At 47.7% G+C, this 72,089-nt stretch overlaps 1 long non-coding RNA gene across 1 annotated transcript; it reads left to right on the forward strand.

Annotated features, from left to right (window-relative positions):
- The first annotated feature begins 410 nt into the window (after positions 1-410).
- LOC121835482 lies at positions 411-32,561 on the forward strand. Its single transcript, XR_006077610.1, has 3 exons — positions 411-501; positions 26,689-26,805; positions 32,450-32,561. It is a non-coding gene; the product is annotated as an uncharacterized LOC121835482 (long non-coding RNA).
- Positions 32,562-72,089: the final 39,528 nt, after the last annotated feature.

A 72,089-nucleotide genomic window follows, 5' to 3' on the forward strand; every position in this document is an offset into this window, starting at 1 on the left:
TGGAGCACTCGCTGCACGAGCGCTCGTGCAGCCGCCGAGGCTTCATCGAAAGCGAATAGCCCGCGCTTTTAGCATGCGCGGCTAACACAAGTCAATGATAAATATATAGAGTTTGAGACTCCTACCTTAAGTAGACACCAAAGAAACACCTAATCTGTGGAAAAAATTAATCCATGTAAAACACCGCCTAATTTAAAAAAATGATCCCCCGAAGTTACATATACCTACTTAAATATTATAGAAACAAATGTTGGATCTGACTTCTTAGTCTCAGGCTCTGCCCAAGATTACTGTAGTTACGATAGATAAAGAAAACATAATGGCGCTTGAGTACAGTCAATGAGTAAATCGAAAGAGAGGCAACCTCATGCTAACAAAACCTGTTATGTTTTTGCTTTCTCCTTTCCAGCAACAAAAGATTTGTCGGCAACATCTCCGTAATCCTCTTTCTCATCATCGTCGGTCCCACAGCAGTCGTGGTGGCCCTGTCTTTCTGGTCATGTAAGAAGCGTTTGCTCTCCTTCATTGCTGGCTTCTTGGAGCACTTTTCAATGTCTAACCCTAGGATTTTAGAAGCCGAGAACATTCTAAACGCTGATTTACACATTTGCGTTTCCATGAAACCGAGTAGGCTGTGCAGCGCTGTGCTTCCTTGTAGCGAGAAACCACACTGGGGTCATCTCTCGGGTAGCCCTGGAAACTTGCGACTGACGTCCCTAGAGAAAAAGGCGATTAAAAATCGAACCGGAATCTGAAATCTAGTTTAAAATCAGTTCGCACACAATCCGAAGGAGAAAGTCCGGTTCGCACAGACCAGACGTTGCCCCATCCGGTTAGAAGGCAAAACGGTAAAAGTCCGGTCAGACAGTCTCCTGTTTAGAGCAAGCGGACTTTGCCAGATCCGGTTAGGAGGCAATTCTGAAACACAATGAATAGACAAAATCTGGCTTACAGTAATCAGACTTTGCTAGATCCGGTTGGAAGGCGAATTGAAAACATTGTTGTCAGATAGTCTCTGGTTTGCAGAAGATAGACTTTGCTGAATCCTGTTAGAATAAAAATTATAGTGTCCATGTGTATTTACTTTTTTCTTCTTTTTTTTCTTTCTTTCTTCGCGTGCATCATTCCTTACGGATGAGCTTGAAAGGCTATGACAATGTTGTGAACAAAAACTTCTCATAGATCACACAGTCCTTTCCAAAATCATTCTGAACACGCCAACGGTGTCCTATCTGATGGCAGCGCAATCCTGGTGGCAGCCGAAGAGCCTCTGCATGACGTAACGCTTTATGGAACAGCCCAAGCAGGCGAGGCTGCTCGCTAGATCGTGGGCACCGCAGCCATTTTTGACGACCGTTCAATATATATTTATCGCCATCTTATCGAATCAAGATGAATACGTAACTGTCGAAACAGTCGGTGATCGGATAATTCAATCTGAAGCATTTGATATTACTATCGAATGGGGCGAAAAAATGTAAATCTCCTCGAAGGAAAGGTTGCTGTGTTGTTCTCGGTTCAGCAGCGATTTCGGCCTTCAGCGAGCGGCCTGCCCTGCTCGGACTGCTCCATTGAGCGCTACCTGCCATGAAGCAGTCCTTCAGCTGCCGCCTGGATAGTACTCCAATGAGATAAGACACCGTTCGCGTGTTCCGGATAAGTTTGAGGAGCACTGTGTACGCAATTGGTCGGAAAAAGATTGCAGGGCCATTGCTCTGTACTTTGTTTTACCTTAAGGAAAGACGCAGCCGACGCAAAAAGCTGATGGGACATAACGAACAGCATAAAATCGCACCATTATTGTGTTCGTAATGTTTGTGTACGTGTCCCATCATCACTGAACAAATCATAAACAGGAAAGTCCCAGTTACATGCGCTGCTGAAGCTGCTTTATTGGTCTCATGATCTCGTAGCGTCGGCTGAGTATGGCCTGTTTACACACTTGCCACTTCTTGGGAGCGAGTGCCTTGAAACTTCCTACAATGTCTTACGACGGGAGTAGAGTGCCTGTATAGGGTCCCTACGGGAGCCAGAGTTGCGTGTCCATCCCCGTAGCGCCGTCTTTCCTGCACAGTATGTTGATCCTGCTCCTCACGTGATCGGATCTCGGCGAATAGCGGAGCGGCGGCACGTGGAAAACAGACACACAACTCTTGGCTCCCGTAGTGAGCCTATACAGAAACTGTAGACGGGAGAACAAACTGGGCGCCACCTATTTGCTAGCAATGGAACACTTGGCGGTCCCGTACCTTTCCTACTTTTTTGCTTATTATTCTTTCTTTCTTTGCCTGAAAAGCTTTTATCAATGTTATACGCGGCCTTTTCTTAGAAATAATACGTACCGGTGACCTCTCCACTACCGCAAACCATTCGCTTTAGTGAAATGCAGTTCCGGAGTCACCGCATAGATGGCGCCATTGTGCCAGCCTCTCCTCGTAAGAGATCTCAAGGAGTTTTAAGGCACTCGAATCTAAGGAGTCACAAGTGTGTGAACAGGCCTTTAAAGTGAAACGATGTACAGTCATGCGCAGTTAGAAAGCTACATCATGGATGACGCCGGGAGCCAGTGGGTTTAAAGACCCTTGTTCTCTCGTCGCAATGGGGCACAAGGCTGCATAAAGGCCCGTTCACACACTGGCCACTCCTTAGGAACGAGGGCCCTAAGACCTCTTCAAATCTCTGACAACGAAAGAACACAACGGCACTCTGGCGCAACCTATACGGCACCCTGGAACGGCATTTTACTAGAGCGAAGGTTTGCAGTATTTGCGAGGTCAAATGTACTATCGGGTTCAAATGGAATGCGAACAGCAGAGCGTGTGGCCGGCGGTACATGCCTCGTTTTCTGGAGGCGTCTTGAAACTGACGAAAATGCGCGTTGTAGAGTAGGGCGCTGCGAGGGTGTGGGTCCTACTCTGATGTGTTTGGCCCTCTCCCAGTGCAACCCAAGCTTCGACGCTGCGCCGGTGGTGCGATGGAAGTTTCGTCACAGCCACTTTCGTTGGCTCGGCATCAGCCATGCGAGAAGCTCGCAGTTCACAGCAGGATCAGGCTGCTTGCGCGCGCGTCCGTGGGAGCATCACCGCAGCGTCATTCTAACTTGCGTAGCTTTTTTCTTTTTTCAATATGTTTTGTCATTTTCTAGGTTAACAGTATAGCCGAAACTTTGCGAAATTTGAGAAAGAATAACAAGAGGGGACCCAGGACGGCTGTTGACACCTAAGTAAAGTCAATTACTTGTCAAACTTTTATATATGAGCTCCCAACGCTTGCCTTGTGTCGCTTCTAGTTCTTGTGTCTTGTGTGTGGCACTGGTATTGCCAAAATGCAGTTCCGCCAGCTCCTGCATTCACCGAACTATTTTTTAAAAAAAAGCTTTAACTTTATGATTGACATTTTGCAAACAGCCAGAATCTGGCTCAACGCGCGCCTCAAATAATCACAACGAGTTCCAAAAATTCTGAAGTACGAGGCATGGCGCCAAGTTTGCATTTTCACTAGTTTTCTGAGGGTGAAATGTCTCAGTAACAACGCTGTTTCAAACCAAATGACCGTGACAAGATATACCACGGAGTACCTTTGGAATATGTGCTTTCCCCCAACATAAAAGCAACATCTAGAACGAAGAGTCAAGACGGGACCCAAAAGCTCGCCACTCCAGTTCATCGGGGACGTTCTTCTTTCGGCACCAGCCCAACGCGTGCTTGTACAAGGATTTAAGTTGACTCTCCCACCAAGAAAAGACGCCATTGATAAAGTCCTATTTTTCTGGAAATCGCATCTAAATTGCCTTAGGAAACATGCTCACAGATCATCAATGACGAACTCGAATGCCTAGCCGGCCTACGAAGCCCGGACACTCCAATCCAAAGATGACGTTTGCCTCAATGGCGCATAACCTACACCACCTAAGGCTATGCCTCTCAGACAAAAAGGGAGAGTTTGTAGTTCTGATTTCTCGGAGAATAGCCAAACATGCCATATCAAAGAATTTCAGACCGGTAGATAAAAAATTAACTTAATCATAAAAAAAATAAAAACATCTTAACATTAATCGAAAAGGAACAACGCAGAAGCCTCATCAGCAAGATCAGAGGATCGTAACAAGCTGAGTTGTGTGTCGTTTTCTCGGCGAAAAAACACAAAAAAAGTGGGGTATCTTTGAGCGCCTTCGTATTAAAGAGACACACTTGGCAAGGCCATGTGTCACACGTTTTGGCGAAATTTCTATCACAAGTTAAAGTAACCGAATATTTAAGAACACCAAACTCAGAAAGAGTGATTTGCTTCCTTAAAAAATGCAAAAACAAAAAAGATTGTGTCATTGTTCCGCGTTCTTTCTTAGATATCCAGGACATCTGCTATTTGATTCCCCATGTCGCCTTCCTGCTCATCCTCGGAAAAACCATCGAGGAGCAGGGCCTTCAACGCTTGTAAAATGCTGCTGGTAGGAGCCTCGGTAGCTTCTTGGAGCTTCTAGGTGTCTACCTAACTGCTACTGTGGTATCACGGCAGAAGTAACACTATGTTCAAAAACGTGGTGTCTATATAATATCTCGAGTAGCCCCATACTTAGGCGATTTGTACCTTGCAGCATGCGGGAAGAATATCCAAGAAAGCCTAAAAGGTCAACGCATCGAGGCTATATCTTTTCGTATGTAGATGACTTTCTTATACTGTGTAATAGCGATGCAGACGAGCCGATTAACAGATGTTTAAACGCTGTCCCGCGCACTTCTAAACGCAGCTGCCCAGGACTATCTTTCACCCATGAACTTCCAGTAAACCGAACCGCACGGTTTCTTAATCTCTCCTCAGAGTTCAAAACTAAACCCACGTGTGCTGGACGTATAAAGCCTGTTCCTCCAAAGGATTCCTTCCGAGTAACTCAGAACACTCAAAAACTGTAAAACGAGGGTTGGCCACCAAAGCTCTCGTCGCGGCCTTACGAGAATCTTGCCCTCATAAGGTCGGTCGCAGCATTCAAAAACAGGTGTGTAGACTTTAGGACTTTGGGTAGACCACTCTCCTTATACTGCTATGCAGACAACTCTGGAAGCAAGTGCGACAAAAACTTAAGGAAAATGCACAATCAACGAAAAAGAAACCTCCCTAACCTTTCGTGGTGTTGCCATACGTCCACGGGCTAACACACCGCCTAAAATCAATCGTCGCCCGACTAGGCATATATGCCGTCTGCTCAGCCCCCAACAAGGCATTTGCCATGTGCCGTGGGGTGAATTGCAGGACTGACAAAAAACAGAAGACCACCTGCGGCACCGCGCACAGAACACCTTACGCCCCATGCGAGAAAGGAGTTGTTTACAATATTCCATTGTCATGTGGCAAATGCTAGCTATAGGGCAAACTGGGCGTTGTATTGATGACCACACCAGGCAGCATGCAGCTTCCGCGGGCGCACTAACATCAGTTGGCCACCTTCCGGCGCATTGTCAAGTATGCCAATAAGCTCCTGATTTTTTAAACGTCATCATCGTAGCAAGAGACAAAAGCAGCTTGCAAGGGAGATCCTGGAATCCCTGGCCATTGAGGCGAGCGGAGCTGACCGTGTTAGTGCCGCCTCCATTGCGCTATTTCCCCCCAAAAAAAAGCTGTAAGCGCAGGAAGCGCCCTATATGAGCAACAGTGTTGGACAAAATACTCGATAAAAGTACTTAACTTAACTTACTAAATACCTGCTTCATAAGGTATTTAATATACTACTCAAGTTACTTTCACTGTAAAGTAACTTGAGTAGGATGCAAATGCTGCGAAGGGTGATTCAATTGCTTTTGAAGATACTTCCGAATTGCGTGATTTGTATCGACGTCAGTGCCAAACGCAATTATACAGTTGCGCAAATCTGGTTTGCCAGAATGGTTTATTAGCACGCAACAGGTGCTGATTCTCGAGCCTCTCGACGGACATCCGTCGTTTGCGCTGGAAGACATCATCTCATAATTTCGGTTTACTCTAACAAAAGGAAGGAAAATCGCTAAATTCAATACTAAGCAGATTAGGTTCTTTATCTTCATTGCAGTTAGAGCGAAATAAATACGCAGAGCGGTTGTCTAAAATGCAAATGCTTTAAGGTAACTTTAAACAATTGTACACGTAGAGCTGAAGCCTGAAAGCAAGAATGAAAGTTCAAACGTACCTTTAGGTACTTCGGTATATTGGAATTTTAAGCTATACCCATGGAGAGCACCTTTGTCTTGGAGAGGCATAGCTTGCATTTCACTTGCAGAACCCTGCCTTTCTCGGACACACATGAAAATTAAGGTTTGAGATAAGGCCATGGTAGAACAGAACCTTCGTCTTCCATCATGGTGAGTATGACAGCTTGAGTAAGTGAGAGTATTGCAGAAGGGAAAGCTAAGGAAGTATTTCGCAGTCTATGGAGTGTCGAGAAGGTGGCTTTTATAATATGAGAGTAGTTTTTTATGGTGTTACCATGCGGATGCTGCCGCCTTGAGTCTCACGGTGTTTTGTGTCAGCCAGCCGGCAGATCCGCCGCTAAATCAGAGTCCAATGCCTGATCGGATCGACTAACCATCGTTCGAGAAAGTCTCGACTGACACCTGTTGCCAGGCGAGAAGTCACCGTAGCTTATCGGAGCTAGCAACAGGATTTGGTTGCTGGAAAGAATGTTTCCGTTCCTTAGTGCCACGCCGATGGCACTTCATACCAAAAAAAACTCAGAAAATTGCGGAATCTCAAAAATCTATTTGAGATAATAAGTACAAGATACTCAAAAGTGTATTTAAAATAAAGTATTAAGTGCTCTCAATCAAAAGTATTTGCAAGTTACCAAGACAGTTCAAAAAGTAATTTAAATACAGTATCTTGAGTATATGAGATAAGCACAAGCCTGGTGAGCAACCAATTTGGAAATATGTGAACGCTGTTCATCAGGGATCACACCCAAGAAGTTACCCCTGGGAACACAACGTTTCAATTCATGAGTGTCAATGAAAAAGAGGATTTTCAGTAAATGGTTCATACCCAACAGTGTGTGTCTTTTTTTCCCCTCCTTCGTTTTTTCCCCCTCATTCAGCTGAAAACCATTAGAAGAAAACATCACCTCGTTTGCCAGAAGTGTGAAATATAAGTTGCAGCAGTTCGGTCGTGCACGGAACACCTGTGAGCCTTGATTGACGTCAGTTATCAGAACCACGCAGGCGTCCCCGTGAAGGACCTAAGGTGCATGGCTCATGCAAAATAGTGAAACAGCGCGGATGGGAAAAGTCTTGTTTATTGCCAGGGAGCTTTTGTGCCAACAGAAATAATGAACAAGGGAACACACGTTTTGCGACCGACAAAGGCTGGTGCATCAGGTAGCGCCGCAGCAGTAGCTGTCTTGGGCGGCCTGATTTCGTTGTTGTATTTCACAAAGCTGGTATTAGTGAGGAGCCAATTAATACTTTGCGAAGTCAACTTCACCGTCTGCAACGGCAGCCATCCGACGAGATAGACCTTTCATCAGGCAGGATACCAGGTCCGAAGCTCGAAGCCGCTCCCACTCAGCCTTGGCTACCGGCCACAAGTCGTCCACCGAACCTCTCTGCAGAGGCCGGTGGGAGAGGGCCTTCTTCATTGCCCGTCAGGCGTTTTCTATGACGTTTATGTCGGCTCCCTGGGTGGCCAGCTGAGTCTCGAGTGTCATAGTCTCTCTGTCTTGCAACAGTTTGGTCACGGACCATGCTTTGTGGATTAGGCTGCGGTCTTGCAGTAGACAGAAGACATTGTCGCTGAAGCGGCCGTCCAAACGTAACGCAGGAGCACCGACTCCAAAAGCTCTCCGTGAGCCGCGGAGTTGAAGCGGCCCTCAATACGAACCAGGGGACCCAGTCCGTCCTTTGAGAGCGTGCATTAAACGCTCACAGCGCAACGGCAGGTATTGGCTATGCGATGAGTAATACATGCCTTGAACCTAAAAAAAATTAAATTATTGCGTCAGCTCTTATTCGAGTTAAATTTCTCATCTCACGAGAGTATCGTGAAATGGCTTGGCTTGTGCATAAATTTATGGGGACATTAACACTGTTTTAATGGGAGTGTGCTATTTAAGGAGCTAAAATAATGTGCTAGCTTCTCAGCTAGTGAACAAATACAGGGTTATGTCGAATACTCTTTGGGCTAGCTGTCGCGAACAATTTGTAAACTCTCACATAAATATACAGAGCTCATTTCTGGTCCTGTCGGCTCGCCATATACGCTGACGTTGATCCCGGCGAGTAGTGAATATAGATTTATCAGTGAACAGCACTTTCTGCCAGTCTGTTGAAGTGAAAGCTGGATATTGTTGGAGCAAACAAAAAGCGTTTTTTTTCTTGTAGACTGCCGAAAGCATTGGCTTTCTTGTTTGGAGACGGCTACGCTGACCAGCCTTGTACAGTCGCATTCGCAGAGTCTTGACGCCCACGTTGAAGTAGAGTTCATGTTTTATGTCTTGGGCGGTCAGTGTCAAATCATCGCCTACTGCGGCTGCAATCAATCTGTCCTCGTCCTCCATCATCGCCCTCGGGCGTGGTCCATGAGAGAGGTTGTCAATCCGCTGGTTGTCCCGAAACGTCTGCCCTATTCTCTTACTCGTGCCTAACGAGCGTCCACTTAGTCTCCCTATTTCCCTTTGAATATTGTTCTGTTCCCGCAGGGTAAAATTCTGAGCCGCTCGGGAATGGCAACGCTCAGGCATTGTCTGTCAAGAAGTAAAACATAAGCAAGCGATTTATCGCTTTTATAAATATCTATAGACACCTATACGTAATAAAGTATGTGCTCTAGTTCATATTGAAAGCGTGGTATCAGCATTGACCGGTTGCAGCATTGAAGTTCTTTCCCTGAATCGTTTTGCACACGCGTCATAAACAAACGGCATTGCCCGTCCGCGCTGTTTCAAAACGTTGCAGAAGACTGCGCTCTTTGTCTTTAACCAGGGCATCTGCTGTGTGGTTCTTGACGTTAATCAAGCTCCCCGGATCTTGCGTGCACGAACAAAGTGCTTTTGCGCGCTCAACGAAATTACAGCTGTGCTCTGGGAAAGGTTGCTTGTTGGTCAAATATTAAGTTTATACATTTCGTTAACATTTTTTGTGAACGCCGGAGCTAGCAAATTTGCATTTCGGCAATTCTAGTGCCACGCGTTAGCCACAAAAACCAGAGAGGACATAGGGCAAACGCTGGGAGCTGATATAAAAAATTTTTGCCGAGCAATTGAGTTTACTCGGGCGTCAGCAGCCGTCCTGCGGTCCCTTCTCGTTATTCTGTCTCAAATTTCGCACAGTTTTTGCTATAGGCAGCCTGCAACGGCCAGGCGGCGCCAGCAGGGTGAGAGCGCACGGTTATACCCTGTCTCGTTGTAACTTGGCAAACGGCGAACGATAAGCCCCACATTGCGTGCCGAAGGCTTCAAAATGCGCGACGTATACGAGCGCAACGCACACATATTGGAGCATGACGCAGCGAAAAGACTGATACTTCGTCGGAGTTGAGGCGCGCTCCGGTGATACGCAGTCACGTTCGGATTGGCCCGCCAGGGCCGTAGCTTCCGCTCCACTGGCACGTTACGCAATCACGGCTTCCTGGGATACCCAGTATTTCTTGCTTCAGACGCTAGGCTCAGCGGCGCCACCAGAGTAAAAGCTCACGTTTGAACAGTGCAGCCGCCACTCCCAGGGGTACCAACTAGTTCTTGCTTCAGTCGCTAGGTGGCGCCAAACCAAACAGCATTGCAGGTTGCCTATACTGTTCACAAGGAAATGACAACGCGCATTGAGAAAAGAAAAACTACGCAAGTCAGACGGGAGCATGACGCTGCGGTAATGCTCCACATACGCACTGGCAAACAGCCTGCTCCTGCTGTGAGCTGCGAGCTTCCTCGCATGGCTCATGCCGAGCCAACGAACGTGGCTGTGACGGAAATTCCATCGCACCCCAGGCGCAGCGTCGAAGCTTGGGTTGTACTGGCCGAGGGCCAAACTCATCGGAATAGGACGCACACCCTCGCAGCGCCGTACTCTTCAACCAGCACTTTTACCAGTTTCAAAGTCCCACAGGAAGCGCAACATGTACCGACGGCCACGCGCTCTGCTGTTCGCATTTCATTTGAACCCGATAGTACATACTGGTTAGGATAAATGTTAGTTTATAATATAAAGACAAACATTTCCAGCCAAAAAAATAAATAAAGAAAAGGTGCGCGGAAAAATAGAAATTATAAAAGACCTACAAGCGTTTCATGACTGCCCGATAGGTGGCGCCAGTGCGTTCTCTCGTCGTAAAAGAATTTAATGCGGAGAGCAAGTCGTCTGCTTCTTTTGCAGGGGCTGCGGTGACGTCAGAACGACGCAGAGTTATGATTGGCTCCGACTGAAAGAAAGTGGGTAGACCTCGAAGCAAGCTGCCTTCAGGTCTACCCACTATCCTTCAAGCAGAGCCAATCAGGGCTCGGCGTTCTGACGTCACCACAGCCCCTGCAAACAAAGCAGACGCACTTGCGCTCTGCGCGTAGATTTCAAAGGTTTCAGGACACATGGTGCAAAGAAGTCGCAAGTGTGTGAACGGGCCTTAACGCATTTGGGTGCAACGAAACACAAATATCTGTTAGCCTCAACCGTAATTACTACCAGTTCATTGTAGTCCCTGAAATCATTTAAAGAGGATCTAAACCTATCGCACCAGTGGCACCGGCTAGGTAAATGGAAGGAAAACCCAATCCAACGTGGTTGACAAGGACTGCGCATTATGTGGTCGTTAGTGGATACGCGACACGCTCTGAACGGTACACAACTTGCCTGGAGCATCAAATAAAGCGCCACCGCCAATAGGGTGGCACCGGCTTCGACGTCACCCTTCAGAATACGGGAAGGTGAAATTCAAGGCACGGCGGACATATCCGTACAGTGCATAGAACGCATCTTCGACTGGTGTGTTTAGAGTCCCATCTCGCTCATACGTTGAAAGTGTTCCCGAAGTTGCAACAAGGGACGTCACATGTGGCCGGATGTCGCGATCCTGGGACTTGGTGCAAAAAGTTTCAGCAAAAAACATAAACGAACGTGAGCGTCGTTGTCGTCCCGGAGTCCCGACTCCTGGAGAGGAGCGGCTGCTGCAGGTCGCTCTCCAGCAACCTGCAGATGTGTCAGCAACCTGCAGCAGCAGGTCGTCTAGCTGTCACATCTGCTGCTGCGACATCGCTAGAATCACGACCGGTGACGACACGACATATCTGCGTTTTCATCCGGTGGAAATCGAGGGTCCACTTCCTAGGACTCGGTGTGTCCAGCGTCAGCTGGACACACCGAGTCCTAGGAAGTGTCCTAAGAGTGTCCAGCGTCAGCTGGACACTCTTAACTGGACACTCTTAGCACGACTATGGGTGATGTACAGCGTAAGTGTGCGGGCGTGCCTAACCACTTGGCTGTGCTCTCGGAAAACCTAGACGACAAAAAGAATCGGATGGGCAGAAATGACCTAAAAACAAAAATGCCGGCCGGAAGGAGACGAGAACTGGAATGACACAGCGAATTTAGTTTCAAACTTCTTAAAGGAAAACATACTGTGCTGCGAAGTTACACTGAAGAGATAAACACGTAAACTATAAGACGGTATAGCAGACATATCGTCTGTTATATCGGTCTGCCAAACTGTCTCATAGTTTACGTATTTACGTGTTCGGTGCAACTTCGCAGCGCAGTATACTTCAAAATTTCAAACTAGCCCAAATACAAACACTGTTAGGAAGACATTACCCAAAACCTTGGTCAAATTGAGAGAAGTCATCGTCTTGGTCAAAAGAGGACAGGATGAACCAGGCAAATTATTATAAAAATTTTCAGCAATAAAACCAAAGTCGAGGTCATAAAAAGTCGTTTCAAGCTTGAAAGTGTATATTTCACGATAGCTTTGGTCTCTGAATATTTTCCCCCAAGTGTCTTGTTTGGCAGGCTAAAGTTGTGGGAGTTTGCGTACGAATTTCGAACTCAGAAAATTAGACATGAGCTGTCATATGATCAACTACGTACGCCTCGGTAACCAAGCTATTGTGTACCAAAATAAAAACACTGCGGTCATCAAGTTGCAAACTCACCAACGTGAGGGCACACGCCCCGCCGAGTGACTCACTGATAACACCAAAGTGTCTCACCCACCTAGCCGCAGAAACGTGCCCATATTATCCTTTTTCGTGCGAACTTCCCCAGCTTAGTTTCCAAACCAGATGAATTCGAATTATCACTTCGTCATGCCAGCAGGATAATATTGTCGGTACGGAAACGTGGTTGACATCCAATATCAGGCACGCAGAATTAACATTAAGTAAAAACTACATAGGGGGGATCGGTGGCCGAGTGGTCTAGCGCACACCAGCTCGGAGCACGTGGAGCGAAAGCTCGCGCTGCAGAACCCAGGGATCCTGGGTTCGAGCCCCACCCCTGCCCGTTTCGATCTGGATGAGCATCGTACCGGCATGCAGTCGTGTACCACTACTGCGTGATGCACGTTAAAGACCCCAGGCTAGCGGCTGTACCGCACTGGCTAAATTTCTCATCTACAGCTGGGAGACTCGTCGCCCCTGTGAGGCAGACCAAGTTCTAGGCTGTATAAACACACACACAACCCAATTTTTTTTTTTTTTAAAACTACATAAAAACAAACTCTTTCGAAGGAATCAAGTTTCTTTGATGGTAGGAGGCGTGCTTATTGCCGTTAAAGAAGATATACCCTGTGTCCTCATGAAGTTCGATTGCTCTCTTGAATCGCTCTGGATTTTTGTGGAATCAGACCGCAGCCACGCTTTGATTAGTGTTTGTTACCACCCTCCAGGTTCGAACCCTGGTGTCTTTGAAGATGATTTGTACAGATGCCTTAGTACAATAAGAAGCACCCAGACGATATCCTCACACTTGCTGGAGATTTTAACTGCCCTGGAATAAACTGGGAAACAGTGCAACCCTATCCCAGTTTTTTTTTTTTTTTTGCATTCCAGCCACTTGAGTGAGTTTTAATTTTTTCTTCTTTTTTTCTGTTGGAAAAGTTTTAACTAACAGCGATTGTAAAAGTTCCGACACAGGGAAATGCAACGCTGAATATGTTTTGAGTTCCTAATCCCGAACATCTTAATTCAACTAGCATTACCGACCTTATTAGTGATCGCACCATTGTTCATGATGAAACATCTCTTGCCTTAAAGTGACTGAAAAACTACCACAAGCTCATTTATGGTTACGCTCGGACTCATGTTGACACCTTAATCGGGAAACTGCCTTGTTCTCCGATCTATACACCATGACTTGCATCCATTGTTCGGTGAACGATAGCTGGATTGAAATGAAAACTACATTGCAGCGTCTTATTTCCGCGTACCTCCCCATAGTCAGAATGAAAGCCAGTGCCCTTTCACGTCGGTTTACGATGATTAAAACGCTTACGGAATAAAAAGAAAGGTCTATTTCCAAAAGCCAAAATGAGTGGTGTCGAGAATGACTGGTCCTTTGATATCCTATTTTTGAGACAGACTTCCCGCAGGGGGCACCTGTGAAAGCAGGTGTTTGGAGAGTGGCGACTCCACGGACCCTGAGCCGTGCGGGTTCGCCCGCCCACGTCTGGCTGTGCGTGGCTTTCCCGTGTCCGGGGAAAAGGGCATCCTGGTGGTTGAGCCGAGCCCGGGGTAGGTTAGGACCCTTCGGAGCCCCCCGGGCGAGGCAATACACCACTTCGGCTTCCGCTGCCCGTAGACGGGAGTCCTGGCTTGGCCCGACCAAGATGATTCAGTCAGTCGCCACTTCTACTATCCCCTCCCTTCTTTCGCTCTTATCTTCTCATTCTTTTTAGTCTCCTCATTTCTCTTCTTTCCTTTTTCAACTCCTTTGGCGTCAAGGACTAACCTTGGGTGGCGACAGACTTCTTGTCCAAAACCACATTTGGTTATTCGCAACTCCAACGCCTTTATAGGTGGCGGGGCGGTAGTTTCAAGATGGCGGGGCGGTAATTACAAGATGGCGGAAGAGGCGGGGATAGATTTTCCAGGATACCCCGTGCGCCTGCTCGCTGACGCTGTTCAGCGCGCTAAAAATGATTTATTTGTCTACAAATGTGAAGCTGTTAGGGGGGAGGGGGGTATTATTACAGGTGACGGAGATGCTGATGCACGTTAGGAAAACGAGCATGGTGTTATTTAGAAGTTGCAGAAACCTCAAAGTGCGAAGGTTTGTGGTGAGCGAGCGCGTTTTAGGCACCGGCCACGTTACTGTTTGTGGCAGAATATTGTTGAGGGTGATGAAGATATGTTTGCGCTTTGCCTGGCCGTTAGTGCTCTAAAAAGAGAGCCTCAAACGGTGACCGTCAAGCTTCGGAAGAGCAGCAATACACAGTATTGGTGTCTTCGCGTCACGGCCTCTCAAATCGCTGCTTACCGTCTCGGTTTTAGTGTATTGCAACACGTAATCAAACTGTTCTATGGTTATTGATAAAAGGTTTATTACCACAGGCTACAGTGCGGTGTCGCATTACAACCGCAAGCTCGCGCTGCGCCTTTGAAGCACAATTTTCAGTGCGCGCAAGAAGCATTGCCGTGCGCGTCACTCTAATAACGACACTCCAAAACTTCAGTTCGCTGTGCAGCCCACTGACGTCAAACTGATGGCCCCAACTTTTACGAGAGGCTTGATGACGGCGCAATATAAGATATCAAACAGCTAAAGTACGCATCAAAGAGTATCGAAAACCAAAAACAAAAACACCGCGGTTTTGCAGTAGGGCCAAGAAAACCCCGATTACTTTCTCTTTTTAACAGTCATTTACAATTACTTAAACTATTTTAATAAGTTGCACAACTCAACTATCAAGCCGCTCGTGAAAGTTGGTAGCACCGGTTCAACGTCAGTGAGCTGTACGTCCAACTGAAGTTTAGGGTTGTCGTACACTATGAAAAAACTTACTATGAACATAATCGGCGTGTTTAGAGGTTTTATTTATTGCTTTATTGAGAATAAATGTTTTAATATACCGTACATTTGTTGTACCGTGTTATTTGTAAAATTGCGGTCCCTCTGGCCAAAACTGCGCGTTCTAAGCTCTCGTCACAAACGGCTGGCTAACACAGACACGCTTAAAATGCTTCGAGCATTTCTTTATTTGCTTTGTATTTACCCGAAAGCAAGTACGGGTATACTGTATTCTTAGAGTGCTTGGAATAAATGGTCATGTTCCTTATAACGGCCTTAAAACGCGAACCCATTCCCGATTTGTATTGCTCGACATACCATTGCGCGATGAGTTTTCTCCTACTTATGGCAAAGAATAGACTTTCCGTAGACCGTACATAGAGTTCTTCATTATTAGCGGGAGCGTTTTCCGTTACCTTCAGCACAAATTGAGCTGGCGCCCATGCACAAGACTAGAAATCCGCAGCGTATGCGATACACAAAAAGTCCCTAATGAAATTAGACCTCCCGGGCCTTTGTGCAAGGCTGTTGTGAGGCGGAGCACAAGAATTCCTTTTTTAACGCGCTCACTTTTTTCGTTAAAACGGCTTCATGCATCAAGACCGACAGTCCCCGCCACCTTTACCGCGTTCGCCGTCACCGCTGCCGTCCCCGCTCCTCTGGTTTTCCTTTTGTCCGCGGGAGGGCGAACGGCGCGCTGGAGTTGCGAATAGTACCTGGGCAGTGCTAATAGTGTAACGGCTCCAGCAAAGCCCTTTTTGTTATGGTCCGTTAACTATTCCCTTGTAGGGCTCCGTGGTGGGCGGCACACCACAGGTTCTGAACACTTTCCGCCTCTTATGGCTGCCCCTCCTCCTAAACCCAGCTCACGACAGCCCTGGAAAAGGCGCTACCTTGAGCACAAAACCATCGAAAAAGACCCTCCTGTGGAAAACTTTACCAAGTTCTTTGTTGTTCATTCTTTAAATGAACAAAAGTCCGTTGCAAAGATATCTCCTTTTGTTGTGTCGAAGGTCCTGGAACATCTTATCGGGTTCTCGTATCAGGCCAAGAAACTCCACTCTGGAGACCTCCTTGTTGAGGTGGATACAAAACTTCACAGCGAGGCATTACGTAAGCTCACAAACATTGTCGATGTGAGAGTGTCGGTGAGTCCTCACCGCACACTTAACACCATCCGTGGAGTTCTCTCCGAAAACGACATTTTGGAAACAAGTGCAAAAAACTCCTTGAAGGACTTAAAGGCGCCGGTGTTGTCGCTGTAAAACGCATAATGTTCCGAAAAGATGGCAGAAAAACCCTATCAAGGCGCGTTATCCTGACTTTCGAGAAACATGCCCTTCCCCAACAGTCAAAGCAGGCTACCTGAACTGCCGCATTTGTCCCTACATCCCCAACCCGCAACGATGTTTCCGCTGCCAACGATTTGGCCACAGTTCACGGAGTTGCAGAGGAAAAGTAACTTGTGCGAAGTGCGGAGGGCAGGACCACGTCGCTGACATCTGCGACGCAGTGGCCCGCTGCAGTAACTGCAGTGGACCCCACCCAGCCTACTCCCGCACCTGCCCTCTGTGGAAACAAGAAAAAGAAATTATTTCACTAAATCTAAGGAAAATATCACATACCCAGAGGCTAAGAAAAGGTTGTCGGTCCTCTCAAAGGGAGGCTATGCCGAGGTGGTGCGCAGGGGCCCTGCACCACGCTCGCAGTCGAGGGCCACCCAGGTCTCCCCAGAGATGCTGGCAATGGCCCTCAATGCCCCAACTCCAGAACGCAGGCAGCTGCTCCCTCAGACACCCTGAGGGAGCACGCAAGCTGCCCCCTCACAGAGTGGGACGGTGGCAGCAGTGCCCACTGTCCCTCCTGGACCCTCCCCGAGGGAGAAGGAGCGAAGCCCTCGCTCCAACTCGCTTGGGAAGGGCTTTTCTTTTAGGGAGCGGCGCGACTCTCGCACCGCCCTTGGCTCTAATGGAGTGGAACCGATGGAGCAGGACAATTTGCCCAGCTCCTCCTCCACTCCTCCCTGTGGATCGGGCCGAGAGCGGCAACCGCCCTCTCGAACACCCGATCAACCGAAGCCTGCAGGCAAGCCTGCCTGCAAAACTAGGGAGATGGAAGTAGCAGCTGGGGCTGCTGATCCATCCACAAACCTGTCTCACCTCGGAGACACGGATTGGCAGACCCCAAAACCCAAGAACAAAACAAAAACGCCTGTTCAGCCTCCTAAATGAATTCTCTACCCAAAGCGTCTAATTTCACCCCATGCATTTTTCCTCATGTATATACCCCATATATTTTATTTCTGGAGCTCTCCAATTTTACATTGTATACTTTTTTATGTGAATTGCATTGTGATAAATATTTTGAGACCAGAATAACCTGGCTTTTTATTATTAATTTCATTATTCATTTTAGCGATTTTAAAATTTTATACGCATTCTAACGACCCTTTTAGCTTAACACATTTTTATGGCAGGAGGCTTTTTACAGTGGAATTGCAGAAGACTTTTTCACAACCTGGATGATGTTCACTCCTTGCTTCAGGAGTACACACCCTCTGCAGTATGTCTCCAGGAGACATTTTGGGACCGTCGAATGGTAATTTTTTTACGACCATCGATCGATAATCCTACGATCTTTCGCAAAGATCGCATAACAATGTCTGGCAGTTGCGGAGGAGTTGCCATTGTTGTGGACGGCACGGTACCAGCTGTTGAAATTTCTTTGAACACTTCTCTGGAGTCTGTTGCAGTACGGTTGATGTTAGATCGCCTTATTAGCATATGCTCCCTCTACGTACCCCCTTCATCCTCCCTGACGCTGACCGATCTTGAACGCCTTACAGACCAGCTTCCAGAACCCTATGTTCTCCTAGGAGATTTTAACGCCCACAATCCGCTCTGGGGAAGTCAACGGGTCGACAGCCGAGGATCTGTTATAGAAAGGTTTCTCTCCCGAAGAGCTGCCAGTCTCCTAAATACTGGTGAGGCCACATATTTTAGCTCGACTCACCACTCCTTTTCCTGCCTTAACCTATCCATTGTTTTTTCATTCATGTTCACAAATTTTACCTGGACTGTCCTGGGGTGCTACGTTGCGCTTTTTGCACTCCCAGGAGACTTGGAAGAAGGAAGTGACGTCAACGACTAGAGCAAACGCAGATGGGATGTTGACAGAAGAAAACAAAATCAACATCCAAACTGCATTTGCTGCGTTGTTGACGTCACTTCCTTCTCCCTAGTCTCCTGGGAGTGCAAAAAGAGCAACATAGCCCCCCTGAACAACCCACGTGGCAGTGACCACTTCCCTATCCGTCTCATCCCCACAGAGCCCCCACCTATTCTCCCCTGCTGCTATCCCCGATGGAAACTTTCTATAGCAAACTGGGAACTTTTCCAGGAATGTGTAACGTCTTCTGTCCTGCCTGTAGCACACTCTATTGAAGAAGAAAATGAAATCATCACAGCTGCCATTGTTGATGCAACTCGTGCTGCTATTCCACAAACCTTGGGTAAGCTACCCAAGCGCCCAAAGCCTTGGTGGGATAGGGAGTGCCGAAAGTCCAGAAATCGCCAGAATTGAGCTTCGGCAAAGTTTCGGCGGTATCTCACCCCCACCAACCTTCTCGCATTCAAGCACCTGCGAGCAGAAGCCCGACACGTCAGGAGAGAAGCGAAACGCCGTTCCTTTCACTCGTATACTTCCTCCATTAATAGTTTTGCTTCAGCCAAACTTGTGTGGGACAGGGTAAGGCGAATGGATGGTGATTAGGCCCACTTTTCAATCCCCCTGCTGTCAGCCGACGATGAAGAGGTGTTTTCATCTGTGCAGGAAAGGCTGATGCACTGGGTAGACATTTTGCGCAGGTCTCCAGCTCTAAGAATTGTACGCAAAAGTTTTTACGCTTTAAAACCAAAACTGAGAAGGTCCCAATGCGCCGATCTGATAGCTGTGCCGAAGAATATGACCGGCCTTTTACTCTTACTGAGCTGCGTCGAGTCATCGCCACAGCAAAAGCTACATCCCCCGGGGTTGATGACATTCATTACACTATGGCTTCCCATCTGCCTGAAGCATTCCTCGTCATTGTCCTCCAGTTTTTCAATAGATTGTGGGCAGAGGGGAAGCTGCCGAGCGTGTGGAAGAGGGCTGTTGCCTATTCTATCTTCAAACCGGGAAAAGACAGAAGTAAAGCCTCCAGCTATAGGCCTATAGCCCTGACTAGCTGCCTGGGAAAGACATTCGAGCGGCTGGTTAACAATAGGCTTATCTTCATTCTGGAACGAAACTCGCTTTTAAGCAATTTACAGTGTGGCTTTCGTGCCGCAAGGTCCACTGCCGACCACCTCGTACGATTGGAAACGGCCATTCGAGAGGCCTTTATAAACAAGCAGTTTTACCTTTCAGCATTTTTTGACCTTGAAAAGGGTTACGATACCACTTGGCGGTACGGTATCCTTCAAAACCTTATCAAGATGAATATTGGCGGGAATATGTTTAATTGCATCCCAGACTTTTTGCGGGATCGCACCTTTCAGATGCGATTGGGAACAACTCTTTCGTCATGTTTCATCCAGGAGAATGGAGTCCCACAAGGACGTGTTCTGAGCGTTAGCCTCTTTCTTATTAAAATTGACTCTCTGTCCCGAGCAATACCACCTTCGGTCTCCTACTCGCTTTATGTCGATGACGTCCAGGTCTGCTTTTTGTCATGTAATTTATCTATCTGTGAGCGCCAAATCCAAGTAACCATTAATAAAATGAGTAAATGGGCTGATGAGAATGGTTTCAAGTTTTCTGCTGAGAAGACCGAGGCTGTTTGCTTCTCCCGGAGAAGGGGAATGTTTCCCGAACCATCGCTTCACGTAAATGGCACACCCCTTCCCGTCCGACCGGAACACAGGTTCCTCGGTGTGACGTTTGACAGCAAGCTTACTTTCGGCCCCCATATCAAGGCACTGAAACTGAAATGCCAGCAGAAACTAAACATTTTAAAAGTTCTTTCACATCGCACCTGGGGCGCGGACAGGGTATGTCTTTTACGGATTTACAGGGCTGCAGTGCGCTCTACCCTGGATTATGGAAGCCTTGTTTACGGATCTGCGAAACCATCCACCCTCAATATGCTTGATCCTATTCACCACCAGGGGATCCGTTTGGCAACGGGAGCATTCCGTACGTCGCCGGTACTTAGCCTGTACGCTGAATCGCATGAGTGCTCGCTCGAGAGACGTAGACTTTTTCTCGCTGTTTAGGACTTTCTAAGACTCCGTTCTTTTCCGCAAAATTCTGCTTACGAAATAATTAAAAAACATAAACTATGAGCGCTTATTTCTGCACAAACCATCTGTAACCTCTCCCTTTGCACTACGTGTAAAAATTGCTCCAGAACAATACAATTTTGATGCTCTCTCTCCTGTTCTTGAAATTCAACAAAGAACTGCACCCTGGAAAGTTGCCAATACTTGTTGTAATCTTTCTTTGACCAAGCACAGAAAAGATACAGTTGACCCTAGTGTTCTCAGGCAAAAATTCCTAGAGCTGTGTACCTCGTACAATGGCTACAAGCACTTCTTTACTGGATCAAAAACCAGAGACTACGTTGGCTGTGCCGCTATCGGCGAGGGCTGCAGATCTATAAAAAGGTTAAACGAAAATTCCTCAACTTTTACTGCCGAGCTTTATGGTCTGATAACTGCAGTTGACCATATTGCCAGACATCGATATAGAAAGTCTGTCATTTTCTCTGACTCTCTGAGCTCACTGAAAGCACTCAACTCTCCAAGATCTTGAAAGCACCCTCTGCTTGTGCAACTTTGTAACACACTAACACAAGCACTGGCAAAGAAGAAACATAGAATTCTGCTGGGTCCCTGGCCATATTGGCATTGAAAGCAACGAGCTAGCTGACCGTGCAGCTTCTGCGTGTGTAGATAGGACAGTTGACCATAACAGCATCCCTGCTACTGATTACCGAGTACCACTAAAAAGGCAAATAAAATATACCCGGCAGAGGGAATGAGATTTCCAGCTGCAAAGCAAACTCCATGTAATTAAGCCCATCCTTAACGAGTGGCGTAGTGCCAGACACCGAGAGCGTTTTTATGAGATAGTTTTATGCCGATTGAGAATAGGACATACCCACCTTACCCATAGCTACCTCTTGCGTAGGGAGAGTGAACCGACCTGTGACTTCGATTCTGAACCATTAAGTATACTTCACATTTTGATAGTTTGTCCACACTTTAAAGAGAACCGTCGAACCTGTTTTTTTTATATTCTATCGGGAACATGTACCATTTCACTTGGCTCTTTTACTGGGTGACGAGCCTCTTGTCCCAGTCTCACAAGTTTTTAATTTTTTGGAAGAAATTAATAATCTGCGGAAATTATAAGTCTAGTTCCTCGTAAGGTCCGCCCTGGGGCTTTAGTCAATCCTTAAAGAATGTAGGCTTTTTTTACATAATGTTTCTGGCGCACTATGGCCCCGATGCTGCTGCGCCAAAAAACCCCAAAACCAACCATCTCATCTTGAGACAGACTAATACCCCAGTAAAAACCTCTAAGGAGTTTTACGGTCCCAAATTATCCCATGTACAGGGTGTCACAAATAAAAATTTACACGGTCTTTTTTACCGCAAAAATAAACTAGGCATCGCCGAACGCTCATTTTCCGCCCAAAGGTAGAGCTAGAGGTCACAACCAGATGCCGAAGTTTCAGCCCGATCCGATAACTTAATAAGAAGTTATAAGTGATTTTCTGAAAATTTCAATGGGAAAAGGGACCCCATTTTCGCTCGTTTTCGGTTTCTGGTGCCATAGAGCCCCATGTCTTTGAAAACTCCGTCGGCCGCGATTTTCCCATTGAAATTTTCAAAAAAATCATTTATAACTTTTGATTAAGTTATCGGATCGGGTTGAAACTTTGGCACCTGGTTGTGACCTCCAGCTCTACATTTGGGTGGAGAATGAGCGTTCGGCGATGCCTAGTTCATGTTTGCGGTAAAAAAGATCGTGTAAATTTTCTTTTGTGACACCCTGTACTTCGTAAGGGCCATCAATTCGAGCCCAGCTCGGAATGACCCAGTATTTGCAGGAACTGATAATCGTTGAATGAACGACAACGAAGCAACAATTTTTCTGAACTTGTTTTTTTTTTTTCCTTTTGTTTTGGGGGGGGGGGGGGGGGGGGTGGGGTTCATATTCACCAAGGAAGACTTCCCTCTCCCCTCGTATGCCGACTTCCCTTGTATTATAATGCCCCCCATCGAATTCAGTAGGGTCGGTATCAAAACATTAATCCAAACGCTTCCAAGTGCACTCCTGGAGAGAATCCCATCTCAGGAACGTTTGTGAAATTAATAAAACGTTTTGTGACACCCATATTTTTAGAACAATTCAAATAAAGCTTTCTTTCGGAAAATGTCTCACTCGATTGGCGTTTCGCCATTGTTAAGACGATCGTCAAAGTAGGTGACTAATCAATCAATCAATCAATGTTTATTTTTCCCTTGTGCTAACCAACAGATCGAAAGCCTACTGTTTAGGGGTTAAAAGCGCTAAGAGCGACGGACGAGTAGGAGGGACACACACCACAGAGCGCTACTTGCAACTGGTTTAATGTTGGGAAAGCACACGTACCGCGAAACCAACAAGACACACATCCGATTCAGTCAACCGCCGTTTATCACATTTCGTACTCTTACACCGTGCATGATCGTAAAAACGATAACTCCGATTCAAACAGGGTTATCGATGGGGCACTTACACATGTACCTTCGTCACAATCGGAAATAAAAAACGCTTCCGTTATCTCCTCTGTCTTTCTGTTTTTGTCTCGTGCCAAGATCACGGTATTGTCTAAATAGGGTAAACACTCACAGCTATTGCAATGCACCACGAGATTGCCAGAGGGGGCTGACCTCAATGACAGGGCATGTTTCCTCAGTCTTTCGTTCACGCATCAAACCGACTGCCCCACGTACACCCTCCCACAAAACAGAGGAATTCTGTACACAACCCCCACTCTGCATTCTACGTATTTTGTTGCGTGCTTCCCGTGTGTCACCTACACACGGGTAGGTGACACACGCGGTGACACCTACCCGTGTGTCACCCCGTCCCACCCTCCCACATAGCTTGCTTAATTTCTGTGGAGCTGAAAGGAGAACCGAAATGCCATGCTTTTCCCCCGCCTTTTTTTATGTTATGGCTAACGTTATGTATATACGGTATTACCACTGGTCTCTTATCTGGCTTGCCCCTCTCTTCCCTCTTCCCCCCTCCACGAAACTTCTTTAGCAAGCCCTCTACCACCCCCTTAATGATCTCACAGGGGAAACCTCCCTCCTCCAGCTTCCTCACTTGTAACCCGAAGCTGTCGGCTGCGCTGTGCGTACAAGACTTCGTTAAGGCCGCGTTCAGGCAGGTTGTGGCTATCCCCCTCGTAATAATCTTGGAGTGGTTAGGGTCATAAGGCAAAACACCTTTTTTCGCCCTAGGACAGTATGCCCGACATACATGCGACGGGAGAAGTAAAATAGTTTGTTGTTGGGCGAGTTGGTGAACGTTTGGATTCATGGTTTTGCGCAAAAAGGACGGACACAAGAGAGAGAAACAAACACGAGCGCATCATGGTTTTGCGCAAAAAAGACGGACACAAGAGAGAGAAACAAACACGAGCGTATCATGGTTTTGCGCAAAAAAGACGGACACAAGAGAGAGAAACAAACACGAGCGCATCGCGCTCATGTTTGTTTCTTTCTCTTGTGTCCGTCTTTTTTGCGCAAAACCATGAATCCAGACGGGCGAAGTGCCAACTTCAGATCCAAAAACTCAAACCCTTTCCACCGGGTTCTCACTTGTGAAACTCAAGCCCGAGGCGCTAGTTTTTAAAATCTCCAGCATGTGTGACACAAACACCGCCCTTTCTGACTCAACTTTTTTCCGGAACCGAACAAGATAGTCATCTACAAATCTGAACACACGGACGACTCCTGCCTCCAATCTGTTCCTAATCTCCCTATCACATTTTGCTAAGTACAGATCACTGAACTCTGGAGTCACACTCGCACCAATACACACCTTGCTTGTGCACAAGCTGTACGTCTCTAAAAACAATATATGTGAATTCCAAATAAAAGCCCAGCAACTCTAGAAAACCTTCCGTGGCAACCCCACATTGATTTTGGAACTTGACCTCCCCAAACACTTCAATGGCCTCACGAATAGCTACAAAGAGACGGTCATGTGGGATAGAATAAAAAGGGTTTTCAACGTCAAATGATACCGCATCACAGGCACCAGGGTTAGAATATGTCAGAAAATCCAGCACACCTTCTGCGTTGTTAGCCCCGAAAGGATCGTTCAAGTGAAGCTGGGAAAGGTGACGCTGAAGGTACGATGACATCTGCATCTGCCACGAGCCCCTCTGTGTCACAACAACCCTAAACGGCATGTCTACTTTATGAGTCTTTACTGTAAAAAGAGACAAAAAACTTTAGGTTAAGATTCTTAGCCCGTATGATCGACGCTTTTAAACTGTTCAGGCTCAAGTTCTGGCACAGTTCAGCAGCCCTCTTTTTTACCCTCGCGAGGGAAACGTTCTTTGCTTCCTTAAAATTCTTCTCTACTGACTGCTTGCACTTAAGTAAAAAAAAAATTAAGAAACAAAAACTACCTTGTAACACCCAGTCTTTTGAATTTGTGAATGATTTGCATTTTAATACTCAGGCAGGAGCACATCCGGATGTTATGTTATTTGATTTCAACATGGCGTTTGGTGCAGTGCAATATGAACGAATAATTTCAATGCTTTCTCGCCTCTAAATTGATCCATTCCTAGTAAATTAAATTTTAGCCTTTCTCACCGACCGAACCCAATCCCTAATTGCAATCTATTCCCGAGTTTCTGTAATTTCTGGAGTGCCCTATGGCAGCGTGCTCAGACCATAACTCTTTTTGATATATATTAATGACCTGCTTCCAAACATTCAATAAACCATTAGACTTTGCTGACGATTGTGCGCTATACCGGAAAGTTTCATCTCCAGCAGATCATGCGATCTTTCAAAATAATCTTAATAAAATCAGCGAATGATGTGCTACGTGGCAAATGAAACTTAACTCAAGTAAATTCCGCGTATTAAGAGTTACGAATAACAAAAAAACACACCTTTCCAGTCCTCTTTTTTAAACCAGGTAATATAATGTGTAACATCATATAAGCACTCAGATACAGTGGACTGTCTCAGGAGTTAATTTCACCGACAATTTGTCCTGGATTGCGAATATAGGTAGTATAGTGAATAATAGATCCCGCAAACTAGGTTGTTTTTTAGAGCTTAGCTCTTAACAGCCCGTTTCCGGCTTGAGTGGCGTCGCCGTCGCCGTCGGGGTAACCGCGCGTAACCCTCGTAACCCTCGTGAGGGTCACGAGGGTTACGAGCGTTACTCTCACAAGGGTCAACCTCGCGAGGATCACGAGGGTTACCCTCGTAATCCTCGCCAGAGTGACCCTGTTAACCCTCGTAACCCCCGCGAGGGTTATGAGGGTTTCTTACCCTGAAAAGGGTTACCCACACGAGGGTCACGAGAGTTACCCTCACGAGGGTCACGAGGGTTAGGAGAGTTGCCCTCACGAGGGTCACGAGGGTTACCCTCACAAGGGTTACTAGGATTACCCTCATCAGGGTTACCCTCACGAGGGTCACGAGGGTTACCCCCTGAGGTCACGTGACCCCCCCCTGAGGTCACGTGACCTCAAGGAATCACCTATCCCTCAGTACCCTTCCATCCTCCTCCTCACGAGCTGCGCTCTAAACCGGCGTTACAAGGAGTTGTAAATGTTTTTTTTGTTATATTTTTTAACGGAACATTTATTTTGCTATTTAGTGAATTCTTATTTCCCCCTTTATGTGGATAATTAAGAGATATGGTAGGTGAATGTTAGATTAGATATATGTTATCTTATCAAGACGTACACGTTCAAAATGCCGAAAGCATCGTTTTTTCCTTCGACAACCAAATCCCGTAAGAACTACTTCGCGCCGTGTATGAACAATGCGCAAAACTCGCTTTTTTCTTCAGGTGAAAACGGGTATAAATTTCTTGCTTGTAAGTCAATTATCCTTCCGAAACTCGAATATCCCAGCATGATATCATTAGATATTTAACCCTGAAATTAGAAGCTTTAGAGAACATTGATACCGCCCGTTTCATCTGCCGCGAGTACGCTCCCCTAACAGGTGTCTCATAGCCGAAGAGAGACCTGGAACTCACTTGTTCATGTTTTATCCACTATCATTTTGTACAAAATATTGGAACAGCTTCCCCGCACACGTAGTGGCTCCATCCGATCATATATTGTATAGGCAAAGCTGCGTAGATTCTTTTAGTTAGTTTTCTTTTTTTCCTAATTTCAATTGCAGCATGGCCATTCAATTTCCACTCGAGCACTAGCACTATGCTCATCCTTCTACTGCTGTAATGAAATTTTTGTACATTCAATTTGAAGTTCGGGTTTTAGTAGTCTGGCGTTGGGGGAAATTTGTATCAACTGTTCGTCTTGTTCTTTTTTTGCTTTTGTATATGTCATTACTATGACTATTCCTCCCTTTTTGAATCCCCCCCCCCCTCAAGTAATACATCATCAAATCAAATGCCTTTGAGGTAAATAAATGAAAATAAATTGAATAAAAAGTCTAAGTAAGCGTCTGCGCTCTTTTTTTCCCCCACTCTGCAGCCAGCAAAGAGGAAGCCACGGAGCTGACCGAGCTTTCTTCCCCAAGTTACCTCAAAATCTCCCTTCCTGCACCTGCGCCGCGGCCATCCCGACCACCTGCGACAAGAACGACCCTAAGTAGGCTGTACAATAGCTGTGATTTTTCCGATGTCTAATCACGAGAAAAACCGGCGCATATTTTCCAAGGTAAATCTCTTAAAAAAAAAAAAAAAAAAAAATCTCTATTTCGGTGATCTGTTTCGAATGGACTCTACAGGCGGTAATTATCGGTGAAGACTTTAGGTGAAAAACTAACAGTTCGAGCAGAAATAGGAGGGTACTGACTAGAACAGTCCTAGTGGAGCGAAAATTTCCAGAATTCGTACGAGCGCCCATGTTTTGAGAAGAGCGTTTGAACCGCCCGAAGAAGCCCGTCGCGTGTCCTTCTCCAACGCATGCAACATCTCTCCCAATCGTTCCACCAAAGCACACATCTCAGACACGTCTCGTACATCAGTTCCACTGAAAGGAAAGGACACATTAGTAACATTGTGTATAGCACACTATCTGGAGACAAATCTCCTTCCACATGACCTTCTCCAACGCAACAGCTGCCGGTGTCAATCGCAGCACACTTGTGGTCGTTTGCTTCTTTTTTTTTTTTTTTTTGTTTCAGTCAATTTTGCATGTTGACATTAAAGGAGCGATGCAACAATTTTTGTACTTTGCGCAAATACCGCTTAAAACGGATCCCTAACGTTAATGACCTATGAAACATGCGTTCGTTTTTACCCCACGCAATAGAAGTCCCAGAAAAAAAATTAAAGAAAAACGAGCAGCGTTCACCCCCTCAACTCGCAGCCAGAACAAGCGGCCACGTGATCTGGAGCCGATTATATGCCGCCAGTGTTGATCATAGCCACGCGCTGGGGTTGTCAAAGCGCAGGACACGCGCTGAGTTCCAGACATTGTTATGGCTCGGCTGTTGTCGTCGTTGCAGCGATTGGACACGGGTCACTACGCGAATGCTTCTCGAGCTAGCAATTATCACGAGCCCAAGTCGAGTGCCCAGGCAATGCTCGGGTCCAATCTATGAACCGCATTCAAATATCGTCACTTGGGTGTACTGCGATCCCCACGTTACGTCATCAAATTTTGCAAAGGAGAGATTGAATGAAAGTGATCGCTTTTGTCCTTGAAATTACACCGCAACAAAGGAGTTCCTTGGCCAGTGGCGTTGCGTGTAAGTACCCTTGAGTCCCAGGTGTGCCAGTAAGCTCGTGTCAAGTGAAAAACATTCCAATTGAATATCGTTGCACCGCTCCTTTAATAGCATCTTCGATCAACTCGCACCGGAATCGCCCTGAAACCAGTACAGTGCACAGCGCACTTCGGTCGTGCAGCGCGATGTCGGTGCAACATCGAGGACAAACTGCGCCGCGCCGGTGCACCGCGGCGAGCTCCACCTTGCGTCACTTCGCGTTTTGTTCGTTTTTTCCTGCGTAGGTCAGCGCACGGTGCCCGTCTGCTGTCAATTTCTCCTATTTTTTTACTCGCGGATTTGACGGTCCCACAAAAATAAACATCGTGGACGTGATTGTCGATGGGGTCATGAAGCGGGTGACAATTCCACATGTATATGTTGGCCATCATTATTGGTTCAAGAAAACGAAACACCACATAATAGCCGTACCTCGCTGTCATCGAAACGCCTCGCGCCGCTTTCCACGAAGTTCGTGCTTTTCGGGCGCTCCTTGCCACCGCAGCAATCGCCGGTAATTGCGGCGATGGTGAGAAGCTCGTCGTCTCGCCGTCAGGAGACCCGAGGAAATCATCTAGTGCAGCTGCGAGGCGTGTTCGTTTTTGCAAGATCGCCATCTCGATAGTCTGCGCGTCTACTAGTCCCGCCATCTTCTCGATTCCCGCTCCTGGCCGCAATGCCTGATGGGACTGCCCCCCGGCGCACCGCCGATTTTCTTGGTGCGCGTTGGGGCAACGAAAAGCCGCACCGGGAGGGTGCGCTTCGTTGATCGAGCACGTCCGGTGCGCACCGGTGCACTTGATCGAAGATGAAGGGGCGCACCTCAGTGCCCCGGTGCGCACCGGTGCGGATGATCGAGGATGCTATAAGAGATGTTTATCAGTTTCCTTTTTTTTTTTTTTTTTTTTTTTTTTGTGGTTAACTCTTTATTTTATTTTTTTTGGTGCAGTTTCTGAACCTAAACTGTTTTTTTTTTTCTTCATTTATTGCACGTGCGGCCACGCGTGCCTCCACAATCGGTCGCCATCCTTAAAAAAGGCGTGCAATAAGAAAACACGTGCCGCCATCTGTGGGCAGCGCTGCAAACGAAAGCTAAGCTATGATCCAGCCTGGGTCCTCGAAAACAACTAAGGGGCCAGGTAGGGAACGCGGACGAGCTACACTTGTGTTACACGATTTGTGAACGGCTGTAGGTGGGCGAAGTAGGCTCGTCCAATACGGTCAAGAGGTTAAAACGAAAACGTCTACGACCTACCTAAAAACTAAAAGAAATATCTCACATTTATGAAGCCTGGAGCGCTTTTAACGGAGCCCACTAGTTCCAAAAGTTCGTCCGTCCATCCATTCGTCCGTCCGTTAATTTCCCCGCTAAACTTAGCGGGGAAATTGACAACACGTGATGTTGTCACTTGACACCATTAATTTATTTAGTTACATACAGCGCCTAACCAACAGCCAGAAGCCCAAAACGGTAGATCACAGAGTAAGTTTACAAAGGTTAAAGACAACAAAGCAAATCCAAAACTCAACCCAGTGACAACACACTATATCAGATGGTTGATGACGTCACATAACCTGATGTGTCGTCATAGTGTCGAGCCGTGGTGTCACTTGATGTCAATTTCCTCGCTAAATTTAGCGGGAAAATGGATAAACAATACGTTCGCCTTCACTCCAACCAAAAACGAGTTTAATGTGTTCTGAATAAAAATGTAACCGTATCGTTAAACATCGCATTTTATGCCTTGTAGGGACGGAGCGGATGTAACTCGAGCGCTGACCAAGGCGCCCCTAGCGGCAAACAGATCAGATTTGTCGAGACTCGAGAGCTGCCACCACATTGAGAATGCGTCCTAGTGATCTAGATATTTCAAATTGGAAGATCCATATGCCTTTCTAGAAAAGCGAAAATATATATGCTGTGTAGTTCGATGCAGTAGTACCCAACTTTTAACTGGTGTGAAGTTACGCAGGCTTGAAACGAATCCTTCAAGTGGTTGCGAGTGGCGTTTTTCACCTTGCAGTTCGTGTTGTGTTTTAAACTGTGTTACGCATTTGCAGTGAGCTTTTCCTATTTGCACTGTAGTAAACTGAACACACAAACGCTAAGTTTCAAACACTTTAGAGATGATTTTGTGGGCAGTGGGCACGTTCATTGTGGCTCCTTTGATATCCAACAGCGCTTCTCAGTTTACGATCGAAAGAGCAAATGATCGTAAAAGCCAAGTTTTTGCTTGACCTGTGCTGCAGTCGGTCTTCTAGTAAAATAAAACCAGCTAAAGCCAGACAACATTAAACGCGATCGCTTTTTTTCTCTTTGCCCTCTCGGGCCGGTCGTTTCAAAACGGGCGTTGGATGTAGACATCACCGTGGGTTTTCGAAACAATGGACCCTTTCGGCTGACGAGCAGAAGAACTGCAATATCAATGACCAGTAAATCGCTTTGTCAACATATGTGGAGTACGAAAAGCAGTGTGTGGATACGATACAGAGAGACGTCGCGCGTAGCAAATGAAGCACAGCGCGCACAGTTACTGACTGGTCGCAGATATCGAGTTTCTGCTCGCCGGCCAAACAAGGTCCCACGCTTTGCGCTACGCTACGTTCGCTCCGATCAACGTCAGACTATAACAGAGCTTTTGTAAGCGATCGCCAATAATACTTCTTTTTTCTTCGTCTTTACGATAACGAGAGTGTGAAAAGTTGATGGCATGGTGGAATACTCCAGCCAGACTACATCGAAATCGACGCCGCATAGCGACAACGCCGAGAAGCTCAGGCGAGGAGGTCGTTTCACCTCTGTTGTCTGCTAGCGCTGCTAGCTTCTCGCCTGCCCCCTAACTGTTTTTTCATAAAAACAAACATCGTTTCCAGTAATCATTTTTATGGTTCCGTCGTGTCATTCTTACCCACCGTCTATAGAAGGTTTTTGTAGTCGAAACATTCGCACCGATTTTACGCTGCAGTGCAAGATATTTATGGTGATCCGCGTGCTGAACGACGAAAACAACCTCCTTTCGTCCGCCATTTTGCCTAACCATCGTGCCCCCTATAGTTCGCTGGAGTCGCGAATAGCGGATCAAATTAGTATTGATTTACATCAATTCCTGTCTGAGCATGAATGCGAAACAGTGTCGATGTGCTCACGTGAATTGTTGGGTGTAGACGCAAACGGGTAGATAAATTTCTACAGCAGTACGTTTCTTCTGCTCCTCTTTCCGAACTTCACGTTAAATTAATTGTTAATAGATACGTGAAATGAGTCCGAATCGATGATGTGTGCGGTTGCGATGCGCAACGGCGCGAACGTTCGTTGACAGCCGACATGTCGCATGTATGCAATTTTGATTTAGCTACACCTTCGGCAGAAACAATCGTTCTCTCGCTGTCAAAGTTATTTCGTTCGCAAAAGAATGCTCTTTTGTTGCATTGCTCATTCTGAGGCTACCAAGACATTTGACGGGTTTCATGCGCCCAAGTGCATTCATTAACTTTGGTCAGCGGAGTAGAAAGCGCCGTGCTACTACACTTGCCTGCGAAAAAACAAGAGCAAAAACTAAATTTATTGTGCCACATATGTGAGCCTATCCATAGAACAACTTTATTTTTGACAAATAAGTGCCAGGATTCGAGCTTTCTAGAATTCTAACTGAATTACATTTTGTCATATGGAGAACTCCACATGGTCGCGGCATAGCTTGCCAATGTTGTGTGCCGACCAAACAGACAAACAGAACGAACAAAGCCCGAATGAGCTTTGTTAATCGAAACCATGGGGAAAGCTAGTGCTTTCGAATGCGGTCGAATATTTTATTCGAATCGAATTTTCACATTATTTCGAATATTCGAGAAATACTGGGTTTGCAAATCGAATACGAATGATCAGTTTATATATTCAGCTAAGATTCATACTTCTTTCTTAAATATTGTAATGTCCTATTTGTACTTGAAATTTCAAATATTCGTTTACCCCTAAACGACCCTTTTCAAACGTGCGCGCCATCGAATAACGGCTACGCCGATTCTCCGAGACCGCCATTGTTTGGGAACGTACTCTGAGCATAGATGGGACGCGACGGCTGAGTCAGCGTTCGAGGAGTGCACGGATCCAATCACAATCGGCGTGTCAAAATATGAATGGATAGATGCTAACGGCTGTACCCTTTAGAACAGACGGTAGCTTGCGCCACCTAGCCTAGGAATGAAGAACCAAAAGTGTGATTTCTCTCCTTCGCCAATTTTCTTACCCTCTGCAATTTCAAAACTTTCACCAGGCGGTGTAGGACATCACCAAAAAGAAATGGCGACCTCCAATGTTGCTCAATGAAGTTTCGAAAAGGGGGTCTATTAACTACGAAGTATTGCGTTGAAGTAGGTTCCGTTGGGTTGTTTTGATCTTTGGTAACGTGCTAAGGTCACTCGAGATTGTGTTTGTTCGGGTTGAACGGTTTATCTCGAAGGTTTGTCACTTTTCCCATGTGTTGTAATATATTGATGATGTTTGTTTTGGTTTTGGTTCAGCACCTACTACGAAGAAGCCCAAGACCCACGACGACATGCTTCTTTGCGTCGTGGGACGCCGCGCTGTCTCGCAGAGCATGTTTCCTCCGGATGGCGTGTGCAGCCACACGTTCTACGCGCACGTGGTCTTGAAGGGCGGGAACATCTAGGACTCGCGAGCGAATACCACGGCCGGTCTCGGGGCATTCTTGGACGTCGCAAGGACCTCGAACCGCACCGGTTTCGGAATTTCGTTCGACTTCAGGTGAGAACTATACAGGCTTCCGTAAGAGCCGATTCACACGACGGACCGAATAGCGAGTTTCACCCGCGGACCGTGTACCAGGTGACCGTCGCGTCACCGATTCCTGCGACCTGCGACTCGTCCGCGAGCGCGCGGACTGATAAAGTCGAGCGCCTTTTCACTCGTGGACTTTTGGCGGGAGATGGACTTGAAAAGCCTTTAGTGTGGCAACGGTATACAATGTTTTCTTGTTTCTTTGTTTTCGGAGAGTTAAAATGAAAATGGCGCATCGCTGTGTTTTGCGCCCTCGCTGGTTTGTTTTGTCGCCCGACTGTTGGTTCCACGCGTGAAAAGAAACTGCAGAAACTTTGTCCGGCTGACGCGGCAGAGGTTCCGGTACTTCTCCGGGTCCGTGTCAAAAAGCTTCCATCCAAACACGTCCAGCACGCCGCGATAATTCTTGCACGTCCAATCAGCCTTTCACCGAGCAAGACCTTTTTTTCGCTGCGGTCTGCTTGAGTGTTGTGCACGAGTGCGGAGTGCGTGAAGGCATCTCCAAAGCCCCCTCCGCAAGCCCAGACCTTCGTCGTTCCTACGCCGATGCCTTCTTTGTTCTCAACCTTGTCTGTATCACTGTCATCATCATGGTTTGTGTTAGTGAAGCTAGTGCCGCTTCGCGCGAAGCGTGGATGCGTTGGGGTGACGGACGAACCGCGGGACATGTCCTCACGTGTTCAATCCGCTCGCGGATCAGTCCGTCGTGTAAATCGGCCATAAGATGCCGTCTAGAAAAAAAAAATAATAAAAGGACGAAAAGAGTAGCAACGGCGTGTTTGCTCCCCTCTACTGACGGACACGAGAAGAAGAACGGGGGGGGGGGGGGGGGGGGGGGGGGAGGGGGGGCCGGAGAGGCTGTTTTTTTTTTTTCTTTCCCAGGCAGACAGGAAAAAATTTCAGCCCTCCCGCCTCATCGTCTTTCGGTTTCGTTTTTCGGGCGCGTCGCACGCGTTGATTAATAAACGTTGTCGAGTGGATTGAGCTCCAGCGGCAGCGAAGGCCGCCTGTAATTCCGTGCCCCAGTCGAAACATGCAGAACGTCTCGGTTGCACTGACGTTTTTACCACTAATTTCGTCAAACGAACAAACGAAGCCGTTAGAAACAGCGAGGTTCCGGAGCAGTGCCAGCAGCGCTACGTCGCCACGGGCTGAGATGGCCGCCTCCGGGTTACAGAACGACGTGTCAACGTTGACTATGCGTAGAACAAGTCGTGTGGTTCTTGCGCAGCAGTTGCGGTGACGTCATAACGACGCCGAGCTCTTCTCGAAGCATTGAAAAAAACCTAGCGGGTAGACCTCAAGGCGTCTACCAATGAGGCCTACCCACTATTCTTTGAATCAAAGCCAGTCAGACCTCGGCGTCATTCTGACGTCGACGCAACTCCTGCGAATGAAGCAGACGAGTTCCTCTTCGCAGAGGTTCACCAGACGTCCCGTTTTCACCGGCGCAGTCCCGCTTTTGAGGGTCATTTCTATCACCCCGTCATTACGTCTCAATGAAGCTTCATGTCCCGTTCTGGTAAAAACGTGCACAGCTGTGGTTCCAGAGACAATTTTATTAAAATAAGCATACTCTGAAAATGCAACTTTTATTAGAGCACGCATTCGCGCCGTTTCTGTGACGGCATCTTCCAATACATATTGATTTTATAGGGGCGCGTACAAGATACATCCTCTATATTACTGAATGCGGCACGCTGCGATTGGCGACATTTCTTCCCCATTGTTTGCATGTGGGGAAGAAAGCAACGGTCTTATCGACGACCAAGTGGAGAAAACACGGCGTTTTTTATGTCCCACTGAATATTACCGGCGCTTCTTCTCCTGCCTCGCTCTTCCCTTGCCTCTTTTTTTTTCTTTTTTTTTTAGGAATATGGTCATTTTAATATTAGTCCAAAGGGGAGCGAAGGCCTAGCGTGTTTACGCCCCACAGCTCGGAGCACGTAGAGCGAAAGCTCATTCTGCAGAACCCACGAATCCTGACTTCAAGTGCCCACTCCCGCCTGTTCCGACCGGGATGAGCCTAGTACCAGGTCGTGGTTGCGTATCGCGGCTGCGTGATGCACGCTAGGCCCCAGGCTAGCGGTAGTACTTCACTGGCTAAAGTTCCTGCTTAAAGCGTAAACACTCTGTCTAAACACGAACGTCAATATTTTCTTTATTTTTTTTTACCGGACGGCACTGAGGTGGCGCATAATCTTCACCTCTCGCTAGTCTTGTTTCTGTGCCCGCGCAGTGACTTCACTTGGTGTGGTCAAACGCGAGATTGTTTGGAAAGAATGTGTTAGGCTATACGGGGTTTTGCGTTCTGTTTTCAAGTGGATCTTTATATAGAGGTTAGAGCAGCCCAGGTGAGACACCATCTATTTATCATGCTGAGCGGTCATTACACGAGGGAATAACCGTCACGCTCAAGCCAGCTAACTAACTGAAACCTGTTAAATAACTTTTGAAATATTGGTTTTATTGGTTTGGTTGCAATGGCATGTATTGACGCCAATTATTATATAAGGGGGCAACATTGTCTTTATTCCGCTTTATAATACGGCCTCATACTTTAAGACACGCCATGGTACGAGGGTGGTAAGGAAAGGGCAGATATAGGGTCAGTGGGGTTAAATGGGACGAATCGTAATAAAATCGTGAAATGTCCATCCCCCAATGTACTGCAGAAAGGAATCTAATATGGGCTTTCGGTCCTGCCGAGTGCTCCTGGGATGAATCCATTTCTCCAGCGTTGTGGGTCTGGTCTGCAGAGGGAACAGGCTTTGCCGGCACTGTGTGGACGGAGACCCTGGCAGTCCCACATCAAGTGGAAGCTGGTCGTGCTCGACGTTGGTGAACCGTCGTCGGCATGCTTCGTCTTCGGTATCTTCTTGGCTTTCTTGTTTTCGGCGCTGAAAGAGAATCATTCTGCTGGCGTGATTTCCGCGCCCGTACGTTGCTTCCGAAGTGGGACTTCAAACCAATGGCCGTAGTCGCTTGGAATTGAGAAGTCCTCATCGGGTACGAGGACCTGGAGTAGGGGCGGCGCTCTAAGCGAGCAAAGTCCTTTTCCTCCTTGTAGTTGGAAGGGTCCTTCAGGGTGATCGACTACACCAATATACACATTTCGTGAAAAAGGTAACAGACAGCGAGAGACTGCATGATCAATCAATTTTCGCATTTTTACACGAAATAGCATTAAAAAATGCAAAAACTTTGCGTTCTTTGCGCATCCACGAAGGACGCGCTGCCGAGAGAGTGATATCATATTTGAATTGAGCACCTCACGTCTTCTAACTTTCATTCTGGGCAAGGACTGCGGCGCTCTTTTTTCGCGCAATGTATCTAAAACTATTAAATTCACGCAATATTCTTAACCTAAAAAAAAAACAGAGTGAGGGCGCAAGCAAGCTTGTCTGTTTGTCTTAAATATGTATGTCTTACATGTCTTAAATATGTATGTCTTGTCTGTTTGTCTTAAGTGTCCTTCTTTCCTTATCGTAAAACTTATGAAACTTTATCATTTTCTGCCATTACAGGTAAGACGTCGCCTTACTGACTTCTTTGCCTGTCTCCTCTAGTTTTGGTTTCATAAATATTTTTTTACACCCAGTCTCAGGTGTTTTAACTGTTTAAATTAGTCCGATCTTCAATAGTAATGGCCACCAATATTTTACTTGCCACATGTCCCATAAAGCCAAACATTAAAAAAAGCCCATTAATATATTTGAGTGAAATGGTTACCGTGACTGCAGTATCTAATGTCCGCCGAGCCTGGTAAATACATGGTGAAGACAGCACTCGTTTAGCTCTTACTTTTTTTTTAATGCAAATATGTCTCAATGAAAATTAAAAAAAAAAAAAAAAACCTACGAACCGGATTAACCCCAAAAAGTAGCCTCCGACGCGGTTTTATCAACATCGGACAAAACCGAGAAAATCCCGAATTGGAGCTGTCCTTGAATACGATAAAACTTTCTGGAAAGAAACTTTTAGCTGCAGCTTTATTTCAGGGTCCTCCGCTCACACTGCCTTCCCTGAAGTGTCTGCGGGGCTGAATTTTAATCGGAAAACACGACCAGTATCTTGTTTTCATTTCTTATCACCATGAGGACGATTTGCAAGAATTCGAGCAAGCGGATATTTCCTCGCGGTTGGGAAATCTCCTCAACACAAGCGGCCGATAAACCTCCATTCTTTTTGTGCGATGTTAAAATGTGTTTTTGAGCTCTAGTTACTCTTTAATGAAAGGGTATTTTAGATCGGATTATTTTTTAATGACGAATTCAGTGCTTCTAGGTATCAATTTTGACGTCGGAGAAATATATAGGCATTTATTCGGACTCCTCCTAAAGAAAATAGGGAAGGGGCACTTTCGTGCAAATTACTCAAAAAAAAAACGTGAATGATGACAATTACTCCCGGTTCAAAGTGTCTAAATATATAACTCGATCACTCTAGAAAAAAAAATTGGCCGTAACTTGAATCAGTATAATCGTTGCTTCCCCAATTACATCAGTATTTCAAAACGTCTGATGTTCTGCCAGTTTCAAGACTCGTCTCTCGTCACGTTTAGGCTTTTGAGCTTTGATGGCAGAGAAGGAAGACGAGGCATTGTAAAGAAGCATGGCGTCCCGACAAGAAGCAGCCTGGAGCTCTTATTTAGTAACGGCAAATAAAGCCGGTGGCAGAAGTTCAGGACCTTAAGCTGGGATAGGAACAAGGAGCGATGGCAACAGCCAACTCATTCCAGTGTCAACCGCCCGACGAATTCGACTTTACAAGCCCAGATGAATGGCCTTATTGGAAGCGGCGATTCAAAAGCTTCCGCATAATCAGCGGTCTCTCCACGAAGCCTGAGTCAGAACACGTGAACGCTGTAATCTACTTTATGGATGATAAAACATACGATGTCCTCATATCGCTAAACCCTAGCGCAGAAAAGATGGTGAAGTACGAGGAAGTAATTACAGCATTCGAACGGCACTTTGTCGTCCGTCCAAACATCTTTTTACAAAAAAAGCGAAATTTCACGAGACAAGCCAGCGAGAAAGTTAATCCGTTGAAGAATTCATCACTTACCTTCATAGCCTTGCCAAGACTTGCGACTTTGGAGTTCTACACGAGGAGATAATTCGAGATCGCATCGTCATCGGCGTTTGCAACAACCAACTGTCGGGGACGATGAAACTAAACCCGGAGTTGACACTGGACAAGGCTACGAACCTGACTCGACAGTCAGAGGCTGTCAAGAAAGAGGAAGTGACTCTCCGCACTTCACACGAAGAAAAGGTTGACAGAGTAGTAATGCCGCTTGAAAATAACGGAAGTCAAAGGAAAGGGAAGCAGAAAGGGTAAAGATGGCACCGTCTTGTTTCATATTACAAACGAACAAAAAGTTTATTTGAAATGTGGCTACGGGCTGCATCAGAAAGTCTTGCCCCGCACGTGAAGCTGCGTGCAACAAATGTAGAAACATTGGACACTACGCGGGTGTTTGCAGACGCCCTGCCACACTGCAGGAAGTAACGACTGCGGAGAAAGCATACCTCGGCACTGTGTTAACTTCAAGGGAGAGCGGTGGGAAGTCAAGGTCGGCGTCCGAGATGTCTTCATAACAGTCGAGGTTGACAGGGTTGCTAACGTCAACGTGGTCCCTGACAGGATATACAGAGACGCTTTCAAGAACATTTCTCTGCAGATTTCCAAAAAGGTCCTATAGGGTCCTAGTCAGAAGGCCCTGACTGTTCTAAGTGTCCTGAATGAGACACTTCACTACAGATACAAGAGCCTCAGAAGGGATCTGTATAATGTAGAAGAATTTAAACAGCCGCTGCTCTCGAGAGATGCAAGCGATAACTAGGCATCGTTCAACGTCTTGACAAAGTTGACTCTTTGCGGAGTAGTACGGTCGACCCAAAAAAGGAGAATATCCTAAGCTGTTTTATGAACTGGGCCAGATCAACTACCATACATGATCAAACTGAGGCTCGACGCTGAGCCTTTGGCGCTGATGACACCTGAAAGAGTGGCTATTCTACTTCTCGGTAAGACCGAAACAAAACTTTATGATATGGGTAAAAAGGGAATTATCGAGCCAACTTAAGAGCCAACTTAAGAGTGGTGCTCCGGCATGGTGATCGTTCAAAAAACCACAGGAGTAATCCGAATATGTGCAGACTTGACCAGACTGAACAAGTTCGTTGAGTGGGAAGTTCATCCCCTTCCAATAGACGAATACGTTCTTGGGCAGCTTGCTGGAGCAAAATATGTTTTTCGAAAGTCGACGCGAACTCCGAATTTCGGCAGTTGGAATTTTCTGAAGACTCTCAAGCTCTGACGACTTTCACTACGCCCTTCGGAAGGTTCAAGTTCAAGAGACTGCCTTTTGAAATATCATCCGCTCCGGGATTTTTCTAAAAGAAGATGTCGCAGTTCCTGAACGATCTCGAGGGCGGAGTATGCAACATGGACGATGTCCTCATCTATGGCAGCTTTTGACAAGAGCACGATGACATCCTTAAGCCTTCAAGAGAAAGGAATGACCCTGAACCCGGACAAGTGTGACTTCGGTGTTCGAAGACTAAAGTTCTTGGGTCACATCATTGATCATGATGGAATACGCCCTGACAGCGCCAAGGTCAAAGCTATCGTTGGCATGAAGCCTCCTTCGAATGTCTACGAACTTTCTGGGCATGGTAAACTATTGAGAAAGTTTATACCGAACATGTCACACATCGCCTATCCACCTAATTCTCTATTGCGCTCAAGAGCCACTGGGTTTCGGCTACAGAACAGCAGAGAAGTTTTGATCAGCTCAAGGGTGCGCTTACAACAAGTCCGGTACTTACACTGTTTGACACCGAAAAGCACACACCACTCTCAGCCGATGCGTCATACTATGGTTTGGGAGCTGTGCTTTGTCAACGTCAGGAAGATGGATCCTTCAAACCGATTGCGTACGCATCACGGACACTCACAGACACGGGGAGGAGGTATGCACAGGTGAAACATAAGGCCTAGCGATAGTTTAAGCATGCGAGAGATTTCAAAATTTTCTAACCGGTCTTCACATAAAAATTGAAACTGATCCCAAGCCGCTTGTCCCAATCTTCATATCGAAGAAGCCGGCCGACATCACTCCTAGGCTTCAAAGAATGAAGATGATAATGATGCGATTCTCCTATGTAATGAAACACATCCCAAAAATGCCACTCTCAGAAAAAAAGGTGTATTACTACACCCCTTGTCCCATATTATACACCCCAAAACTTCAATTCGACGTACAGCGCCCCATAATCGAACAGGCGGCCCCAAAGTTTACGAGGGGCTTGATAACCGTGTGGTACAACTTATTAAGATACCTGATGTACGTATTATTGGCTACAAAAAAAGATTATCGGAGTTTTCTTGACCGTACTGCAAAAGCTCCGTGTTTTCTTTCTTTGGTCTTTGATACGTACTTTAGCAATTTAATAAGTTATATCGCACCGTTATCAAGCCCCTGGTAAAATTTGGGGCCGTTCGTTCGACTATAGGGTGCTGTACGTCGAAATGAAGTTTTGGGATGTATTATATGGAACAAAAGGGTGTAAGGTGATACCCTTTTTTTTAGAGTGGTGCACTGATTGCAGCTGACACGTTGTCTCGACAGCCTCTGAAAGAAACAGGAGACCAAGACCCAGAGCAAGAAGTGATTGCATAAGCCAAGGGGGTGGCTGCTGATCTACCTGCGACTTCAAAGAGATTAAAGAGATCAGAGAAAAACAGGCCAAGGACACCAAATATAATCAGTTGGTATGGTACAGAAAATAGGGCTGGCCCGATCGGAAAGAAGCCCTTACGAACTGTTAAGGGTACTGGCAACACCGGTCACAGATTGCAGTTCAAGATGGACTACTCATGAAAGTATCGAGGCTCATTATCCCAAGTTCCATGCGCTCCGATATTCTACGGAGGATGCACCAAGGACACCAAGGAATAACGAAGCGCAGAGCTCGAGAACGGGAGTCTGTATGGTGGCCAGGTCTTTCAGCAGCCATCGAGAGCATGGTACGCAGGTGTGTGAACGCATCAAGGAAACCTCAAACCCTCATGAACCTTCGATGCCATCAAAGTTCTCCGAGCGTCCGTGACAGAAATTTGCAATGGGTCTGTTCCATGTGTAGAAAAGAAATACCTTCTGGTGACACATTATTACTCGAAATATCCAAAACTTTTGCGTCTCGCCAGTATGACTGCGACGTGTGTCACAACACACCTAAAGTCAGTTTTTGCACGACATGAAACGCGTGAAGTTTTGTTCAGTGAGTTTTACCACTTTGTCCAAAAAGGGGGTTTCGAACATGATACACTATACGCCCAAAATGTCCGGAGAGTAACGGATTTGTGGAAGTTGCTGTCGGGATTATTAAGAAAAGCCTTAAGAAGACATCAGACGTCTACATCGCGCTGCAGTCTTATCCTGCAACACCATTAGGCAATGGATATAGTCCCACTGAGTTGCTTAGGGGCCGAAAGTTGAGAACGTCACTGCCAACGATTCTTCTAGTTTGGAACCAAGACTTGTGGATCCCAAACGACTCCAAAAATGGGAGAAGAATAGATGGATAGAAGGCCAACTATGAGAGACGATGTAGTGTACGACAGCGCAAAACCTTTAAAAAAAAAGGTGACGTTGGGTTACCGATCCATGAAAAAGAGGAATTGTACGGTGTCCAACTGAAAGTCCGAGATCGTACTTAATGGACGCCGACACAACCACACTTAAAAAAAAAACTGCTTCCACTTCACACCGATGCCAGAGAGTAAAGTCATAAAAGAACTTCGGTACCCGACATCGAATCAACTGCGTCAAATGAAACCTGTAGATATACTTCAGTTTTAAAAGGGGAGATGTGCTGTTGGGCTTTGAGGGTAGAGAAGAAAGACGAGGCATTGTAAATAAACATGGCGTTCTGACAAGAAGCAGCCGGGAGCTCTGAGTTAGTAACGACAAAAACCACAGTGTTCAATATTGAATTGAATTCACCAAGTTACAAGCCAATTTTGCTCTCAATTCACCAATATCGGTGAACCGTCCTCGTCTCGGAGGCTTGGTTCGAGGGTGTCTTCATACGAAACTTGTGCAATCAAAGGGCGCAATTAGGAAGGGGAGGAAAAAAACTAAAGGTAACAAGTAATCTTAGTGCTTACGAAAGGAATCGGATTACTCTTGCGATTACTTTGTAATAAATGAAATTGAATGGTTACAAAATTATGCTAAAAGTTACAAGTAATTTAATTACTTTCAAATGTGTACTGTACAATTCTGGAAACACTTCTCTCATTACTACCATTACGCGTCCCGGTAGTAATGAGAGAAGGACGCGAGATAAGGATTGCGGTGCCCATAGAAACAGCTTCGCCGACGTCCATTGGTGGCTTTAGGCTGTGGGAAGTTGGCCTATGTTCAAAAGTTTGATTTACGGAAAATACGATATGAGCCAACGCCTTGCTTGACTACAATCATCTGAGACGGTGATATCGGGACGACGGAGATTGGCCAAAAAAGGCAGAAAGATACAAAGGGGGGGGGGGGGGGGTTACAGAGCACGAGGGAAGGCTCGCTGCCAGCACGAAGGTAAGCGACGAGTGTGAAATGTTTTCGGGCGTCGGGTGGCGGTGTAGGGTGGGGAGTGTCAAGTTTGCGTGTGGGCCGGTGTTCAGTGGAAGTGAATTGAGGTGTGAGGTCCCTGTGTGTGCTTAGAGTACTCCCAGACGATGTGAGGACATATCGCCGTTACTCAACGTGGGGGGCATCATCCGGGAAAGTAGGCCGGTGAAATCTGGCCATCCACATTGGTGTTAAAGCTGCTGGTGTTTGGAGTTCTCGGAGGCATACCCTCTCTAATCTAATGGAAGTAAACGGGAGGACATTTCCCCGAAGGAAGAAGGGCAGTGAGTCGCGCCTTGTCATCAAGGCGTGCGGCCTCATTGTGTTCTAAGGGGTTCGGAACCTGGGCTACGCTGGGCCCAGAGGGGCCAACAAAGCCTTGTGAGGGGTCAAAGGTACGTAATGAATCCCCCGCGGCTGTGTTTTCCCTCTCGTTACTCGGTATGCCTTCGTGGCCGGGTATCCGCGACACTGCTATTTAGTCCCCTATGAGAGCGGAATGCCTTCCATGGGGATTCGAGCTCCCAAACTGTCCCGTTGCGGCTGGTAAGGCGGGTACATCCCTGCACCACCTCTTGGGAGTTGGTCAAAACGTGTAACTGGCTTTCGTGGTGGTGTGAATGAGTTCGAACGGCCCACAGGATGCCCTGGAGCTCCGCAGTTTTTGAACTTGTGGTGTACGATGAGAATTCACTACAGGTCTGCTGGACGCTGTGTGGGTTATATGTGAAAGTATTTCCCAGTCGTCCGCCCGGGCAGCACCTGTATACGAGAACAAGTTTAGTGTATCCGCTTCCAGGGGGCCAAGGGCTTGAATGTGCCGAGTTGCAGTAGCACGTTTTCGATTTACCCGATTCGGGCTGTGAGACTGAGGAAGGGGATTAGTGTTCTCCAGTAACGTGCCCTCCCATGGAGGAGGTGGAGGGGTGTTATTGGGACCGGAAATACGGGATCTCCTAGGCGACTCAGCATAATTCGGCCAGCCGGGGTTCTCTATGGGCAAAGTCTTCGAGTGCTAAGAATTTCGGCGGCAATCTCCTGAATGGAGTTAATCTGTGCCGCAGAGTGAGGCTGTGCCGCTTGGGGATGCGGGAAAGTTTGGGCAGGCCGCTGATGACGCGCTTCGCAGCACAATTAAGCGTTGGAGGGCTTCTTCCTACGTTGAGTTCAGGTGCAGAGGTTAGGTGCAGATAGTTGTACCCGTAAAGATCTTTAGAAATAAGAAGTGAACGCTCCAACTGGCGTGGTAGTTTATCCCGTGCTCCCCGAGTTTTGGCTGTAGTGCGACGGATGATGCACCCCCATTATGATTCATTGTGAGCCCCAGGATGATTAGGCTCGGCTGGCGTTCGATGAGGATTTCGTGAAATTAGTTTGAATTGGTTGCCGAAGTTCTTAGGTCGCCGCAGCGGCGAGCTACTATTATATAGTTTGTTTTAACGGGGAACCGTGGCACGCTGGTGTCCTCAAGAAACTGCAAGGTTACCTCCAGGGCGAACTGAAGTGTAGCCTGCTGAGCTGCCAGCACGGTGCCGGCCGCCCGGAAATTCACATCGTCAGCGTATATCGTGAAGCGGAGGCCCTCCCTCTCGTCAAGGCTGAAGACTAGCTCGGTCATGGCCATATTAGAGAAGGCGGGAGGAAGGACACTTTCTTGTGGCATTCCCGTGGCATTGTGTGTTGTAAACCCTGAGGTTGAGCCCACCATCACCTGGAATTGATGGTTGTGTAGAATTATTTAATGAAATTTCAAACGCGACCGGTGATGTCAAGGCGTGGAGCAGCGTGGATGATGGTGTGATGAGGAGTTATGTCGATCGCTTACTGCACGTCGGCGGCAACGGTCGTGTGGGTACCACATTTGGAGGGTGCAACGATGTCGTAATGTATTAGTGCGAGAGTCGTGGGGTATCCCGCGTGGATGGAATAGCGGAATCCGGCTTGCATAGGGTAAAATGTGTTGTCTGTATCTAAGAATCACGTGATGCGAGTTAGAACCATCCGTTACATCAATTTACAGGGGTTATTGTTGTTGTATTGGTGGTTTACTGGCGCAAAAGCGACGAAGGCCATACTGCGCCAAACAGGTGTAATAATCTTGCTCAGAGTAATAGTTTTGAAAAGCTCACCGTGAAATCAGCTCTGCAACAAAAGTTTTGTTATTGGTAGAAGGTGAAAAGGGATATGAAAGTTAAAATCGACGTAAAAAAACACTTTTTTCTAGGTACGTAATGACACGATTAAAGGGAATGATGGGATGCTCACCCACTAAGAGTGCAGGATGGAAAGGAATATTGTATGCGAAAAATTCCGGGAAGCAAGCGCGTCGGTTTTGCTCAAGACCAGAACAAAGCCATAGAATATGAAGGACCGTTAGTGATTCGCCACAGTGCTCACAGACTGGAGTGTCCCCTCCAGAAAGGAGATGCCCATGTGTCAAGAAACTGTGTCCAATTCTAAGGCGGCAGTGGAGAACTTCGATAAAGCGATTTTCATGAGATGCACTCTCCCACAATCCTAAACCTGGTTTTACCAGATGGAGCTTATTTTCACTTTCTTGGTCCCATTCAAACTGCCACGTTCGGAGGAGTGCTTTTTTAATCAGGGGCTTCACATCTTGGTAGGGTAGGCCAGTAGAGGTCACCGTGAGATTTTTTGTGGAGGTAGCCAACTGGTCTGCCAAGGGCCTGCTGTTCCTTAGATGTGGACGGCTCCTCGGGAGGCTTGGGGCGAGGGGCTCGCTCCTTCCTCCTAGGAGGAGACCGAGTTATCAGGGCAGGCATGTCGTTTGACAGCCTGTCCCTCTTAGTGGGAGGGGCACCAGTGCCACCTCTCTTAGGTGGAGGGCACGCCGCCACCCCTGGTTTCTTGGTAGGTGGGGGCTGAGCGACGGCCTCCCGGTTCCCAGAGGGAACCTGGAAGGGTCGAGGCTCGGAGGGTGGTGCAAGCCCCCTACGCACCACCTCGACGAAGCCCCCCTTTGCCAAGAAGGCGTAGCGCTTCTTGGCCTCGGAGTAAGAGAGGTTGTCCTTGGCTCTCAACGAAAGGATCTCTTTCTCCTGTTTCCATATGGGGCATGCGCGCGCGTAGGCGGGATGTTCACCATCGCAGTTAGCACACTTCACTTCATTCTCGCAGATGTCGGCAACGTGATCAGTGCTTCCACACTTTGCACAGATGTTCTTGCCTCGACAGCTCCGAGCGCCATGACCGAACCGCTGGCACCGAAAACACCGCAGCGGATTCGGTACATACGGTCGGACACGGCAGTGGAGGTATCCTGCCTTCACGAATGCTGGGAGAGTGTGTCTTTCGAACGTGAGAATAACATGCTTGCTTGGAGTTTCCACACCATCCCGTTTGAAAATGATCCGCTTTACAGCAACGACACCCGATGGTCGGAGGCCTTCGAGAATTTCCTCTTCACTAGAGTGTAGGAGGTCGTCCTCGGAGAGCACCCCTCGAATGGTATTCAGTGCGCGGTGTGGGGCAGCTGTTACTTGGACATGCACGATGCGGGACAGTTTCTGGAGCGCCATGCTTTGATCCTTAGTGTTGACTTCGACAAGGAGATCACTGGAATGCATCTTCTTTGCTTTGTAGTTATAACCAATCAAGTTCTCAAGAACTTTTGCCACAATGAAAGGAGACATTTTTCCCACGGGGCGTTGTTCATCTTCAGAATGAATAACAAAGAATCTTGTGAAAGTCGCAGGTTCAACATCTTTTACTTTGGTTAGTTCAGGATAAGGCCGCTTGGACGCTTGTCGTGAAGAGGTTTTGGTAGAGGACGCATAGAAGGCAGATAAAATTCAGCATCCGTGGCGTACCGCCCACCACGGAGCCCAACATGGGGACAGGCAGCACCTCATAAGAGTTAGGGCTTGTCTGAGAATGTTGCTCTGCCAGTACTACCAAGACGCTATAACCAAGTGTGGTTCAAGACAAGAGAATCTATTGCCACCCAAGGTTAGCCCTTGCCGCCAAAGGGGGTGAAAAGGAAGGAAGAGAAATGAGAAGAGTAAAAAGAAGGAGAAGAGAACGCTGAAAGAAAGGAGGGGATAGTAGAAGTGGCGACTGACTGAATCATCCTGGTCGGGCCAAGCCAGGACACCCGTCTACGGGAAGCGGGGGCCGAAGTGGTGTATTGCTTCACCCGGGGGGCCCTGAAGGGTCCAAACCTACCCCGGGCTCGGCTCAACCACCAGGATGCCCTTTTCCCCGGACACGGGAAAGCCACGCACAGCCAGACGTGGGCAGGCGAACCCGCATGGCTCGGGGTCCGTGGAGACGCCACTCTCCAAACACCTGCTTTCACAGGTGCCCCCTGCGGGGATTTACAGGGGTTAGAGGTTAAGGAGATAATGCATAAGTTGGAGCTGTTAGTGAGAGACTCGTCCGGTTAGGGGATGGGTATGACGGTGGGGAGCTTCCAGTCGTTGGTGAGCACACCTGCCTGCCTTACCTCATTGAACAAGTTGAGGAGATCCTGCATGCCTTCCTCCGGGAGGTTCCGAAAAGCACTAATCGTTATGTGGTCTGAACCAGAGGCCGTGTTGCACTTGGCCGTTTTACGGGCTTACACCCGTTCCCTCGTGGTAACAAGAGAGTCATTGGGGATGCCTACCGCCGAATTCAGAAACCTCACTCAAACTACACTCAAACTGAAGGCCCCCTCCACTTCCTCAAGGAAGGCGCGAGGGCCGGCGCTGGCGCCTTCCTCGAGGAAGTGGAGGGGCCCTCCAGTTTGAGTGTAGTTGGAGTGAGGTTTCTGAATGCGGCGGCTAAGGTCCTTTTGCTCTGGAAGTGGTCAGGAAGGTACGAGATTAGAGATTGGGGAAGTATGTCTCTGCCGCTAGTTTTTTTCCAATTCGTTCTCTTCGGTGTTCAAAGGCAGGGCCAGTTTGGAGCCCGTGTTCTTGCTTATAGGTTTTACGGACATGCCATTGCAGGTGCCCCAGACCTTCTTGGGTCCCGCCTTCTCGCTGAAGTAATTGGAGCGTGTCTTCTACGTATATCGGTTTAAATTCCAGTTGTGGTAACTCGGAGAAAAAAGCAGAAGACGAGATCTCGCGGAAGGACCGCGCGGTGAGCTCAAGACAGAACATTGAGCGCGATTGACTGGACTGAGCCGCGATGAAGCAAGCCCTAGGTTAGCCAGCGGCATACCTTTCTCATCATGTAAATAAACCCACAGTTACTACACCAGTGTGCATTGCTTGGCTCTGGCGGTAGCAAGATTCCGTTTGATCTTGAGACTTTGGTAAAAGTTTGTTCTTAAGGTAGAATTAGAGGTGAAGGTCTGCATGGTGAAGGTCTAGATTAGGAGAGTGTTTTTTGGTGTGATATGTTTGCTAGGTCTTGCGCAGAAACTCTTTGGATCGCACTGCAAAGTCTGAAATGGGGAGGTTGGACAGGGCCTCACGAAAGGTGTCCCATCGAAGAAACAAATTTCCTTGCGCGGGCTGCAGTCGATGTAAAGTGTGGTGCAGGGAGAGACGTGATCACTTTCCATGGGGTCCGAACAGACGCTCCACCGGGTGCAAAGCCCCGAAGGTGCCAACGTGAAATCCACGGAAGTATCGTCCTGCCGCGCCGACGTGCCGAGGCGAGTCGGAGTGTCGTCTGCATTGGGAGGCCCGTATAAACACTTGGAAACCCACTGCCATCTGGTGGCTGAAGAATTTGTTTTAATCCTACAATCTAATGGCGGTCGTGAAACGGCATTTCGTCGGACACCATAACTTTCGCACGTCAATATCAGATGAGAATCGGTTATTCCATCACCTCATGTTTGTTTCTCTGTTTTTATTTCGTTGGTGCATACATATAAACTGGCCAGCACAAAGCGACGGCCCATAGCCCTCGATTAAATTTCCATTATCAAAAGGGTTTAGAACCAAACTTGTGCCAAGGGAGAGACTGGACCACACCGCGAAACAAACACTTACGCAGCCGTTGTATCTAATTCGTGCGTCATGCTGTACTGACGTCTAGTACACACCAACACGGTGTTTACAAACAAGCCCGCTTTGCCCACACCAGGTGTGGGCATCGCACGTGCGCAGAAACCAAATTCGGGAGGAGTGAAGCGACCGCCCATGCGCAGTACCGACAGCAGCGCCACCGCAGTGGCGTGACGTCAGTGAGTTGAGTTGGTCTATATACCCTCCGCTTGATAGTTTCTACAACTTCTCCCTTCATCCGTTCAAAAAGGCCGCTATTAGTCTGGCACAGATGCCATATCCTTACATGATGACAGTGAGCAAAGTTGCCGTCCTCAATTTTGAAACTGCTCCGTAGGGGCTAACCAACCTCCCCGGCGTCTAAACAAACATTAAACACAATTTACCCTTACGTACAGATGTCTCCTCTCTTCCAGGAACGCGGCTCAGAGCAACGTAGCTGTTCAAACACCGGCGGGGCGGAACGCCCTTAGTGACCTCTGGCGGGACTCAAAGATTGAACATTACGGAATGCTCAACGCCGCCATCGGCTATTTCGACTTGACTGAAGCCGAGGCCCAGGAGTTGCCGCTCATCAAGGTAACATCTCTTAAAACGCGCGCCAAGAGACCCTCTTCAAAAATGCGTGCCGTCGAATAGCTGCTCCAGGCTAAAATAAAGAATAACGAAACTGCCAGAAAAAGACATACAAAAAAAGAGCACAAAAGATTAGATGACGGAGTACACAAACACAGCACTGTTGCTGCTCTGAGGCCGCCATTTTTCGGGGGGCACGCACGTTGAGCGATTATTGAACACGAGTGCCGCGTCATTGCTCGGCGTGAACTCGCGGTGATCCGGTGCATTAGTTTGGGAAAGCGCGAGTATATTTTCTCTTTTCGCCGAACAACTAACATGTATTAATTTTGTTATTTTTGGTAGCACCAAATAGTATATACATATTCCTTTACTAGCATCGTAAATGTGTAATTCCTTTGGCAACAGCATTTTTCTTTACTAGTGAACGATGTTAAATTTCAATATATTTCGGGCCCAGACCTCTGTTCCATAGCGGGTGCGTAAAAAGGAGCGAGGATCCTAAGGTAAATAACAATCGTGAAGAACGTGGAGTGTGTTCAAGGTTCGCCAGCATTTCGGTGACGTCTATATATTGCTCCTTTACGGGCCGTTAAAAACATTCAAAATGTAGAGGATAAAGTACTTGGGCTATGAAAGGTGTTTATTTTTATTATTTCCAACGCCGGGAACCTTTTATCAAGCACTTGTTCTCTGGCATCTTCCTATTTTCAAAGATTTCGAGCGTGTGGGAAATGTTTTGAACGCAGAGCAGGCATCTTCGCATATATTCATGAGCAGAAAGAATTAAGCGCTACTTAATTATTGAAAATCGGACTATATTACGCGGCCTTCAATTTATTTAGAACGTCTCCATGCACATGAAGTTACGGATTCAGTGTTACCTGGGTAGTTCTTGCCGTCGCTCTGGAAAGCGCCACCGCCGTGTTCGCGCTAACAGTGTCTGACACTGCACATAAATGCATGTATGAAGTTGTTGCAGCACTGTGATAGGTGCCATGAATTTGAAAGGAAAACACCGTAGTTGTCCAATTACTTTGTCTGCGTGACTACGGAACGTTTTAAGCTACCTAGTACATACGAATAATTCGTGATATTTGCTCTTATAATCGAGCGTAAGGAGAAAATGCACTCACTTTTTGCAATAGAAATGCACTGCCTGAAGTTAATTTTTGACTGGTTGCTGTTTGTTTCACTTTTCTGCAGCACACTTGCGCCAGTTGAGCCTCTAGTGTACATTATAAGAACTTTATGCTCGGATCCAAACCCACGCTTCGCGCAGAAAGCGATGCTCAAAATATGGCGGCCACCAGTGTTGCTTGTTGTGCTTCGGAAAAGGCTCTATCACGCGTGTCAGGGAACTAATTAGGCAAATCTAATGCTGGTTCCCTTGGGAATAGCAATGTACTAAAAGTGCACCCATTTTTCACTTGTAAGAAACGTTTGTCGAAATACATTTGGAGTACATTTTGGTTTACTAAGAGTATATTACACTTACACTTTTTCTTTGACACCTTAGTTGTCACTAATATTAGAATGGCCCTGAAAAAGAATTTTTAGGAAAAACGTTTTTTACAGATTTTCCTTGATGTAAAAATATAAAAAAACGATACTCAATTTATTTTAGTTATTTACTACCTTATTTAACAAACTTCTGCAAAATATTTCTGCAAAATAGTCATACCGCACGTTATTTCGTTGACAGTGAAGGTGTAGAATAAGACACGGTATACCATAATAGAAGAAACAGTGCGGGGACAAAACAAGGGAAGAAATGCATGAACCATGAGCGCTTGTGGCTGTCTGCTGCATCCATCTTTCGCGAAACTGCTTGCATTACCCTAAAAGCATCCACCAACGAGCATTGTTCGTGGATGCACACCACTGAATGAAATCTTTACACTTTCAAAATGTCAAATGATACATTTCCTCATACTACATATCCTGCCAAAACGTAAAACTGAGAAGAATACATTTAAAGTTTCAACTTCAGGTTTCTTTTCTTTTTTGAGTCTGAGGTAGACAAAACTCAAAGGGAGAATTGCTAGTACCTTCCTCTTTGAGAGTTCGTTGCTCCCCTGGCAATAGCTACCAGTTTGTGTCGTTTATAGGCAAGCTCAAGTTTGTAGCAGGCATTCCTTGACATATAAACTGGAAAGAACTGAGAGGCAAATCATATTAAGGACGAACAGCAAACGAAGAATATGATCTGAAGTGGAAGATATTGTGAAAGGGTGTAACTGAAAATGGCACAATATCACGTCACCGGGGGGGGGGGGGGGGGGGACCAGTCGTAAACCCTGTTTCGGGTCTCAACCAAAAAGATTGCTTATACCGGATGAAAATTTTCAGGATTTCTTTGTTTTGAATGTATATGGTTGTCCTGGCCATTTATGCTTTTAAACTTGAAAAAGCTTCTACGGGCTAAATCTAGAGTAAATGGCGCTTTCAATAAGGGTGAGATGTTCTGGTTATGTTAAACGAAGCAGCGATAACTAAAATAAAAACGCAAAACACTTCTCCCTGCGGACTTGAAGGGCTGCGGACATGTCGAAAATAGTTGACTGTGAAATAAATCCTGCATGGTTAGAATTGAAAGTTTCTGGAACCATTGTTTGGAAGTCGATAAATATAAACATATCACTTTTAAAATACACGTTTCTTTTTATTCGATTTCTGAGGCTATATCCTCCCTTAAAATCATCTAGCGCATATTTTACGGTTATTCTATTGTCACGCCCTTAGTAAAAGCGATGTGACCTGTTTAACGTGCAACCGAGCCTCCGCTACTTTGTCACCATAACCATATGCACTAAAGCCCCTTTATACGTAAAAGTAGCGACATCCTTCGAAGAATGTCGCCTTCTATCTTGGACCAAATTAGGCAGCGCAACCGTCAACGCGCGGGTGTAAAAAAGCAAACCATAAAGACAAAAAGTGTGCGCGTCAGAGGAGGAGGGAGAAGATATCGCCACCTTTTTTACTCAGGGGCATTAATATGTACAGCCTCCAGAATGTTTAACAATACAGCGCGAACACCGACCGGCCGGTAGATCAGCGCCTTATTGCAGCGCTAAAGAGTAGGTCAATGAAACAACGCGCGTGGGGCAGAAGGCAGACACCTCGCTGACTTGCTGTTTCACGCCATGATAAGGCGCTGATCTACCGGCCGGTCGGTGTTCGCGCGGTTTTGTTAAAAATTCTGGAAGCTGTACATACTTTTATGTAAGATACTCGACTTCCAAAATGTCGTTCGCGGTACCGGCGAATCTGCCTTCCTTTGGAAGAGAAATTTTGGACCGATCAAAAGAATTGGTATTCATCCCGTACGACACGCCCGACCACGAAGCCGATTTGCACGAAGACGTTGCCGAGCCGTCGCCCCTTCTCGTGGCTGAAGACATCGCTCGCGCAAACGTCAAGCACAAAGTGCGTACTTCGAGTTGGATATACACGCGTACGATTTCTTTACTATGTGCGAATGTGGCCAATGTGTGGTGCTGCCGGACTTCGAGCCGGTAGTGCCTTCGGTGGGGGGAAATCGGCAGCACACTTTTCGACCTACAGTCGACTCGGTGCTACGATGAGTTCCCCCCGTAGCTCAGCGGAAGGATGGCCGCTTCACAGGCAGCGGACCCAGGTTCGATTCGAAGTGTGCCGTACAGGTGTTTTTTCTTTGTTTTGTTTTGTTAACATTTTCCGATATTTACATTTATTTTTTTTACATTTATCACTGAAAAAAAATATGTTGTGGAAGAAATGTTGCTGAACTAAATGGTATGGGATTCTCTTTTCGACACCTGCGAACTCAATGTAGTCACGTTCCACAAAATGGAAGGAGAATATAAATCGGGGAGCGTCCGCTTTCCGAGGTGCCCGTAAATGTGACACACGAATTGCAGCCAGCCATTCGTCACGATCCCGTTGATCTTACGGAAACTTCTGCAAACTCTGCCTCACAATGCCACTTTCGGAAGCAACATCTGTGAGGCAGCTGTTCAAGCAACATCTTGGGGGTATTCTTTTCTGAGCCAATCACGGGAATTCACTACGGGCACTCCTACTCTTTAATGTACAAAAGAACTCATCTTAAAGGGCAGAACAGCGATTGGAACAAGCATGACTGCAAAGGAACCACATGTCGTCTGTTGCGCGCAAAAAAAAAAAAAAAAAAAAAATAATCCGGGAAAGGGGGAGGGGACACCCTCTCCCCCCCCCTCCCCGGATTATAATTATTATTATAGTTTTTTTTTCTTTTTTTTTTTTGCGCCCGGTCGGATGTAGTTACGTAACTTCCGCCAGTCCCTCTCTCCTCTCCACTTCGCCGACCTCCGTGCGCAGCTTTCGGTTTCGGTTTCAAGCAGGTGCGTTTTTTTTTGTTTTTTTTTGCTTTTTTGAAATATACGCGACACTGTGGCAAAATATTAATTAGATAGCCTTCCGAGACCATAATAAATCGGCTGGCAAAAAGTGAAAAATATTTGGAGGAAAAGGGGGGGGGGGGTGTCGAGTGCCTCCTAAATTTTTTTAATACTATAAATTTGAGAGAAAAATGAAAGCCGCTTACAACTCCCTGTAACGCCGAATTGGAGCGCAGCTCTTGAGGAGGAGGAGGGAAGGGCACTGGGGGGGGGGGGTTAAACTAACCAGGGGGGGGTCACGTGACCCCCAATGCCGATGATGTCATCACTGACGTCCCTGATGACGTCATCAGTGACGATGACGATGCGGGTACCGATGACGTCATTAATGACGTCACTGATGACTTCACCAGTGATGATGACGATGACGATGCGATTGTCGGTGACGTCATCAGTGACGTCGCTGATGACGTCATCAGTGATGATGACGATGACGATGCGGATGCCGGTGACGATATCAGTGACGTCACTGATGACGTCATCAGTGATGATGACGATGACGATGTGGATGCCGATGACGTCATCAGTGATGATGACGATGCGGATGCCGGTGACGTCATCAGTGATGATGACGATGACGATGTGGATGCCGGTGACGTCATCAGTGATGATGACGATGACGATGTGGATGCCGGTGACGTCATCAGTGATGATGACGATGACGATGTGGATGCCGGTGACGTCATCAGTGATGATGACGATGACGATGTGGATGCCGGTGACGTCATCAGTGATGATGACGATGACAATATGGATGCCGGTGACGTCACCAGTGATGATGACGATGACGATGTGGATGCCGGTGACGTCATCAGTGATGATGACGATGACGATGTGGATGCCGGTGACGTCATTAGTGATGATGACGATGACGATGTGGATGCCGGTGACGTCATCAGTGATGATGACGATGACGATGTGGATGCCGATGACGTCATCAGTGATGATGACGATGACGATGTGGATGCCGATGACGTCATCAGTGATGATGACGATGACGATGTGGATGCCGGTGACGTCATCAGTGACGATGACGTCATCGGGGGGTCACGCGACATCGGCGGGGGTCACGTGACCTCGGGGGGGGGGGGGTCACGTGACCTCGAGGAGGGGTCACGTGACCTGAGGGGAGTCACGTGACTTCGGGGGGTCACGTGACCCCCCACGAGGTCACGTGACCCCGGTGGGGGGCTCGCGCGGTGCATTATGGGACATTTCCCATGATGCACCGCGCGGTTACGCCGACGGCGACGGCGACGGCGACGGCGACGGCGACGCCGCTCAAGCCGGAAACGGGCCCCTAAGAGCTGCGCTCTAAAAAGTGAAAGCCGTTTACAACTCCCTGTAACACCGAATTAGAGCGCAGCTCTTGAGGAGGAGGAGGGAAAGGTACTGGGGGGGTGAAGTGACCTGGGGGGGGGTCACGTGACCTTGGGGGGTCACGTGACGATGCCGGTGATGTCATCAGTGACGTCACTGATGACGTCATCCGTGATGATGACGATGACGATGCGGATGCCGGTGACGTCATCAGTGACGTCACTGATGACGTCATCAGTGATGATGACGATGACGATGCGGATGCCGGTGAGGTCATCATTGACGTCACTGATGGCGTCATAAGTGACGATGACGATGCGGACTCCGATGACGTCATCAGCGATGATGACGATGACGATGCGGATGTCGGTGACGTCATCAGTGACGTCACTGATGACGTAATCCATGATGATGACAATGACGATGCGGATGCCGGTGACGTCATCAGTGACGTAACTGATGACGTCATCAGTGATGATGACGATGACGATGCGGATGCCGGTGAGGTCATCAGTGACGTCACTGTTGACGTCATCAGTGATGATGACGATGACGATGCGCATGCCGGTGACGTCATCAGTGACGATGACGTCATCGAGGAGGTCACGTGACCTCGGGGGGTCACGTGACTTTGGGTGTCACGTGACCTCTGGGGGTCACGTGACCTTGGGGAGACCTTGGGGGCCACGTGTCCTTAGGATGACCTTGGGGGTCGCGTGACCTTGGGATGACCTTGGTTACGCCGACGCCGACGCCGACGCCGACGCCGACGCCGCTCAAGCCGGGAACGGGCCCCTAAGAGCTGCGCTCTAAAAGCCGCAACAGACCAATATTTCTTTTTTCTGCGTGACTGAGAAAGGTTTTAAGCTGTCTAGTATGAACGAATTATTCGTAATAATTGTTCTTATAACGAAGCGCAGGGAAAAATGTTCTCATGTTTTCCCATAGAACTACACTATAGCTACCAGAAGTCAATTTCAGACTAGTTGCTGTCTGCTTTAACTTAGAACCGCACACTAGCGCCAGTTGGACCTCTAGCGTATATCCGCCATTCTAATATTTACAGGTCCTCAGTCCAGCACGCGCAAGTTTTTCGCTTCGCAAAGCGAGAAAATCCAGCGCCGTACGAACGGAAACTGAAAATGGAACCGGTCAGGTGCCGTTTTTTTGGGAAAGTCTATAGACGCTTTGCAGCCGCGCCAGATTAAAGCCGCCATTGCTGACGTTCTCTTGTCTTACCGACACACGGAGCCACTGAAATGGTCGTTGATGGACCTCCACGAACGCTAATGCCGGGGAGAAGGACACAGTAGAATCTAAAACGGCCATAACCTGGCCTTCTATAGTAATGATGACGTGAAGTAAACGGAATAAGAGAAAACAAAAACTGAAGATCAGTCATGGCGGCGCCCATGCACAGCCGCTGCAAAGCGTCTATAATAACAACTCTGCGGGTGCACGAGAGCTGGAGCTCACCAGGCATTCAGTGTTTCATAAACGGCCAACGGAAACGTCTTGGGTTTCTCATATCGCAACGCCAATCATAAACGGAAAAGGCCTAGTGACTCGCGCTTTTCACGTAGCGTCCGCTGCGTCTGGACATAAGCTGAAACAAATTCCAGCCGCATAAAAAAGGAAAGAAAAGCAACACGTGTAATCGGAACCTAACGGCTATTCAATTGATTACAGATGCACAGAAAATTGTTCCAAGCATCAATTAGGCAAAGAAAAATAAAAAAAAAATTATTATATTGTCGCCTCAAGGCTAGAAGCTCTCAACGCGGAGTGTAAGTTCGTCTACTTCCTGCGCAGGAGTTGCACTGACGTCAGAACGGCGAGCTCTGATTGGCTGTGATGAAGGGACAGTGGGCAGACCTCAAAGCAAGCTGCCTTGAGGTCTACCCACTATCTCTTCATCAGAGCCAATCAGAGCTCGGCGTCTTTCTGACGTCACCGCAATCCCTGCGCAGGAAGCAGACGACTTGCTCTCCGTATACACAGTTTATATGAAAAGCGGCGAATGCCTAGGCTAAGCCTAGTTTTGGGTGCCACGGCTTAGCAGGCCTATCTATAGGCATATCGATAACTGTTTTCGGTGTATAATAAAAACTCCAGAGTCTTTTTTTTTATCTTGGGGAAAACACGAGGTGAGTCATTCACAAATTCTGAATTTGGTTTCAGTCCTTACATAATTCTCAGAAGGTGCTCAACTCCAACTTGTCGTCAGGATACAAGCCCAAGGAAATAATCATCGGGTTGAACTTCAGCACCGCTGATCTAATTCATGGGAGTCCTAATGTCGTCAACAAAATTAATGAGTAAGTCTATTTTACTACACTCTCTTTTATCGTGGATTCCTTTCGACCACAATTAAACCTTCGCTCGGATGTTCCCCGTGCGTAGCAGCCGTTGTCTAACGCAGTTACTCGAAGCTCATTCGTCCATTCGTGTCACGTCATTTTTGCTTGCCGGTCGTGGCGATTCGTGGGTACCGCCACGGTCCTCAGATAAAACTTTGCTGGTTTTTAGTTGTCGCTTTTCGCACCCGGTAAGTTTTCACACCACAAGCGGTGCTGCCGCAAGTAGAAGTGAAATAATATGAACATAATTAAAAGTAAAAAAAACTGGACAAGTCTCAAAACATTTCGGTATTTCTTTAAAGCTCGTCTATACTTTGTTTCAGGTTAATTCCAGAAATGATGATAATGATGGTAGGGGTGATGGTGGTTGTGTTGGTGGTGATGATGGTAATAACGATGGTGATATTAAAATAATATTAATAATAATATATTTACCGCAGGCTGGCGCTTCGAATCGTCTATCTATTCGACGCGACTTCTTCCCAGGGACTTATCCGAACTCAAGTTCATGCTTATACCGTTCGGTTCTCCGAGCGATCTGGTCGGTTGACCCCTAACATTACCAGCGCACACCCCTGGTGTCCCAATTTGTCCATGGGGGAAGAGAGAGAGAACATGTATTTATTTAATGAAAGGTTCACTCGTCTATGAATTCGTGTCCCTGAGGCGAGAGGAAAAAGGATTGTGGGGATTGATAGGAAAGGTTAAGGCGGCTATGCATAAATCTAGATGAAGTGATCAACCCCAGAGTCCCTGATGTAGCTGATGAGGGAGTCGAGGATTTCTTTTCTGTGCTGCAGCTGTCCCTTGGGGTGGGTCCAGTCTTCAAGCTTTGTGGACCTTTTCTCGCTGGAAAGCGAGTCCCATGCCTCTACTCTAAAGTCTTCCAAGCCTTTGAATTCCCAGAGCACGTATTTGGTCGTGGCCATGGCTCCCTCTCTGCATGTCTTGCACGTTGGGTCCTCGTGGTCGTTCAGTCCGAAAGGTGTTTTTTTCGCCGGAGTTGGTGCCGTCCCTGTCCTGATTCGTCGTAACCGAACCTTCTCCCATCTCGTGCACCCTGGTAGTATCGGGTCTTCCTCTGTTAGCAGAAGACCCTTCAAATACAGTTTTCTCCCTTCTTTGGCTTGCTCGGCCATTTCATCTGGGTCTATTGACATCTCGTTCGTCGTTTCTACTTGAGAGGTGAAGCCTGGCGCGGAGCTGGTGCCGCTAGCTGCCTCCGCAGCGGCCTGGTGAGCCCTCTCGTTCCCCGGGATATTGTTGTGTCCGGGTAGCCAGTCGTTCATTATGTTGAAATCCAGCTTCCTAAGCTCCTTCGCAATATTCTTGATCGTCTTGACCGTTCTGCTTCTCGTTCTGCAGCTGCGGCAAGCTTTCAGTGCCGTCTGACAGTTTGTGAAGATCCAAGTTCTGTTACCTGGGTCGATTCTTTCTTTGATATCTTGGCTGCGGCTAAAAATGCACGCAGTTTAGCCTCCTTAATCGAGGACTGCGTTTGAAGCTTCTCTGACCCGGTCCTGTCCCTTGCAAGGTCGACAAAGGCTGCTGCGGCGGCCCCGTCGTCCTTCGCGGCATCCGTGTACCTTATTTCCTTACATTGAGTGTTCTCCGCGAGCCACTGGACGTGTTTCTTGGCTGCGAAGTTTCTCTGTTTAGTTCTTTGTCCCTTGAATGTTGGCTTGTGATCAGTTATTCCTATGTCTTGCCATGGTGGAGAAGCCTCTTCGATCGGGGGCCTACCTTCCGTGGAGTATCCTAAGATTTCCAATAGTCTTCGCCCGTGTTTAGTTCTTTCGAGGCGTTGGAAAAGCGCGATTTGTTGCGACTCTGCTTTCGTCTCTATCTTATTAATGCCTGCATAGTTCCTTAGTTCGTCGAGGCGTGTGTATCTCGGTAGTCTTGTTACCCCTCCTATGGTTTGATTGTCGAGTATTTCGAGTTGCTTCCACTGAGCCTTGGTGAGGTTCATCCAGTTGCAGCATTAGAGCCCTCTGGATGTGAGGAGATCTTCTGCCGTGGTTCGGGCTGCTTTTTCGTCCGCCCCCCACAATTTACTCGTTGTCCTACGAATACCTTTCAGGGCGTGGTCCCGTACCTTCTTCAGTTCAGGTAGCCATATGGTACCCCCAGCTGTTTCTTCAAATGTGATTCAAAGGATTTTTATGCTCGAACGTCGTTCTGTTTTCTTTCCCATGATTCGAAGTTGCACTTGCTCTGCAATTATTTTTTTGTGGTCCTTAGGTCTCGCAACGACCATGTATTGGGTTTTTTCAGGGTACGGCTCCATCTGGACATCCTTTAAGTACTTTGCAAATTCGTCGTCGATGCCCCATAGCATTGTGCACTCCTGGTCTCCCAGAGCCTCCTTTGGTCCACAACGTGACATCAACCGCGTATATTGTGAACCCGAGGTTTTCGATGCGTCGCAGTCTCGTTGGTAAATCTGCCATTACCATGTTAAATAATGTGGGCAATATCACTGCCCCTTGTTGTCCGCCTCTCTTGTTGAGTGTTTTCGAGCCCATTGTGTTCCCAATTTTCACCCTAAACCTTCTATAGGTCAGAAGGTCTGTAGGAGTGGAGGCTCGGCAAATCACACTCTACATATTTATTTACAATATTTTACACTGTCCTTCTGACTAGCTCATCGAGGGGCTCTTCGCCGAATCCCCAGATTCCGTGCAGCTCGTGGTCCAGGCACCTCGTGTCCTTAGCTCGTGCCTGTCCCGTGAGCTTGGCGCCGTTCAAGCGCTGGATCGCTGCTGATAGCTACCGCTACAGGTACTCCCCCCCTAGCGAGGAAGCGGTCTGGCGAGCGTTCCTGGCTTCGAGAGGGTCTGTGTGCAGGCTGGTGTTCATGTGGAGCCTTACGTGACGTGGCTTTGGAAGGCGTGTGGTCACGGATGAGTAAAAATCGGGTGCCAAGTGAGCAGGCTTGACTCTGTCTAGAGACACTACTTCTTCTCGACCGTTGACGTCGAGCGTCATGTTCTTCTTGTCTCGACGCAGTATAAGATAAGGGCCGTCATATGGGGGCTGCAAGGGCTTCTTTACGCCATCGTGTCGAACGAACACGTGCTTACTTGTGTCGAGGTCGCGGCTAACAAAAGTGTGTCTTGTGGAGGGCGTCCTTGGGCAGGTGGGCTGGAGGTCTTTCATTAGTAGTCGCAGCCGCTGGACGTAGTTTTCTGCTGTTTCCTGTGAAATGTTGGCTGAGGAAGAAAAAAATTCGCCAGGCAAGCGGAGTGACGTGCCGTAAACGAGTTCAGCTGCACTGCAATTGATGTCCGATTTGAAGGCTGTTCTGATTCCCAACAAGACAAGTGGAAGAGCATCTGTCCATGCCGAGCTGTTGGTTTGCGCTTTGATGGAGGCTTTCAACTGACGATGAAAACGCTCTACCATGCCGTTGGAGATCGGATGGTAGGACGTCGTATGGATGTGTTGAACTCCAAGGAAGTGGGAGAGAGTTCGAAATAAAGTCGCTTCGAACTGACGTCCTTTGTCCGTTGTGATGGTCTGTGGGACACCGAAGCGACTAATCCACATTTCAATCAGTGTGCGAGCTACGGTTGTTGCGGTGATGTCTTTCATTGGTGCCGCTTCCGGCCACCGCGTGAAGCGATCGACGCAGGTTAAAAGATAACGGTTTTCTTGTGATGGAGGAAGTGGTCCCACGATATCAACGTGAATGTGGGCGAAGCGAGTGTCCGGTGTGCTAAAAGCTCCCAAGGGCGCCTTGGTGTGCCGGTGAACTTTCGAGCGTTGGCACTGGACGCAGGTTTTGGCCCAGGACCTCACGTCAACGTTGATACGAGGCCATATAAACCGCGGAACTATCAGTCTCTGGGTTGCTCGTATCCCGGGATGGGACAAGGAGTGCAAGCAGTCAAAAACTGTTCGCCGCAAGTCTGCTGGTACGAAGGGGCGGGGACGACCTGTCGAAACTTCGCACGCAACTGTGCCGTCACAGTCGGGCATGCGTATGTCTTCAAAGACTAGTGTCGTTGACGTTGTCCGTAGGCGTTGTAGTTCGAGGTCGCCTCGTTGTGCTTCCGCCAGCTGTGCGTAAGGAACTACAGGTCGGTCCGTGGAGCAGAGGTTGACCCCAACTCTGGAGAGTGCGTCAGCTGCGGCGTTATCCGTGCCCTTAACGAAGCGGATGTCGGTGGTGAATTCGGAAATATATGCCATCTGCCGTATCTCACGCGGAGTGTGTGCCGTGCTGTTGGAGGCCAGCGCGTAGGTCAACGGCTTATGGTCTGTCAAGACGAAGAAGCTTCGACCTTCCACGCAGTGGCGAAAGTGCTTGATGGCAAGGTATATTGCCAGCAGCTCTCGTCCAAAGGTGCTGTATCGCCGTTCTGTCGGGGTCAGCTTCTTCGAAAAGAAGGAAAGTGGTTGCCAGTTGTTTCCGTCGTGTTGTTGTAAAACCGCTCCAACAGCTCCATCCGAGGCGTCGACCATGATGGAGAGGGGTGCGTCGGTTTTGGGGTGGCTGAGAAGGGTGACGTTGGCAATGATATTTTTTACTCTCTCGAAAGCTTGGTTGGCGGTTGGCGTCCAACGGAGTGGCGTTGCCTTTACTTTGGTGGCCGGCAGTAGGTCGTAGAGGGGCTCGCAAACTTGGGCGCACTGTGGTATAAACCGTCGATAGAAATTCACGAGTCCGAGAAATTCCCGAAGTTTCTTCGCCGTCGGGGGTTGTGGAAAGCTTCGGATGACTTCGACTTTCTCGGGTAATGGTTGAATTCCACGGCTATCAACGTGGTAGCCAAGAAATTCAAGTTCGTTGACGCCAAATTCACACTTGGTCGGATTGACGACAAGTCCGTATTCTTGGAAGCGCGAGAAGAGTTGTCGTAGATGGTCGGCGTGCTCTTCCGGAGTGTTGCTGAATACAAGGATATCGTCGATATACGCGAAGGTGAATGACAACCCTCGGAGGACTGTGTCGACGAATCGTTGAAAAGTTTGCGCAGCGTTGCGCAGTCCAAAGGGCATTCGCAAGAATTCGTACAATCCAAACGGCGTGATGACAGCCGTCTTGGGGATGTCTGCCGGTTCTATAGGGATCTGGTAGAATGCCTTCGCGAGGTCCACCTTGCTGAAAACCTTCGCGCCCTGCAGGATGCCACCGAAGTCCTGAATATGAGGGATGGGGTAACGGTCGGGCAGAGTACACTTGTTTAATGACCGGTAGTCGCCACAGGGGCGCCAGTCCCCGGTTTTCTTCGGGGCCATGTGAAGTGCCGAAGACCAGGGACTCGAAGATGGCCTGATGAAACCAAGTTCATGCATGTGTTGGAATTCGTTCTTGGCTATCTTGAGGCGGTCGGGGGCGAGTCGACGTGGTCTGGCGAAAACCGGGGCCCCTTTCGTCCCGATGTGATGGGTGACGGAGTGTCGGATGGCTTGATCGGGGGCAGGTGGGCGAAACACGGCAGGAAATTCGTCGGCGATGGTTTTCCATGGAGAATTCGTTTCTGTTCGTGGAAGAGCAAGTTTAAGAGGGGGGGACTTCGACACAATTACTTGGACACTCAATTGCGTCTCGGTGTCAAGAAGTTGATTTCTCCTCAGGTCCACGGTCAGTGCGAATCGCCGCAGAAAGTCTGCTTCTATGATCGCCTGCAGAACATCCGCGATGATAAAAATCCAACGGAATGTCCGGCGGAGTCCGATGTCCAACGTCAGGGACCTTTCGCCGTACGCTTTGATCGGGGATCCGTTAACAGCCTGGAGCGGTGGGGACTCTTGGCGGCACCGGCGGTCCTCCAGCGTAGGAGGTACCACGCTCACCTCAGCCCCAGTATCCACGAGGAAGTGGACCTTCGTGTTGCGTTCCGTGACGTAGAAAAGCCGGCCTGAAGTTGGGCTTTCGACGCTGGCGGCCTTCAGCGGGTGCCCATGTCGTTTCCCGAGTAGTTACATGGTGGGCGGCATGCTCTGGCTTGGGATCCGTATCTCTGGTGGTACCAGCATACTCTTGGAAGGGGGGACCCAGCTCTTGATTCACTGTGGCGCCGGTCAGCGTTAGCTCGTGGATTGACGGTCAAGGATCGGGAAGGTCGTGATTGGAGGTTACGAATCTCACGACTGAGCTCGCTCACCTTGACCTCTATGTGATCGTTGAAGCTGAGGAGTCGAGCGAGCTGGGATCCGATGTCGGTCACAGTAGTGCACGACGTTGAGGGGGTCTCTTGACGCACCGCTGAGATGGTAGGGGAGCCTACGTTCATGATTTGGTCGGCCATACGAGCAAGCGTGGAGAATGAGTCGGTGGCAGATGTACTCAAAATCATCCGGACTTGGCTTGGTAGACGTTGGAGAAAAAGTTCTTTAAATATGGATGTGTACATAGTCGTGGCTTTGTCTCCAAGGAGGTGCTCCATGCGTCGCAATAATTCTGTAGGTTTGCGGTCTCCCAGCTCCTCCGCAGTCAACAGCTGCTGAAGACGCCGTTGCTCAGACTCTGTGGTGCGACGAATCAACTCTTTCCGTAGAGTCTCGTAGGGCTGATCTGCGGGTGGAGAACGCAGAATGTCGCGAACCACGGATGCGGTTGACTGCGGGAGGGCCGCGACGACGTAGTCAAATTTGGTCAAAGATGAGGTGATCCTGCTCTTTCGGAAAATTGATTCCGCGGTCAGGAACCACAGCTCGGAGTCGGACGACCAGAACTCTGGGAACTTGATGTTGAGAGTCGTCGCCCCCAGTGTGGTCGGGGCTTCGGGAGAGGTGCCATCGTCTCCGAGGCTCATGACGGGGGCACGAAGCTGGACTCACTCAAAGAACCAGGGCTCCAGGGCAGCGTAGCTGGGCGTGGTCGGGGGCGGCTCGGTCCAAGGTCACCAGTATGTAGGAGTGGAGGCTCGGCAAATCACACTCTACATATTTATTTACAATATTTTACACTGTCCTTCTGACTAGCTCATCGAGGGGCCCTTCGCCGAATCCCCAGATTCCGTGCAGCTCGTGGTCTAGGCACCTCGTGTCCTTAGCTCGTCCCTGTCCCGTGAGCTTGGCGCCGTTCAAGCGCTGGATCGCTGCTGATAGCTGCCGCTACAGGTCTGTGATGAATTTTAGTGCTTCCCCCCCCCCCCCCCCCTTCTTAGTCCACATCTCTTAGCACCTTCTTTCACCGCCCAATGCGGCACAGCATCAAAGGCTTGTGTTATGTCAAAAGCAACTACAAGTCCTGGATCTATGCTCTTCTTGTCCGCCATCACGTCTTCGTATAGCACCTTGGGACCGTCTGGTGTTCCCATGGCTTCTCTGAATCCCGATTGCCTCGGGTCCAGCCTGTCGTATGTCTCGAGGTACCATTGTACCCTCTGCGGGACCATTTTCTCCAAGACTTTGCAGATGCTGGACGTTAGTGAAACTGGTCTGAAATTTTCGATCCTATCCTGCGTAATTCCGGGTTTAGGTATTGGTGTAACCCAAGAGATCTTCCAGGAGTCAGGGATCTTTCGTTTCTTCTATATTTCGTTAGATTTCTTCAATTGCTCTTTTTTGGATTCGCCTGGGAGGTTACTAAGGGCTGTATATGTTATCCCGTCGGGTCCGGGTGCGCTTCCTTGTTTGGCTGAGTGGATGGCCTCAAGCAGCTCCCCCATGTTGAAAGCTTCGTTTATTCCCGGTTCCTTTTCTGGTTTTGCAGCCCAGCTTTTTGAGAGGTTTTTGCCTCCCTGTTTTGCCGCCGTGATGTGCGGGAAATATATCTTACCTGCATTTACCGCCAGCTCCTACTCCGTCATCTTCAGGCGAAGCGGAAGGTTCTGTGCTGCGTTCCGGCTCTTGCGTTGGTTCTTGTTCATCCCCCTGTAAGTCCGCCAGGCCTTTCCGAGTCCGGCACGTGCGTTGAAGGATGCGCACTGGCTTCTCCATTTGTGCCGGCATAGCTCTTTGGAGTATTTCATAGCGATGGCGGTCGCTCTGTTGAGCTTCATATTATGCGCCGTCACCCTGCTTCTCCTGCATCTCGTTAACGCTTGTAGTCTACTAGCGCATAGGTTCAGAAGGTGGGTGTCCGGTGTCGGATCGCCTTGTTTGACATTAACTCGGGTTCTTGCCTCCTTCATCGCCTTGCAGATGCTTTCCTCGATGTCTTCGTGCCGCTCAAAGCTGCTTAGAATGAGCTCCCGGAATCCGTCTCATTTTATGGTTGGTCGAAGCTTCTTATCTTTCCGCCCACGTGGGTGTGTGACTGATCTCGATGGGGTAGTGGTCGCTGGCCTGTGTGCCCCTCCTTGGTGTCCATCGCGTGTCGAGGAGCTCTGAGGCCCACGTGAGATCTGGTGTAGTGTCCTTCTGGCGTTGTTGTTTGGCTAGTCGCGTCTTGAACCCTTGTTCATTGCAGAGTTCAAGCCCGGCTGTTTGCATGGCTGCGATGATGTCTCGGCCTTTCTTTGGGTTGGTGCCGTATCCCCATTCGCGGTGTTGTGCGTTAAACTATCCTCCAACGATAAGTGGGTTCTTGCTTCCTTCATCCGCCAGCTCGGATAGCTTTCGGATTCATTCTGCCCTCTCTCCATTTTTTTTAGGGTGACGTTGGGCTTTATGTAGACAGATTCCACCACTAGTTTGAGTTTACCTCGCTTTAGTCGGACAGCATCTACCTCCCTCTTGTCCGAGCAGAGTTCAGTGGTGTCTAGCTGCGTCTGTGGTACTTTTTGGAGTACTCAAACTGCCACCCATCCCCTCTTTTCAATGGGATTCTTCTCCATGTAGCTTGGCTTAGATTTGATGTTAGTAGTTAGCTAAACGTTGAAGCCGGTGATTTTCCGGTGTTTTAGTCTCCTGCAGCAGCAGAATTTCAGGTGGCGCATTTCTTTCGAAGCGGAGCTTGAGCTCCGCTGTTGTTGCTGAGAACGTGTTGCAATTCCACTATAGGATTCGTGTCGGTGTCATCTTGGTCTGTCCGGGTTCGTTAGTTCTATCTGCCATGCTTGAGTTCAGCAATTTTTTATTTAATCTCTCCGAGTACTTAAAATACCATATTAAATCCCATTCCCATGTCTGTCTTGAATTTGGCGATTTTAGATTCTCGCCTCTCGAACCTTGCTTTGAGTGCTTGTACATCCTTCCTACAGTCTGGTTGTTCGGTGGTCTTAGCCTTCGTGCGCTGGGCCCATTCTGGGATCCAGTTTGGGGCGGCCATCTTCTCATTGGAGCCAACTGTTGGCTTTCCTGGGTTGGGAGGAATGTGAATGACCTCCTGCTGTGTGTTTTGTTGGGCGCGTAGTTGGGCCTGTGAGGTGGCAGTTGCTTTGGCTGCTGCCGCGTAACTTTTTCTCGGTAGCTTTGACTGAGGTGGCTTTGCGGGTTGCTTCTTATCTGGATCTTCCTCTTGGGACAATTGTTGCAGGTTGCCACGCGGGCCCCACCGCAGTTCTTACACTGTGGATCCCTTGTGCACTCCTCCATCTCTTCTTCATGGATGTGCCCGCATTGGTCGCATCTGCTTTCTTTGCTTGGGCATACGACCGTTTTTGCACAATGTTGTGACAATTGAAGCAGACCATTGGTTTTGGACAGTACTGTTTTACGGTGAACACTTCGCGGCAGAACATGACTTTCTTTGGCAGCCACGTTGCCTCAAATGTGATCACCACATCGTTGCCTTTCTTGCCCATAAGGCAGGCGTAGACTACTTTGGCCGTTCTGCATTCCAAGTCCGGGTCTCTCGTCGCTGTCATCACCGAGCAAGTAGATGACTCCGCGTACTTTATCATTCTCCATTGCCTTGCATGGAAGCCGTACGAGTTCTTGCCTTTCGTGATCTCCGTGACGTATAGATGATTTTCGATTAACTCTTCATTCCGCGTTGTTAGCGCAATGTTGTTCGTCTTCAGCTGAATTTGAATTGTGTAGTCCAGCTGCAGGACTGACGATTCCCGTCTTTTCGACCGCTGTTTTTATATCTCGGGTCTTGAAGTCCGTGACATAATTTTTGCATATCGCTTTTAGTACCACTGTCTGGGTTGACGTAGGATTTTCGTGCCGATCTTCCATAGGTGAGGTTCTCGGTTTTTGGACTGTCGAACACCGGCGTTTCCGCCGGCGTTTGCTTATATACATTTCTAACTTTTCGTCTTAAGGTTTCTGCACCGAAGGGGTGGTTCCTATGCTGTAAGGCTTAGCTTGTCGTTCTTCTGAAGTTGCGTTTCCTAAATTCTGTAATTTAGCTAGTGGTGGAAATTGGGAAGTATCCTGAGAACTCACCTCTTCGAATTCCATAGCGTTCCTTCGCTGACTGACCATCCAGCCTGGGGTCAACGTCCCTGGTATGTAGCTGTGCAAGAGTGTGGTTATTAATTTGCCGATATCTTTTTTGGTGATTCCTAATTTTTCGAGGAGTTCAACGTCAAGGTCGATGGCTGTGGTCCTGGCGGGCTCAGGCTGCTGCTGCGCTTTCACTTCGGCTTGTGGACCGCGCGTTCACGAAGTCAGGCTGCCGCGGTGTCCACTTTTATGGTTTCGAAATCGCCGAAATTGACCCCGTCGGTTGCGAAATTAGCGGGCAGAGCGTCGTCGAAGGTTCTTGGTGTTCCATGACACCTTCATTAACATGGCACTTTTTCGCGGGTGTCGGGACCCCCTAACGATGCCACGGAGCGTCCAGGTTCGACCTTCAAGGCAGCTGGAAGTCCAAAAGCTATAGAAAGTGCAAAACTTAGTAAATTATCAGGAGCCGAAAATTACGTGTTCCTTTGCCAGGGAACTTCGTCGTCGTCCTCCATGAGGAAAACTTTCGGTCAACCTGACGACAAAATTCCAGACCAGGCAATCCATGGACCGCGGTACCACTTCAAGGGCTGTCCAAAGATATCGGCCTGCGATCCGCTTTCCGGGAGGCGGAATTTGTTTTTTTTCGAATGCTGCGTGACGTCCCCGGTGACGTATTCCGGGTTCTGTGTTCCGACTTTCAGAGATTAGCCTCTATGGCTAATGTCCCCATGAAGGCTAATCTCCGATTCCGGAAATCGGCCTCTATGGGGAGATTAGTCGTAGAGAATGCGGCGAAGAACTATGGGCATCTGACACGTTCGCCTGCCCGTCATTTTAAAATATCACGGGTGTTATGAAGCGAGCGGTCGCAATGAAGTGGTGGGCGTTGTCATGTGTCTGAGTGTTCCTCCAAGGATTTCCTTCTTTTGTTGTTCTTTCTTTTCAGTGAATATCCGGTGACGACCTTTTTGATCCTAAGCCACGTTCAGGACTATAAGAGCGGCACTCCAATTAAAGGAGCGTCCACCTGGCGGGCTCACGTTTACTGGGCTTTGGTGAGTGCGCATAAGGCGGTGCAGCCATAGGAGCTCTAAATCCCGTTTCGCTCTCAAATTTCAATTATTTTCTCCGCCTGGGAGAGGGAACGGTAAAAAAGCAACTCGGTTGTTGCTTGACAACCCTCCGACTCTCCTACAGCAGCGGAAAAACAGCATTCCTCTGCACAATATTTGACGTAATGACACCAACACGCATATATAAACAGTAAATTTGTATTTATAGATCAAACAAAATATAAAACAACTGTACAGATTGTTATTAGAAACACAAACAAAAAACTGATATAATACAGTAAAGAGTATTAAGATCAGATAGAAAGTACTTTAAACTCTTTACAAATACAAGATACGAAAGCGACAAAAAAAAATAAGTGGAAATGATATTTAATGAGTTACCCGAAGATAAGATCAAATCGTCAAAAACCCGCAAAATGTCGACGATAACAATGAATAGTCAAAAAGCGACAAAATGCGGGAAAAGCCTTTTTAAAGGAACTTTCTAATTTGTATTTCTTGCGGATTAGAGGCAGTTGTCGATATATCCACGATAGGATGTCACCAAACCTCAGAATGCTCAGCTAGGTTGAGAGGCTCGTTTCTGTGCTTCTGTCGCCACGATTATTGGAAACAATATAAAATATTACCAAAACAATTTGTTATTTTTGGCATTTTTGGCAAACATCCAAATTGTGTTTTCGTTAAGTGACCTTGTTTCCCCTGTATCACTACTACCGCGTTCCACACACAAGCATTAATGGCTTCTGTGGGAACTAAGTTGCAAAAAAACTGTGTTAAAATCATCTCGTGGGTTAGATGGCTATATACATCATATGGTAAAATTAACGCAAAAAGATGAGAGGAAGAACGTAAAAACAGGATAGAGCCCTACTTCAATTGGCGTTTACTACTAAGTGAGAGAAAAACAGATAAGAAGTACTGAGAGTTAAAAGAGAAAAAGGAGGCGCGTGCTTGGTCGACAAATTCGCAGCCGCATTTGCTGCAGTTCTACGCCAGTCCTTGGCCCAGCCACCGGTTCAAAAATGACTTACGATACCCATCAGCACGATCTCCCCACCATGCTTTCAGCCGGTCCCAAATCCAGCCATATCCGCCGCCATGTCAGCAACCCAGCGCCAGCCTGCTAGGCCCTGCCGCAAGGTATGCCAAAATCCTGTAAATCGATGGTCCGAAGTAGACATGCACGCCTGCCTCCAGACGGCTATTTCGAAGATCCGTCTAAAACGAAACTCGCAACACGGCCTGACTAATAATCCATCGAACCAAGCCTCGTCCACTTTCAAGCCTAACACGGGGCAAACCACCTCCATCTCGCCACAAAAAAACTTCAGAAAAAAAAACAAAAAACCAATGCCCTCGTCGCGATTGATTACCGCGCGCCCGGACCCCGTCCCCATCCCCGAAAACCATTCTGCGCAAAATAAGGTTGCCCCCCCCCCCCCCCCCCCCCGGCAAACCAAGACATGAAAACGGCGTCGTCACAAACGATCCCGTTGGCGGCTACAGCTGCCCAAAATCCTTCTCCAAATGAGCTCTTCTCTTTCTGTGATGGCGCTGCCGCGGCTTCAATGATTACCACCGACCCTGCCACGCTGCTCCAACTCTTCCCAGCCATCGCTGCCCAGATGGGCACTATCGCGCAGAGCAACACTGACACCCCAGCATGGCAGTAAACGTTACTCAGCGGAGCAGCCGAGGTTTTCGGCTACAGTCAGCGGAACTCAAAGCCAAGCATGGTAACAAACCACTGGAACGCACAGACGCCTACCTACTGCAGGAAGTCTACAGCACCACCGTCAAGCCGACCGGTTAAAATCCTATGCGAATCCCTCAATGCCGTCCATTCGGGCGGGCCAGTCCGGAAGCCATGAAGGATGGTCTAACTAAAAAAAAACATTGGCCACTGAACAAGGTGACCTTCGACAATGGTGCACGGAACATCAGGAAATGGTAGCCGTCCGAACCACCCAGCAAGACAACCTTGTCATTCTTGTGTCCGTGTCCTACAAACTCGGGCTTATGTCGAGAAACCCAGGGACCACGCATGGATTGCACAACTCGACGGCCTTTACCCGAAAGAGAAGAGGATCGTCGGGGGAGACCTCAACCTCCAACACACACTGTGAGGCTGCGCCCAGGACACCTCGGCAGGCCAAAATTTTCTGGATGAGATGACCCACCATCGCTACATCCTAATCAACACCCCTGGAATGAAGACACGACTGAGCTGCAACGCTCGGAAGAAACAAACCACCCCAGATCTCACCTCGACAAACAGCCTACACACGGTCAACTACACCTGGAAGCCGGCAGCCGACACTCGTTGAAGCGATCACCTACCTTTCAGGATTGTCCTGACTCTCACCGGATCGGCGGCCTCCAATCCCAGGAGACGGTTTGCACACGTCGTCAAATGTATAGCCGACTGGTCCAACAGTTAATTTGATTCAGTATCGTCAATTGGGATCTATACAGGAACCAACGCCAAAACAGCACAACTCCAACTGTCTTCGAGACCGTCAAGGAGGCCCTCCTGGCCGCGACCAGAAAGAAACAAGTAGAGCTCGACACCCCTATTGCGGACCTTCACCTGTTGTATCCCTAGGCCCGGTGGCTGAGGGTTCTACAGTGCTACAGAAGAGGCCCGAAAAACGCGAGAGCCCTGACGGAGGTCGCAAGAGCCACGGTAGCTGCCCGCAAATATGCGGTTCAGCTCGATCGGCAGAAGTGGCGGGAAAAAAACGTCCGCACAGAAGCTATGGGCAGTCAGCTGGGAATCTGCCGATATTCTGCTTTGTATAATTTTGACTAGCAAAAATAATCGATACACGGAAAGGTTTATGCTACTCAAAATAAACGAAGAAACTCTGGGAACTTTCAGCGACTTAATGGGGCAAGAAAATTGGGATGACGTTTATACAGAAAATGATTTAGTGCTTGCCTACAGAAAATTCTTGGTTAAATTTAAACACTTTTATGATGCAGCTTTTCCTCTATGTTAATCTAAACTACGACCTAAAAAAACAGAAAACCGTGGGTAACTTGCGATCTATATTAAAAAAATTAAACAAAAGGACCGCAAGTACCATGCATTCATAAAACACCGTGATCCACGCTTACTGGATGGGTTCGAGAAATGTAGAAACAAGTTGAACTCCGATCTCAAGCAAGCAAAAAGTTAATATTACCAAAATAATTTCATGCATCTCCAAAATGACTATAGGAAATTATGGGACACGGTAAACAATCTAACATCCCGAAAGCAACCGCGTTGTAATGCGAAGGAATTGATAATGAATAATGTAAGTATCGTCGGAAAAGAACTATCCGACAAAATGAATCGTCCTATTATTAACGTAGGTACGTTCACGAGAAACAATTCTCTCGTAGATGACCGTTTACTGATAAGAAATCAGCCAGGATCTATTATGCTAATGCCGACGTGTACGCTTGAAATTGATAAAATATTCACTAGTGTAAAAACCGATGTCGCAGCTGGTGATGATGGAATAAAAGAATTGCCGATTAAGCGTACCGCTTGCATATAAAGTCCAGTTTTATCCCACATAATCAATAAGATGTTTGCGTCCGGCGACCTCCCCGATGAATTAAAGATAGCTAAAGTAATCCCTGTATACAAAGGTGGGGGAGAAACCAAAGTTAAAAATTATAGGCCAATATCAGTCCTACCGGTAATCTCAAACATTTTCGAGCCTGTCGTCAATGATAGGCTTAGCAATTTTTTTTTCAAAAATACAATTT

The sequence above is a fragment of the Ixodes scapularis genome, unplaced genomic scaffold (assembly GCF_016920785.2).
Source record: "Ixodes scapularis isolate PalLabHiFi unplaced genomic scaffold, ASM1692078v2 PGA_scaffold13__105_contigs__length_92229423, whole genome shotgun sequence".
In the NCBI taxonomy this organism is placed as follows: domain Eukaryota; kingdom Metazoa; phylum Arthropoda; class Arachnida; order Ixodida; family Ixodidae; genus Ixodes; species Ixodes scapularis.